The sequence below is a fragment of the Phascolarctos cinereus genome, unplaced genomic scaffold (genome assembly GCF_003287225.1).
Source record: "Phascolarctos cinereus isolate Bilbo 61053 unplaced genomic scaffold, phaCin_HiC Scaffold_2;HRSCAF=192, whole genome shotgun sequence".
Classification (NCBI taxonomy): Eukaryota; Metazoa; Chordata; class Mammalia; order Diprotodontia; family Phascolarctidae; genus Phascolarctos; species Phascolarctos cinereus.
The window spans coordinates 16,397,241-16,469,329 of NW_027555625.1; positions in this window are offsets into that span (position 1 = coordinate 16,397,241).

Consider the following 72,089-nt stretch of genomic DNA (forward strand, 5'->3'; position numbering starts at 1 on the left):
CCTTCATGGAGTTTGGAGGTTAAAAGTATGTAATTCTTGCCAACACAGATAATGTAATGGAGAATATTCCACGCTATATGCATTAGAGTAGAAGAAAAAAAGTGGATCATGGAATCATAGGCTTTTATCCAACTCCCTTATTTTATAGATGAGAAAACCAAATTCCAAAGAAGTTAAGTGATATTCTAGAGTCCTACTGAAAGAGGTTGTATGTGAACCCAACTCATCTGACTCCAAAACCACTTTTGTTTCTACCACAATATACTGAAGAAGGTCATAAGAGGGTAAAATTATTATGGAACCTCTTTGTCACCCTCCAGATGACTACTGACTTGGAAGAAACAGAATAAAATGGACATTAGGAATTTGAGGGACAGTTGCCTGAATTTTTAAGAATCCCTGGACAGATCCTGTTCTCAAAGGCATCATTTATTACTTTAAAACACTGAACATAAACCTTGAGCCCCAAAGTTATTGTCTAGGAGGGGGTCCATCCTGCTTGTTAAGTTTTTGGAAAAATTTGAAAGTCCTATGTATCCTAATAATGTCACTACTCTATTAATTCATTATCTATATAATCTTCTGAAGCATTTCTTCCATTATCTGGTGTGTGGAAGGACATGTGTTAAATTTAACTTCGGGCCTAGAAATCCAAGTTCTTATGTAAAAAGATGAAGCCCAACCTTGAAGGCTGTCTCAAATGAGTTTTTCTTTGACTCATTTTCCCTCTACCCCATGTGCCTTCTGGGAAATTTCAGCATGTATCTAATTTCTAGGTCTCCCTAGATGTGGTTAAATGGATCCCCAGATCCTGAAAAAGCATTCAAGGTAACAACTTCACATATCAATCATAGGATTTTTTTTTTTTATTCAGGAAATCCTATCACCACCCAAAATATAGAAAACACATGAAGGAATCACAATAGTAGTGTATAAACAAGCAATACAAATCTTCCTCTCCAGTGAGCTCCACCTCCACCATTCTCATAGAGGACTTATGTCCTCTATCTTTTTTTTTTTGGCAACTGGGGTTAAGTGACTTGCCCAGGGTCACACAGCTAGTAAGTGTCAAGTGCTTGGTCTGAGGCTGGATTTGAACTCAGGTCTTCCTGACTTCAGGGCTGGTGTACTATCCACTGCACCACCTAGCTGCCCCGATTTCCTCTATCTTTATAGCACCACCTTGTGCTCTGGAATCAACTTAGAAGGGAAACAGATTTATGGTTGAGAACAATCCATCCCACTGACCTACCAGTCAATCCTATTTTTACCTCCAAACACTTGTGGTACTCGATTATGGTCTGTAATATTACTGTAGAGAGAAGTACCTTTGGAGGGCTAGTTACATGACTTCCTGATCATTCGTGGAATGCTTCTTTCAACATCAGGAAACACACACATGTAACTAGTGGTGCTACCACAAGGTACTTTGACTCACTCTAGAAGGAACATCTGATATTGACAGAAAAGTACCCTTTTTGCCCCCAGAAGTGTGTCATGCAAATAATTTATGGGTAGAGTGAAGGGCTAAGACCAGCTGATTTGTTTCACCATAGCGTGGCTTAGGTACCATTGCTTCTTTTCCAACTTTAAGGGTAACACATAAATCTCTTGTCTCTTCAAGAAGCAGGCAGTACTCTGGAAATGCTTTTATCTCTTCATAAGTTGAATGCCCAAACTTTCTAAATTGTTGTTGACAGAGAAACAACCTAAACTGACTTTACCTAGGAACTCCTTCCTGTTTCCTAACCAGAAGAATATATGCCAAGGTCCCACCTCCCAAGAGACCTTAATTCCTCTACTTGGAAGAATAGTTTTCAGAAGCTCTCACAAAGTGTCCATACACCCTCTTCCACAGCTGTCATTCCTCAGATAAAGGACTATGGCAGTTGGATAGTATATGCAAATAAACACAAGTTGTTACCTTTGGTAAGTCACTCCATAACTTGGTAAGTCACCCCATGCCTCAGTTTCCTCATCTGTAATATAAAGAGTTGATGTCAATTATTTCTGTGGTCCTTTTATCCTTTCAAATGTTGACACTATAACTCTGTGGTCTCTCATATATGTAATACACTAATTACTCACTAACTTCAATTTGAGTAAACTACAGCTTCCTTCAAACACAGCTGAGGTATCAATTCCATAAAAAAAAAAAAACATTCTTTATTCCCCCAGCTATTAGCACTGTCTTCCTCTTAAATTACTTGGTGTTTGCTTATTTGCATATTTTCTTTCACATTAGATTGTAAGTTCCTTGAAGACATTGACTTCTTTTGCTTCTTTTGGTATCCCAATCACTTACCACAGTGCCTGGCACATAACAAGTGCTTAATAAATATTGAATTGGATTGAATTGAGTACATGAATATGTATATGTACATAATGAATATAATAGTTATATGCATATTTATAGTTCTATACCTGTTGGGTATTGACTTGAATTCATATAGTATCTAGTTCCTTGCAATTATATTTTACTTAAGGACAAGGCCTATATTAACCTTGTATTTGTATTCTCAGTGCCCTGGGCATAAAATTTGCTAAACAAATGCTTGTTTAAAGAAATGTTGAATTGGGTTTAGAGTCTTTTGTATTATATCTGCAGAATCTTAAGGTATTACATTCTTACTAGCTCTTGTGACTTAGACTCCACTAGTGTATGTCACTCTGATATCAATATCTAACCCTCTAGTCCAAAGAAACAAAATGTCATTGCCAAATATTCCCTTCTTTTTTTTTTTAGGCAGTTGGGGTTAAGTGACTTGCCCAGGGTCACACAGCTAGTATGTGTCAAGAGTTCGGTCTGAGGCCATATTTGAACTCAGGTCCTCCTCACTTCAGGGCCGTTGCTCTGTTCACTTCACCACCTAGATGCCCCCCAAATATCCCCTTCTTGATCAAGCTATTCCCTTCCTCATCCCCACAATTTTGATTTCCTATTTCACCACCCCAGAGTTGGAAGTGACTTTGGAGACCATATAATCAACCTAACAATCCTTTGGCCATACCCAGCATACACATGAAGAATTCCAGCAATAGAAAACCTGCTCTTGTCTAAAGTAACCTATGCCTCTTTTCAGTAGGAGTAATAATTTAGACATTATTCATAAATAAATCTTGTAATAGGGTAGTTGACAATTCTTCTCCCCTCCCCATTCCATTGATTATACTTACATCCTCTAGTCTAGGGCCAGGCAGAATATAACCACTCATCAGCACGACAGCCATTCAAATACTTGGGGACAAGTATTCTGTTTCTTATAAATCTTCCATTCTTCAGAGTAAAAAAAAATCCCTAATTTATTCAATTGTTCCTTGTTGCCATGGTCAGTAACTGTCCTGGTTATTTTTTTCTCTAGACATGCTCTAAATAGTCAGAAGCTTTACTAAAATGTTTCTTTGTAGCCCAGCTGTAGCCTGGACTATTGCACCAGGGGTCTTTCCAGGTTCCCATTGATGAAGCCCAAATCATTGCTAACCTCTTTGAGATAAAAAAAAAAAACCACTTACACACTAAATAAGTTTGGCATATTTCCCTTCTGATTGCGTGACTGCAATCCATTCAACTCTACTAATTATTAAATTTCTATAGAAAATAAGACAGTCCACCAGCCATTAGGATGTAAAGTCAAAAATGAAATTAATTCTTCCCCCAAGAAGTTCACGTTTGACTGGAAGATATGGAATTTATTCAGATAATTAAAGATAAGGTAGCTTTGAGAAAGAGGATGTCTTAATAAATGGGAAAATCATGAAGATGTGACATAAGAACTAATCTTGGGAGGAAGACCAATATACCAACAGGGAGAAGCAAAAGGAAAGTGTGACCAAGAAATTAGACATACACAAGAGCAAGATATGGCATATCAAGTTCAAGAGTTCATGAGTAGCTGCCTTGGCTGGAAAAATGAATATGTGGATGGTCTTAATAGGAAATAAAGCTGTAGATATGGTGGTATATGCTTGCAGTCCTGGTTACCAAGGTGGCTGAGGTTGGCAGGTGTCTTCAGCTCTTAAGTTCTGAACTGCAATAGTCTATATTGGTTAAGATATCTACTTTAAGTTCATCATTAATACAGTGAGCCTTGAGGAGTGGATGGGGGTGGGAGACATCAGGTTGCCCGAATGAGAAGGAGGAAAGTCAAACTTTTGTGCTGATCAGTGGAGAATGAAGCTCACGAGTAGTCCCTATATTTTTAGTCTGTGGAAGATAGGAAGACCCACTCTTAAAAAATAATAATAATACTCACAATTTAAGTGGGAACTAAATTTTGTGAGGCACAAAAGGCTAGTCAAAGTCTGTGTCGGATTTTATACACTGCATCAATGGAGCTGTCCAAGGAGAAGATATTAGAGTAATTGAGATTCACACATCAGGTAGGGAGTTTATTAGATGACCTCTGAGGTCCCTTCTAACTCAGTTTCCACAACTCAGGAGGTAGAGAATAGAACATAGAAATAAAATCTAAGAGTAATGTTTAATGAAACTAAGCTGTGGAATAAGCTTAAATTTCAGTACTTCCTTAAAAATATGTTGACAGGTTTTAGTCCCATGCATTCATCCAGGTACTTGTCAAACACCCCGAGAGCACATCTATCATGATCAGATCACCAAGACCTTGAGGTGCAATTAAACCTATGGCTATGACATTATTTTATACAAGTGAGGGAAATCAAAGTATGACTTTATACATGGAAATACACAAGTGAAGATGTGCTCTATCTTTATTGAGGATAAGTTAAAAGAAAATGGTATTTAAACATAGTCATATATGAAAAAGGAATAATTTAATTGTACCTAATATTAATTATTGTACTTTGTATGCTCAGCATACATTATAGTCTCCAGATTAAAATACTAATTAATAATAATAATAATACCTAGCATTTACATAGCACTTTAAGGTTCTCAAAGTAGTTTACACATATCTCATTTGATACTCAATAAATAAACTTAATAAAATATATGTTGATTGCCCTATTTATATAAAAATTAATATCTGTCCCTCTCAGTAGAGACATAAGACATAATTAGAAAGAGTCTATAGGGGTGTAGTGAAAAGGGCATTGGGTTCTGAATTGAAACATTTAGTATAAATCTCTGCTATGCTACCTACAATTCAAACTATGTGACATTGGGTGTCATTTCCTCCTCTGGAACTCAGTTTCCTCACCTGCAAATTGATAGAAAGAGGGTAAAACTAATTGAACTCTGAGTTCTTTTCTAGCTATGACACTATAATTATATGAGTTTTACAAAAAAAATGCTTATTGAGGTAGATTGTTAAAAGGCATTAGAGGCAGAACTAAAGTCTCCTTTGCCTTATGAATTTATAAGAATAACAGAATCACAATTAGGAAAGGCTTCACTAGCCATATAAACCAGCACATACCTATAAGGAATCCTCCCTCTACCATACCTTAGAAATGTTCCTGCAGTCTCTGCTGGAAGCACTCCTGTTAAGAGAAATCAATCACCTCCTAAAGCAATCGATTCTGCATTTGGATGGCTTTATTAAGAAGTGGTGTTGCTCTTCTTCTAGTTTATGTTGGTGTGATCGTTGTTCCTGCTGTTGTTCTTATTTTTGCCTTGACATCAATCTAAATATGACTGTTGACAATGTCCACCCATTACTCCTGTCTCTTCTTCCCCCATCCCCAGCAACCAGAACAAGTCTGATCCTCTGATCCATCTTGTAAGGGAAAGTTTTTCAAATACTTGAGTACACCATCATGAAGCACCCTTGACTCCAGTCTTCTCTTTTTTGGGTAAACATCCCAGGTTCTTCCTCCAGTCTTCTGGTATAGATTCAAGGCCTTTCAAAAGCCTGGTAGTCCTTTCCAGTTTAACAACACCCTTCTTAAAATGAAATATTCTAGATATGTTCCAACCAAGACAGAACACTGAAAGATGAGCATCTCCCTACTCCTGGAAGAAATGTCACTGTTAAAAAAATCATGTAAGAAAATTTAATGATTTTTTTTTACATTTGTCATCCTCCAAATGTAGGAGGTAGCTTCTTGGGGAAATGAGTTATTAAAATTACTTTGGGTCGCCAACATCTAGGACAGTCCCTTCAGTCAGTCATCAAACCTTTAAGAGCTTATTATATTTCAGTCATTGTGCTAAAGTCTAGACATCAGAGAAAGGCAAAAACAGTCCCCGACCTCAAGGAACTCAAATTTTAATTTGATATGCAAGCGTGAAAATAAACATGTACATGCAAAATACGTAAGGAGACCATAGAAGATTATCTTAGATTTAAAAAAAAAAAACTTTAGCCAGGAGAATTGGAAATGCTTCCTGTGGGTGAGATTTGAGCTGAGATTTGAAGAAGATAGAGGAAATGGAATCAGAGGTGATGTGGGAGAAAATTCAAGACTGAGAGACAGCCAGTGCAGAGGCAGTGGAAGCTGGAGTGTTCTGTCTGCAGAATGAGTACCGTGATAGGTAGTAAACATACATAAATGTTTATTGGGTTTGATCAGATATACTAAAAAGAGCAGAAAGAAAGACACATCCAAACTTCAAAATGCTGATTGTATATGTGACTATTGTCATTTCCACATATGCAGTTTTTCATTTATCTTTGTCAGCATTCCTGCTTACACACAGGACAGCAGATAACAGGCAATTCTCCTAAGCTTTCACTGTATAGTCTTTTGATTCAGTGCATTACTCATTTCCTCCAAAATCCACCCCTCTTCATTGGAGTCTGCCAGCTACTTTCCAGTGTGACTCTGATACCTATAGAAGGGATCTTCTCCTCTGGGATGTTCTGACCAACTCATCTCTTGCTTTCCTTAGCTGACAGGGAGCTTGCCAGCACACTGTTTTTCTCTGTTACCCTCCTGAGCTCTGTCCAGGTGCTAAACACAAGAGCCTGTGAATAAATGATAAGGCAAACAAAGTTTTAGCTGTGAGCAGACTGTGTTACATTTGCATAGCTGTAATGTTGGATTCATTATTCATGAGCATATGCTATAATGTCCCTCCCCTTCCAGCAAGGCCCCCACTGCATCTTGGAGAGAATTCGCCTTCCAGTGAAGTGATGGAGAGTCTGTCTGTCTGTCTGTCTGTCTCTCTCTCTCTCTCTCTTCCCCTTCCATCCCTTCCACCTATTCTTCATTCTCCTTCCTCTCTCCTCCACAAAGCCATAACATTTACAACATACCATAAAAATAAGACCCACAATTTTTAGACTGAAAGATCTAAGCATATGGGTCAAAGAAAATTAGTAGTAAAGAGCAACTCATTTAGAATTCTAGTTCAGGGGCCCACTCTACTGTGCACCTGCTGCTCTGCCTGGTTTCAACTCAATAGAACAAAATGTCCCTCCCAGGTTAAATTTATCACCTCTAATCTCATTACCATTCTGCTAATTCAAGCCTTGACTTTCACCACTTCCATAAGTCTCCTCTCCCTTCTAATTGGAGGCCTCGAGAGTGCAGTACCAAAACCCTCCTATTGCCTACATTTTATATAGCACAGAAACTGGTCTTTTTGGTCACTTCCATTCTTTTCCCATCCCACTTGTTTTTTTTTTGGTTTGTTTGTTTGTTTGTTTGTTTGTTTTTTCCTTGAGGACTAGGGTAACTGCTTTTCTAGGGTTTGAAGGTTAGGAAAATGCTTAACAGAACACCTTGGGTGGGTCCTTTGCCTGTGTCAGCTATTATCAAGAACGATTCTCCAGATGGAAGCTACTTTCTTCCTTGGCATTAAATGGGCTTTGTCCTTTTCCACTGGTGCCTCAAAGATTGTCCAAGGATTTCCCTAATAAAGTCAGGCATTCCTTGTCCTGCCCTAGGTTAATGCACACTCAGTGTGATCCCTGAAAAATTAGTAAATATGGTATTTTATGTTGTATCTTGATTTCTTCTTGTTGCTCAGTTCTTTCAGTCATGTCCAACTCTTTGTGTACCCTTTTGGGCTTTTTCTTGTCAAAGATACTGGAGTGGCTTGCCATTTCCTTCTCAAGTTCATTTTACAAATGAGGAAACTGAGGCAGACAGGTTAAGTGACTTGCCTAGGGGCACACAGCTAGGCTAGTAAGTATCTGAGGAAAGATTTGAACTCACAAAGATGGGTCTTCCTGACTGCAGGCTTGACATTCTATTCACTCTGCCACCTAGCTGCTCAAGTAGTCTATAACATACAGGTATTTCACTTCCCTAAGTTTGAGACTTGGCTTTTATAATTCTCTCTTTTTGCTAAAGGAGCTAACTTTCCCTTTCATGGTATGTGTGCATTTGTCCAGTTATTATGTAAATGGCTTTCATTTTAAGATGAGACAACACCCAAACAATGCCTGAGAAAAATCATTTTTAGAGGCACTAAAAGACATTCTCAGTACCTGCAGTTTAAAAAGCCAACAAGGAACGTTTTTCAGTGAAACTCAGTAACAGTTGATAAATGTCGCGTAATAAAGAGTTCATTTTCTTCTCACTGGATGGAACTAAAGCCTATGGTACTTCTTTTTGACTATCTCCTCTCTTAATAAGGAAGACATTTGTGATTAAGCGTTTTCCTTCTTCAATGCATTCCTACTCATACTTGGTGTTATATGCCTAATACAGTTATCCCTTCCACATCTTGACTTTCTCCATCATGGTTTCAATACATCACAGGTCAACATAATAAATTAAATGGAAATTTGGGGGGAGTTTTGTGGAAGTCTAAGATGGCATGCAAAGGCCAACAGACAACACAGACAAAAGTTAGAAACTCAGAAACGTATAACATATATGTGTAGTATTATATAATATCAATTCAAATTTTACAGTACGGTACTATAAATACCCCATAAAAGAAAAAGAAAAAGTTCAGACTTTATCTCTGGTATGAATTGAGGGCCAAAAAATTTATGCAGATTTTTCAGGTCACAGGGACATCATGCCCTTAACCCCTGCAATGTGGAAGGGATAACTGTATTTTACCACTGCTGCAAAATGAAGGTTCATATCACTATTCAAAGTGAGACCAGTAATATCCAAGAAATCACTTTTGAAGAAGCTTGAGTCTGTCTTAGTGAGAGAATGAAAGTCTTGTGGAACTTGGTAGGGTAAGGTCTAGCCCTTCCATGTTTTCCCAGTGAAATTTTGTCAAGTTCATCTACCAACCTGTTCCATCTATGGAAAAAAGTGAGAGTTGAGGTTATATAGGGAAGAGTGAAGCTAGATGGAGCTCATGAGAATCTGAAAGTTCATCTATTTCTTTGTCACAGAATCTATCCACCATCTCTTCAAAGTGGGATTCCTCGAATCCAATACTTGGAAGTGTGGCATCACTGACTTTGCCCAAAGGACTGTGAGAACTCATTATGTGGTGATTAAAAGAGAGTTGGGCTGCTGAAAAATATGCTCAGATGGAACAGAGGCTTTGTGGAGTAGACTTTGAGAAGATCCAGTTGTCTTTGCTACTTTTAAAACATGAATGAATTCCTTTTGTATTTGCTGGCATTCTGTTAAAACACAATTTTAATGTTAGACTGTTCAGATTAAGGATTGACAAAAGTACATATGATGTAAAGGTATGGATGGGATGAATCAATAAATCATCCTAAGAGAGCAAAGAAAATCAAGTAAAAGATTTGTGCAATTTGTTTGCTAGTTTTAATGCAAGGTTTGTATTTGACCAGATACAATGAATCTTACAGCATTAAAACACGTTATGTGAATTTAATTCTGCATATATTCTGTGTATCATAATGAGCCAAAACATTCAAAATTGTCTCTTTTATATTTGTTGCAACCAAGAAAGTAAGGACAATGGAGCACTAAAAGAAATTCAGAAGAGCACAGTGAGAAAAAAATAGGAAAAGGACAATCAACTTACAAGATGAAAAGAATCAAAATGGATTTGTGGAAATGAAAAAACTACAGGAAGGAGGGAGTGGAGAATTGGCTACCGGTGGCAAAAGATTAGGGAATTTTTTTCTATTTTTTTTTCTGTTGGACAAGTAGTGTGGATTGGGACCCCAAGGGCAATCAGTGTAAACTTTAAAAGAAATTCAGTGCCACTAATATATAAATAGACCATTTTAGCTCTTTTTTCTAGCTATCCAATCACCAACCAATGCATTTAAAATGGTAAACTGGTTGGTGCCACTTCATGCATTATGGAGTATGGCATACAACGGTTTCATGCCTCCACTACATCTAAAAGGTCATCCATCTGCTGACTCTGAGACATCTGCTACACTGACAACCACAGCAGAACAGAGGAGCTAGCAAGTCAGTCAAGTATCCTGTCTTTCAGGGTCAATCATCAGCTGTAATAGGGGAAAAGTTAAACTAAAAGTTAAAATCTAGAAGCAGATTTCATGGTTAGGTGAAAAGTTAAGTCAAAGTTAATTGTATAGAGAAAAAAATGAAATCAAATGAAGAAGAACAGAAAAGGAATATCTATCCTTGGTGATATTTAATATTTACATATTGGTGATATTTACATATTTAATAAGTAGGGAAGCTGGCTTTCCCCTTCCCCCCACTCTGCAATAACACAGATTCTTTCTTGTTAAATTATTTGTGTATGTTATAGGAATTTGATTCATATTCTACTTTTCATCTCAACTTAAAATCTGGTAGAATAGGTAGAGATTTACTTTAAATGTAGTAAATGTATTTGAATAGAGTTGGGGCCTACCTGGCCCCCAATTCTCCTACTAGTTTTGAGGTTTTATGTTGTAGCTTTCTTATTAAAGTCAACTTTTTTCTGGCTTGTCTGTTCCTTTTAGAAATGGAAATTCACTGCCTCTGAGAGATAGAAACAGGAAGAATGCTAAAGTATGGAGAAGCCTATGATCCTTAAAAAAAAATATTAGTGGTTGGGCTTCAGTAAAAGGTCTACTATCTCAACAGGGATTCATTCCTTTCTGTTAGCTTGGTCCTCTCCAGGCCAACCTCTTTTTAAAATGTAAATGGCCCCCACGAGGACTGAAGTCCTAACACCTAATTACTTTAGCTGGAGGGGATTGCTGAAAAGAGGCAAAGAGTCAGGAATGATAAACTAGGAAAACAAAAAAGACAAACAGCCAATTTCCCAGTATCCCTGGATGCCTCTCCTTATTCTGGGAATTAGGTTAGTTTATTTATCAGTAAAATTTGGATACGCATACCCATCTCAAAGAACTGTTATAAGACTTGCTTTTTTAAACTGTAAAAATACTGAATACTCAACTGGTTTCATAATTTTCAAATAGTAAAGGGATCTCTTATATAATGTAGTCCTATATCAGCATTTTACAGAGGGGGAAATAGTGACCAAAGAGCTTAAGTGATTCACATAAGGCTACAAAGGTAATAAATAGCATGGGTTGAACCCAAATCCTTTGTTCCAGAGAAAACCATTTACCACTTACTCAACTATGGCTACCACCTGGCTAGGTGGTGGTGCTGCTGCTGCTGCTGCTATTACTAAAGTTGGGATTGTGACTGGAGTGAAATTTCTGAGCACAGTATTGTCATCTGAAGTATGAATGTTAAAGCGTGATTTTATCACATTGGACATCCAAACAAGAAGCTGTCATACACAGTAATAGCATGGAGAGTTGATTCAATCAAAGAAATATTTATTAGGCACTGTTACAAAAACCCCAGACTCAATTCAGAATTCAGCCCAAGACTGGGCTAGGTGAATTCCTGGAACAAGAGTTAGCTGGGTAATAATGTGGAGTGAGAGAAGAGATACCATTATTGCCAGTTCTCTCGAGAATTGGGTGTGCTCCCTCACTGGAATCACACATCTATACAGGAGCAGAGCAAGTGGTTATATAGGAATCCTTGGCTTTAACCCCCAACTTGTCCCAATATCCCTGCATGTCCCATTTAACATCTGTGTTTGCCGTGCAATATCTATTGTTTCTATAGAGCTGTGAAAAAAAATCTCCCCCTCATCTTGTTTACATATTTCTGTAAACCAGTAAACCAATAAGTCAATAAACCAATCTCCCCCTATCCTGTTTTCTTGTCAATTCTATGGGAATTAAACATTTCTCACAGGCACCCATTATGTGAAACTTGTGCTAAGCACTGTGGACACAAAGACAAAACAGAAATGTTCCCTGCCTTCAAGAAATTTATATTCTATTGAGTGAGGGTGATATGCACACAAATACATAAATGCAAAATATATAGGAAAGAAGGTGGGTTTTTTCATTTTTTTTTTATTTCATGGGGTGAAAAGTGATAACACTCAAGGAATTCAATGAGGAAATACTAAAGAATATTACATGATAATTTTGCTAGAAGGGAGTGAGGGAATTGTATGAAGCATAGGAGAGAGGAGACAGGTTCATTCTAGCCAGTGAAAGGTGTGGGAGGTGAGAGAGGGGAATATCCTGTGTGGAAAGCAGCAAGGAGGCCAGGTAGGGTGGAATGTTGGGTATGCAGGAGTGTGATATGAAATGATTCTGGAAAAATGGGTCAGGTTTTGTATCATGCAGAACTTGGCATTTTGTCTTAGAGGGAACAGCGACACACAGATAGTTTGTTTGACCAGGGTAGTGACATAGTTAGGGCAGCTCGAATGAAGACTCATCTTCCTGAGTTCAAATCAAGCCTCAGACACTTACAAGCTGTGTGATCCTAGGCAAGCTATTTAACCCTGTTTTCCTCAGTTTCTTCATCTGTAAAATGAGCTGGAGAAATGGAAAATCAGTATCTTTGTGAAGGAAACCACAAATGAGGTTTAGACATGACTGAAAATGACGAAAAAGACATGGCTAACTTTGTGCTTGAGGAATATCCCTTTGTCAGTTGTGTGAATATCAGTAAGACAAGGGAGAGGTTGGAGGCAGGGAGGCCAATTAGGAGGGCATTCAGGTAGCCTAGGAGATCCCTGAGACTAAATGGCTGCATTGATAATGTTGCCTCTGACTCCTATTCTCCATATGTGATACTGCACTATGCTGAATTGCCCCATCCAGTGTTTGAGGCCATTGACTCCAGCATTTGAGGGAATGCTGTCTCTGCCCAAAGGGAAAATTCCTGAGCCAGAAAGTTATAGAAAAGGGACATGATATATAAAGAGGTAACCAGAATAACTAATGCATCTGGTTAGTTTGTAGATTACAAAGTCATTTTCTCATAAAGAATGTGCAAGGAAGGGATTTTCTTTCTAAACAAGATCTCTGATGTCATTTAATAAAGGTCGGAAACTCCCTTACTAATAAGAAAGGCAACTGCTTTGAAAATCATTTTATTAGAGAGTATATTTCATATGTATCACATCTATTTGGGGGGAAATGAGGTTCAGGGAAGTTGTGATCTCTCCACAGTCAGTAAATTAGTTGTTGTGAAAATGGTGATGCATTTCAGGTCTGGAGACCTGGGTGCAGACAGCACTTCCTATTTGTTGGACCTTGGATAAGTCTCTTTTTTCTATTTTCATCACTTTCTTCATTTGTCACAACAACTCTGAGCCTTTGTTTTTCTCATCTGTAAAGTGGGTAGCCATAATACTTACATACTTTATTCACTGACTTGTCCTGATAGAACAATCCATAAATTCAAAAGTACCAGAAAACTTCTGAGGCCCCACTGTATCATGTCACTTTCTGATCCCACAGGTTCTTTTTTGCATTTTAAACAAAACAGCATGTGATACAGTTGAAAAGTAAAATGTTTGGATTTAAAGCATTGCATAGTGATAAGATTTGTTTTAAGAGTCAAAGGATCTGAGTTCAAATATCAATTTTGCCACTTAACCTTGTGTAACCTTTGGCAATTCACTTCTCTCTGTGCCTCAACTTTCTCTCTTGTAAAATTGGAGGACATCATACTAGATGACATCTAATGTATAATTTAGCTCTAATTCTGTCATGTATACTGTGTTGCCTTTAGCAAGTTAAAGCCTCTCTCTCTGGTTCTCAGTTCCCTCCTCTGAAATATGAATAGATTCTTCTAGATGACCTCTAAGGTCCCTTCTGGACATAAGGCTGTCATCCTACTTCATGGGATATTGTGAGAAAATGTTTTTGCATGACTTTGAATGACTACAGAAATTAATATTAATTATTACTCTTGTGTCCCTCATCGTATCTTACATTGTTCACAAATGAGAAGTTTTTAATCTCTATTAGAGCCACAGTTATCATTAATGTTACCTCTACTCCCAAGAATTTCCCTTCCCCCACTTATTTCCAAATGATTAATTAATAATATAGGTTAATATTATTATTATTATTATTATTATTATTATTAATTCTATTGTTCTTTCTCTAAAGACAAAGGAAGGTGTAAGAGGGCTTGGGGGTCAGGAACGGCATATATTACAACTGAAATTGAAAATAAAACCCGAAAGAGCTACATAAGCCTGGTAGGAGAAAATCAAACATATGGGCAGCAAAGGACAAATTAAAAAAAAAAAAAAAAGATCCACAGTACAGAGAAGGAATGGAACAGCCAGTTTGGACCCTTGAGTCACTTGTTCCAAGAGTTTATGTCTGTTTCTCTGTCCACCTCTCTCCTGGGGAAATTAACTTCCACTTGAATGAGTTTGAGAGTAGGAAAATGAAAAGAAGTTTCAGAGTGTTAAGTCCCATTTTATTATTAATTAGGCCTTCCCTGGCTCAGGGGATGCCATGTGCCTCTGCCAGCAATCTGAAATGAACATATTTCTTAACTGTGGTGTCCTAAGCCACTGGACACAGTTGGGCCAAATTGTCAACAAAATCATTCTTCTCTCTACTTGGCTAAAAAAGAAAAAAAGGGTTAGGACATTAGATATATCCAAAACATGACCCTCACTTATTCCAGATATCCTGTAACAATGCTTATCATACCCTAAAGTCATATAATGTAGCAGCTACCCCAGGGCTTATTGTGAGATAATTTCTAAAGTGATTATAAATGTGTGTGTGTGTGTGTGTGTGTCTATCTATCTATCTATCTATCTATCTATCTATCTATCTATCTATCTATCTATCTAAACAGCTTGTGATCTCTGAGAGCTTTTGTTCTGCTACAGGAATCCACCCTAAACACAAAGAAATAAATGCGAAGTATCTACAAAGCAACTTCCAAAATTAGGGAGAATTTGAACACCTGAGGACATCAGAGAACTCCTGCATGAAGTAATGCTTGAGCTAGGTTTGGAAGGAAGTTGAGGCTTCACACAAAGTCTTGACATTTTATCCCAAGGGATCCCTATAACAACCAATTTGACAAAAGTAACCAAGGTGGAATTATCCATTTTGGAGACAAAAATTCACCAAGTTAGGGTACTTGACCATGGCCACCTAGCTAGCTATGGAGATAAAGTCAAAGATGATTTTGAGATAAATAAGTCTATGTGATCAAAATTGAAGCTTAGAATCCCAATTTATATTCCATATCCCATATAGTCCAGAGAAGTAGTGTCTGTATATGGATTACAAAACTCCTCAGTGTGGCTAGAAACAGAAAAAAAAATAATTGGAAACATTTAATAAAATAAAAATATAATAAAACATTGAAAATGTTAATTTGTGGATTTCTAAGTCAATATGTACCCAGGACAGTTTCTATTTTAGTTGGACACCACTGGTGTAGAGGGAAGTTAATCTGCATTGGGCACCTAACATTTCAATAATTCAATTCTTTTGAACAACTGGAGGGAAAGAACTATTTCATTTTTGTGTGTATGCTTGTATTTCCAAGTAACAAGCATTTGATAAGGGTGTATGGTGTGCCAGGTACTGTGCTGAGAGTTGGGGAGATAAAGGGGAAAAAAAGCTTCTATCCTCAGGTAGATCATATTCTAATTATCAAGGTTTCTAGCCATCTTCCTTTTCCTATCAAAGCTGTGTTAAAAATGCTTCAATCCAATTTCTTATCTTCCAAGGGTTAAACCAGCTCCTGCCATCATTGTTTACCAGTCATATTTGCACAGCAGACCCTTGCTGTACAAACAGTACCAATGTCAACTCCAGCTCAGTGCCCATCAGCATTATTGTGGAATTCTAATTCATTAAGTTCAATTTGCTGAGGTCTTCCAGTGGAGGAGTTAAAGTATGTGTACCCTGTTTCTCCCAGGAAAATAATGAGTGTATTCAAGCTCACTGGAAGCCCGGCCCACAGTCAACACTGGCAGAAGACATATGATTGACTTGGGTCACATCTGTAGGAGATCCCTTCACATTCTCCTGGGCTGGCAAAGTTACCAACAGATTATGTCTACCCATACATGGTTCCCAGTAAGTTATTCACTGCTTAGAATTCTCTGTGGGACAAGTGAATATTACATTCTGCCCTTGCAGAAGGTGCCAGCAGATTAGGGGAAAACTTGCCCAACATTTGCTACTCAGGGCTGCCAAGGTAGAAAGCTAAACAAGGACTTTGGTTGCCAGTTTTTTTTTTCTTTCAATACTACACTTCCCTTGACAATTAAAAAAAAAAAAGCTCTTTATGGCACGAAGAACGAGATTCTTTTCAGCAGCAAAAGCCCACCTTGCACACTGCTCTTAGCAGCGGGAAAGAGGGGTCATTCACATATCTATTCAGCATTAATGAAGTATGGCAGGCAATACAGGTATGCACCTGGAGAACTACTTTGGCTTGGAGGTGCTAGGGAAAGGATAGAGGAACTCAATTGTTCTCCATATAGGGAAGTGTCTTGGTGGTGATAATAATAAAAAAGAAAGCCTTTCTTAGGTTTATGCAGGAATGCCTGCTTATTCCTACAACCAATTGAATGGGGTAATTTTTCTCTAGTCATATAGAACCAAATCAAAGAATAATGGGTTCTTAGAGGTGAAAGTGACCTCAGACTTCATCTAGCCCTACCACACATAAATTAACAGAAATGTCTCCTGTTGTGGATTGGGCTTTGAGGAGAAGTTAGAAAGACCACAGTTTGAACCCCATCTCAAACATTTACTTGCCTGCACAAATCATTTAAACTCCATGCCTCAGTTTCCTCATAAGTAAATGCAGGGGTCAGACTCACTGGTCTCTAAGGTCCCTCTTCAGCTTCAAATCTATGACCCTATGAGGCCTGGGAAACATTCATCCAGACTTCACTTTAAAACATTTGGGAGGGGCAGGAGCAGGGAACCAAGAAGCTACCTTCACAGCATGGTCATAGCTTATTCAATGCATTAGGGTTCCAATTTTCCCACATCTTCTCCAACAATTATCACTTTCCTCTTCTGTCATATTAGACAATCTGATAGGCATGAGGTGGTATCTCAGAGTTGTTTTAATTTGCATTTCTCTAATCAATAGTGATTTAGAGCATTTTTGTATGACTATAGATAGCTGTCATTTCTTCATCTGACAACTGTGTGCTCCTATGCTATGATAATTTATCAATTGAGGAATGACTTGTATTATAAAGTTAATTCAGGTCTCTATATATTTGAAAAATGAGGCCTTAATAAGAAACACTTGCTGTAAAAATTGCTTCTCATCTTTCTGTTTTCCTTCTAATTTATCCATTTTTAATTTCATAATGTTCTCTAACTCTTCTTTGATCATGAATTCTTCCCTTCTCCATAGATCTGACAGGTAAATGATTCCTTGCCCTCCTAATTTGCTTATGGTATCAACCTTTAGGTCTAAATCATGTACCCATTTTGACCTTATCTTGATGTGTGGTGGAAGATGGTGGTCTATACCTAGTTTCTGCCATGTTACATTCCAGTTTTCCCAGCAGTTTATATCACTGAGTGAGTCCTTTCCCCAGAAGCTGGAGTCTTTGGATTTATCAAAGAGTCCATTACTATAGTCATTTACTACTGTGTCTTGTGTAGCTAATCTATTCCATTGATCCACTACTTCATTTCTTAGCCAGCACCAAATAGTTCCTATGATTGCCACTTTATAATACAGTTTAAGATTTCATATGGCTAGGCCATCTTTATTTGCATTTTTTTCATTAATTCCTTTGATATTCTTGACCTTTTGTCCTCCAGATGAATTTTGTTATTATTTTTTCTAGCTCTATAAAATTTTTTGGTAGTTTGATTGGTATGGCACTGAATAAGTAAATTAATTTAGGTAGAATTGTCATTTTATTATATTGGCTTCAGCCTACCCATGAGCAATTGATATTTTTTTCCAGTTGTTTAGATCTGATTTTATTTGTGTGAAAAGTGTTTTGTAATTGTGTTCATATATTTTTTGGTTTTGTCTTGGCAGATAGACTCCGAAATATATTATACTGCCTACAATTCTCTATCTCTTGCTGTTGGCCTTGTTAATCATATAAAGAAATACCAATGATTTCTGTGAGTTTATTTTTTACCCTACAACTTTGCTAAAATTGTTAATTATTTTAAGCAGTATTTTTTTTAGTTTATTCTCTAGAATTCTCTAAGTATACCAGCATGCCATCTGCAAAGTGAAAGTTTTGCTTCCTCATTGCCTATTCTAATTCCTTCCATTTCTTTTTCTATTCTTATTACTAAAGCTAACATTTCTAGCACAAAATTGAATAATCTTGGTGATAATGGACATCCTTGCTTCACCTCTGAGTTTATTGGGAAGACTTCTAGCTTATCACCATTACAGATAGCACTTGCTTATGATTTTAGATAGATACCCCTTATCATTTAGAGGAAATCTCCATTTATTTTCACACTCTCTAACATTTTCGATAGGAATGGGTACTGCATTTTGTCAAAAGCTTTTTTTGCATCCATTGAGAGAATCATATGATTTGTTGGTTTTGTTATTGACATGGTTACATGTGCTAATAGTTTTCCTAACATTGAACCAGCCCTGCATTCTTAATATAAATCCTGTGTTAGCATAGGGTGTTATCCAGGTGATGAATTGCTGTAATCACTTTGCTATCAATTAATTTAAATTTTTTCATCAATATTCATTAGGGAAATTGGTCTACAATCTTCTTTTTCTAATTTGGCTCTTCCTGTTTTAGGTATCAGTGCTGTTTCTGTGTCATAAATGGAATTTGGTAGGACTCCTTCATCTCTTTATGCAAATAGTTTATATGGCATTGGAATTGTTCTTCAAAAGTTTGGTAGGATTCACTTGTAAATGCATCTGGCCCTGCAGATTTTTTTTTCCTTAAGGAGTTGCTTGGTGGCTTATTCAATTTCTTTTTCTAAAAAGGGGTTATTTAAGTATTTTATTTTCTCTTCTGTTAATCTGATCAATTTGTATTTTTGTAAATATTCATCCATTTCACTTAGATTGTCATATTTTTTGGCATACAGCTGGGGTGCTGAATTTACCCTTTTCATTTTTAATACTGGTAATAGGCTTTCTTTTGTTTAAATCAAATTGACTAAAGGCTTATCTATTTTACTGGGATTTTTTTAAATAAAATCAGCTCTTAGATTTATTTCTTAGTACAATCATTTTCTTACTTTTAATTTTATTAATCTCTCCTTTGATTTTTAGAATTTCTAATTTGATATTTAATTGGAGATGTTCAATTTGTTCTTTTTTCTAGCTTTTTAAACTGCACACCCAATTCAGCTATCTGTTCTTTCTCTATTTTATTGGTGTAAGCATTTACAGACATAAAATTTCCCCTAAGTACTGCTTTGGCTGCACCTCATAAATTTTGGTATATTGTCTCATAATTGTTCTTCTCTTTGATGTAATTATTGATTATTTCTATGATTTGTGTTTTGACTAACTCATTATTTAGGATTAGATTATTTAGTTTCCAATAAATTTTTGTCTATCTTTACATGGTTCTTTTTTACATGTAATTTTCATTGCATCATTATCTGGAAAGGATGAATTTAATGTTTCTGTCTTTTTGCATTGGATTATGAGGTTTTTATTCCCTAGAACATGGTCAATTTCTCTGTATGTGGCATGTAATATGGCAAAAGGTATATCACTTTCTATCCCCATTCAATTTTTTTTCCAGAGGTCTATCATACCTAATTTTTCTAGTAGTCTATTCACCTCCTAAACTTCTTTCTTATTTATTTTGTGGTTAGATTTATCTAGTTCTGAGAGGGGGAAGTTGAGGTCCCTCACTAGTATATTTTTGCTGTCCATTTCTTCTTATAACTCACTTAACTTCTCCCCTAAGATGCTATACCATTTGGTGAATATATGCTTAGTATTGAAATTATTTCATTGTTTACAGTACCTTTTAATAAGATGTAGTTTCCTTCCTTCTCTCTTTTAATTAGATCTATTTTTGCTTTTGCTTTGTCTGAGATCAGGATTGCTACACTGGCTTTTTTTTTTACTTCAGCTGCAGCATAATATATTCTTCTTCAGACTTTTACTTTTACTTCTGTGTGTCTCTCTGATTCAAATATGTTTCTTTTAAAGAAGATATTGTAGGATTCTGGTTTTTAATCCACTCTGCTATCTGCTTCTGTTTTATGTGAGGGTTCATCTCATTCACAACCACAGTTTTTATAACTGTGTATTTCCCTCCAACCTATTTTCCCCATATGTGCTTTTTTCTCCCTCCTTTTACCTTGTTCCTCCTCAACAGTGTTTTGCTTCTGACAACCACCTTCCTCAATCTGCCCTCCTTTCTATCAGCCCCACCACTTTCTCTTCCCCTTCCCCATGCTACCTTCCTATAAGGCAAAGTAGGTTTCTTTACCCAACTGAGTGTGTATATTATTCCCTGTTTGAGCCAAATCTAATGACGGTAAGGTTCAAACAATGATCACCCCTTCCCTCCTTTCTGTCTCCTGTAATAAGTCTTTCGTGCCTCTTCAAGTGACATAATTTATCCCATTCTGTTTCCACCTTTCTTCTTCTTCCAGTACAATGCCTCTTTTACCCCTTAATCTTTTCTTTTTTATCGTCATATCAAAATCAACTTACATCCACATCCTTTGTCTAAGTATATACCTTCTAACTGCCCTAATAGAGATACTGTTCTTAAAAATTACAAGGATGGGGAGGGGGGAAGGATGGAACCAAGATACAGGAATGAAAGCAGTGACTTGCTTGAGCTCTCCCTTAAGCCCCTCCAAATACCTATAAAAAGTGGCTCTAAACAAATTCTAAAGCAGCAGAACCCACAAAATGAGTGAAACATATTTCCAGCCCAAGATATCCTGGATAGTTGATCATAAAGGTATATCACGCCAAGCAGGGAGAGCAGTGAAGTTTGGCATGGGCACACAGACCTCAGGGAACCTGGAGCAGGCTTCAGAGGACAGAATCATAAGCAGCTGCGGCAGTTTCCAGACTTCTCAATCCATGAATACCAAAGACAACTTAGAAGGTCAGTGGGAAAAGTCTGTTTTTGTGGTAGTGATAGAGAAGCCTGGTGGTTTCAGCTCCAGGCCCGGAGTTCAGCCCCAGGGCAGCAGCTGCCTCCTGAGCTTCAGGCCCACAGACTGAAGGGGAATCGAGTGGCTGATCGGAGGGGGATTGCAGGGATCTATCTGCTGGTGCAGGACACTTGCTTTGCCCATGCTTGGATCTGGGTCACAGTTCTGGGTGACAGTCCTGGGGTGAGGAGGAGCGTTGGCATGATGGAGCTTGTAGTGGCTGTGGAGAGAGAATCCTCCTCACAGTTCCAAGGTGGAAAAGAGTGCTTGTGGGGACTCATAAACCACAGCACAGGCCAGGAAAGGAGTAAAGACCTCACCCTTGATCATAACATCTTGGAAGAACTGAAAATTTACAGGTCACTACAAGTATCTCTGAAAACAGCTATACAAACCCCTGAAGCTTGGGACAGCACATTCTCCACACTGGAAACAGAACTCTACCTTACCAAAGAGTTTATAACTCAAGTAATTGGCTGGGATCATGAGCAAGTAGAGGAAAAAGAGTCAGACTATATTATCTTACTTTGGTGACAAAGAAGATCAAAATACACAACCAGAAGAAGACAGTGAAGCCAAAGCTCCTACATCCAAAGCCTCCAAGAAAAATATGAATTGGTATCAGGCCATGGAAGAGCTCAAAAAGCATTTTGAGAAGTAAGTAAGAGAAGTAGAGGAAAATGGAGAGTGATGCTAAAGGAGACCCAAAACGTACTGAAGAAAATAATACCTTAAAAAATAGCCTAACCCAAATGGCAAAAGAGGTCCAAAAAGAAGAATGCCCTAAAAAGCAAAACTGGCCAAATGGAAAAGGAAGTCCAAAAGCTTACTGAAGAAAATACTTCCTTAAAAATTAGAATGGAGCAACTGGAAGGTAGAGACAACTTGAGATATCAAGGCACTGTAACACTAATCCAAAAGAATGAAAAAAAAAAGAAAATGTGAAATATCTCATTGGAAAAACTGGAAAATAGATCCAGGAGAGAGAACTTAAAAATTATTGGATTGCGTGAAAGCCATGATCAAAAAAACAGCCTAGACATTATCTTTCAAGAAATCATCAGTGAAAACTGCCCTGATATTTTAGAACCAGAGAGCAAAATAGAAATTGAAAGAATACACCTATCTCCTCCTGAAAGAGATCCCCAAAGGAAAAATCCCAGAATATTGTAGCCAAATTCCAGAATTCCCAGGTCAAGGAGAAAATATTGCAGGCAGTCAGAAAGAAACAATTCAAGTATTGTAGAAACACAATCAGGATAAAACAAGACTTAGCAGATTCTACATTAAGGGACCAGGGGGCGTGGAGTATGATATTCCAGAGGGCAAAGGAGATAGGACTACAACCAAGAATCACCTACCCAGCAAAATTGAGTATAATCCTTCAGGGTAAAGAAATAGTCATTCAATAAAATAGAGGACTTTCAAGCATTCCTGAGGAAAAGACCAGAGTTGAATATAAAATATGACTTTCAAATACAAGACTCAAGTGAAACATGGAAGAGGTAAACAATAAAGAGAAATCATAAGAGACTTATTAAGGTTGAACTGTTTACATTCCTGCAGGGAAAGATGGTATTTGTAACTCATGAGACCTTTGTTAGTATTAGGGTAGTGGGAGGGAAAAAATTATAAGTATGTATAGGTAGATAGATAGATAGAGGGCACAGGGTGAGTTGAAGATGAAGGGGTGATATCTGGAAAATAAAATTAAGGGGTGAGAGAGGATTACACTGGGAGAAGGAAAAAAGGAGAAGTAGAATGGGGTAAATTATCTCACATGAAACAGATAAGAAAAGGCTTTTACAGTGGAGGGGAAATGGAGGAAGGTGAGTGTGGATGAGTGAATCTTATTCTCACAGGATTTGGCTCAAGGAGGGAATAACATACACAATGAGGTATGGAAGTCTATCTTACCCTACAAGAAAATAAGGGGGAAAGAGGACAAGAGAGCAGGGGGTTGATAGAGGGGAGGTCAGTTTGGGGGAGGAGATAATCAAAAGCAAACATTTCTGAGGAGGTACAGGGTCAAAAGAGAGAATAGAATAAATAAGGGGTAGGATAGGATGAAGGGGAATATACTTAGTCTTTCACAACACGACTACTATGGAAGTGTTTTGCATGACTATGCATTTACAACCTGTATCGTGATACTTGCCTTTTCAATGAGGGTGAGTGGGGAGGAAGGAAGGGAGAAAATTTGTAAACCAGAGTTTTAAAAACACATGTTAAAAATAAAAAAAAATAAATGAATTAAATTAAAATTAAAAAAATTACAAGTATCGTCTTCCCATATAGGGACATAAAAAGTTCACTTAACCTTGTTGGCTATCAAGGTTGATTATTTTTTTTCTTTCTTTACTGTTACCTTTTTATGATTCTCTTGATTTTTTATTTTTTGAAGAGCAAATTTTCTATTCAGCTCTGATCTTTTCATCAGGAAAGTTTGAAAGCTCCCATTTCATTGAATGTCCATCTTTTCACCTGAAAGATTATACTTAGTTGTGTTGGGTACTTGATTCTTGGTTGTAATTCAAGCTCCTTTGCCTCCCAGAATATCGTATTTCAAGCCCTCTAATCCTTTAATGTAGAAACTGCTAAGTCCTGTGTAATCCTGGCCATGGTTTCTTGATATTAGAATTGTTTCTTTCTGACTTCTTGCAGATTTTTCTCCTTTATCTGAGAGTTCTGGAATTTGACTACGGTATTCCTTGGAGTTTTCATTTTAGGATCTTTTTCAGGAGATGCTCAGTGGATTCTTTCTATTATTATTTTATCCTCTGGTTCTAGGATATCAGAATAGTTTTACTTGATAATTTCCTGAAAGATGCTGTCCAGGCTCTTTTATTGATCATGGCTTTCAGGTAGTCCAAAAATTCTTGTTATCTTTCCTGGATCTATTTTCAGGTCAGTTATTTTTCCAATGAGGAATTTTACATTTTCTTCTCTTTTTTTTCATTCTTTTTTATTCATGCACTAATCCTTGATGTCTCTTAGAGTTATTAACTTCCACTTGCCAAATTCTAATTTTTAAGAAATTATTTTCTTCAATTAGTTTTTGTACTTCTTTTTCCATTTGGCCAATTCTGTTTTTAAAGGACCTTTGTTCTTTGGTGTATTTTTTTTCCCATTTAGCCAGTTTTATTTTTTTAGGATTTGTTTTCTTCAGTCAATTTTTATGCTTCCTTAACTAAGCTGCTAACTCTTTTTTTTTTCATAATTCTCTTTTCCCCAATTTTTCTTCTACTTCTCTTACGTGATTTTTAAATTTTTTTTGAGCTCTTCCAAGAGGAATTTTTGGGCCTGAGAACAATTCCTATTCCCCTTTGAGGCATTTTGACATTGTTGTCCTCTTCTGAGTTTGTGTTTTGATCTTTCCTGTCACCATATTAGTTTTCTATTTTTCTAGTTTTTTTTTTGTTATTGTTGTTTCTACTTTTTTTTTTAAAGTTGAGCTCTGCTCGTGGAGTTTAGGGGGCACTGTGTCAAGCTTTGGACCTGCGGGGCCAGGGGTCTGGTCACTGGCTTTTTGTTCTGGGGTCTTTGGGGCTGGCAGCTTGCACACTGACCCAGGGTGGTCCAATCTCATCATACTTGTTGTGCCTTAGGCTCCAGGGCTGGCAGTTTACCTGCTGCTCTTGAGCTAGAGGCCTCCGAGTTGGCCTGCTAAGCTAGGACAACAGGAGAACTCAGGCAACTTCCTGGCTTCTCCCTATCATTTTTGCTCCTTCACTTTATATTTGAAGAAAATAAAGTCTCTGGAGATTGAGTGACTTATGGGCACAGGTTCTAATTCAGTGCTGCCATTATTTTGCTGTTGTTGGTGTTTTCTTTTTTTCTTTGTTGCTGTTGTTGTTTTGGCAGTTAGGTGATTCAGTGGATAGAGTGCTAGGCCTGGAGTCAGAAAGATTCATCTTCCTGACCTCAGACACTTACTAGGGCAAGTCACTGTATCCTGTTTGCCTCAGTTTGCCACTATGTAAAATGAGCTAGAGAAGGAAACTACTCCAGTATTTTTGCCAAGAAAACTCAAAAAGAGGCCAAAGAGTCAGACATGTCTGAAAACAACAAAACAAAACAAAACTGAAGTTCAATGATCTTAAGAGATTTGCTGAAGTTCACACAGGTGGTAAGTGGAAGAGTCAGAATTTGAATCCAGGTTCACTGACTCTACTGGCCTGATGTCGTACAAATGGTAACAATAGCTAGCATCCATATGGTACTTCAGTGTTTGCAAAGCACTTTAGATAGTCACTGGGAGGATCTATCTGCAAGTCTTCTAGTGGAAAAGCACACATTCTTTCCATACCATGTCATGAGTCTTCACTTTTGTTTCTAGTTCTGCCCTCTGGGGCCAAGCAGAGAAGTCAAATCTCTTTTCCATGTCACAGCTCTTCATATACCAAAAAGTAGCCACCATGTTTCCCTCTCATGTTTCCCCTGTTTCCTTAAATATTCACAGTTCTCTGAACTGACAATAACATTGGGAATTCATTCATATAGTGCCCTAAAGTTTGCAGAACGCTTTGCCCACATCCTTTCATCTGAACTTCGTGACAGTCTTGTGAAGTAAATACTACAGTTTTCATCACTCTCATTTTGCAGATGAAGGAATGAAAGCCCAGAGAGGTTATATGATTTACCCATAGTCACACAGTTCAAGTTTTTGTGGCAGGAGTCAAGCTCATGTCTTGAAGTTGAAAAGAAGCAAACACAGGTTTACTGTTGGAGAAAAGGGAGTTATAGACAAGCCTAACAATGAGAGATGTCTGGAAGTGCAATGGTATCCTGTAAGAGTTGAAGGGTTCCCCGACCCTGGACTTCTTCAAATGGAGTCTGGAGGATCACATGTCAGGTACACTCTAGTGGTACTGAATGGGTTGGTCTAGGCAGGTAGGTGGCACAGTGGATGGTACAGTGGGCCTACAGTTAGAAACCCTTGAGTTCAAATGTGGTTTCACACTTACTAGCTGTGTGACCCTGGGCAAGTCACCTAACCTCAATTTCCTGACTCTGAAACAGGGCAATAATAGTACCTAGTTCACAGGTTTGTTGCAAGGATCAAATAAGGTATTGTAAAATACTTAGCACAGTGGCTGGCACATAGTAGGTGCTTCATAATGTATCCTTCCCCCTCCTTTGCCTACTGAAGATCCTTCCACATCTCAAGTTCTAATTCATTTATTCTATGTTTAAGTCATCCTCACTCCAAATCTAGAATTTGAGTCATGAGATTACATGGCCTCTCACCCAGTTCTCATAGAGAGTGGTCTGTAGGTCATTCATTCATATAGGGCCAAGAGAGTAACCCTCATTTCTATCCTAGGTAGCACCCAGTGTCCCCTAGCCTGCAAAGATCTGTTTAGGTACATGTGCAGCAGTAGGGAAAAGTTAACAAATACATATGCACTGACCTGAAGGACGTTTTCCTCTGGTGATCATATAGTGACCTTCTTCTGCATTAGATTACATCAACAACCATCTGGGAGTTCCTCATACGAGAAATTCCTCCTGTGAATCTCATCACCACATCACCCAAGCTTATTAGAATAGTCACAAAGAGTTGCCTGAGACAGAAAAGTATAGTATGGCTTGTTCTTAATAATATAATTAATGAGTAGAAATATTGCTTTAAGCTACTCCTGGATCCCTGTCAGAGGCTAATAACAGAATCTGATAGCCAAGTAATCTCTTTGGATGACAATCCCTTTGGGTAGGACTTTAAGGCTGAGCCTGGGCATCTCCCTTATGTTGTCCTAATGCCAAGAGAAGGGATATGTCTCAGTCTTATGAAACTGTCATAGAAATACATTTTGATCCCTGTTCTATCTCCAATTTGGTTTCCTTAGTCGTAACAACAGGTCATATTGAGTAGACATTACACTGGTGCTGTTCTACAAAAAGAACTTGAAGAGACAAAGACTCCAAAATGTGTTAGCTTTTGGACATTGACAATGTCACTTGATCTCTCTGAGGCTCAGTTTCCTTTTCTGGGAAAAAGGAATAGCAGTGCTCTTTTCTGCAAACTCATATGGTCTTTGTGAGAAAAAAAAAGCACTTTTTTTGTTTTGTTTTTAACCTTAAAGTACAATCAAAACAAATTACTAGGCATCTCTATGCCTCAGTTTCCTCCTTTTAAAAATAAACAAGTATTGATTAAGAGCAGCTATATGATACAGTGGATAGAGCACTAACTAGGCTTGGAGTCAGGAAGACCTGAGTTCAAATCCAGCCTCAGATATTTACTAGCTATGTAACCCTGGGCAAGACACTTAACTCTTTTTGCTTCATTTTCCTTATCTGTGAAATGAACTGGAAAAAGAAATGGCAAACAACTCTAGTGTCTTTGCCGACAAAACCCCAAAAGGAGTCAAAAAGGGGACATGACAGAAATGACTGAACAACAATATTGATTGATTTTAGGGAAATGGTCTTTATTTTTTTTTCCTGAAATTATTTCCTGAAATTTTTTTTAATCTTGACAGACCCCAGGTAAAGAATCCCTACTGTATAGTCTCATGTAAAAAAAAAATAGCATTACTTCCTAGAGAAATTCAGTTTTAAGTGAGCATCTCCCTCTGTCAAATGCTGCCTGCCATAGTGTTCCGCAGGCTGCTGCTATCACTCCCTAGAGATCGATCCTTCTGCTTCACAGCCTGGTTTTGTGCTTCCGTGTGTCCTTAAACTATTTAGTGTTTGCTCCCCATGATGTATGTGAGAAATACTAAAAGAAAATTTACCACAACCAGAAATGGCCTCCTATCTGCCCTGCCAAGCTCATTCACTTAGCCTTAGAGCTTTGTCCAGAGTATTTAATTCGGATTTTCCCTGGGCACTCAGGGGCTCTTGGAAAAGAACTATAAAGGCCAGCTTCTGGACCCACACTTCTGTTCTGAACAACCAGATTTCCAATACCTAAAATCAACTCTATTGCGAGCTCTTTAGACCAATGGAACAATGATTTCTACACAGAGAACCATTTCAACCGTGTAAATGTAGATGGCAGGAATCTCACTCCCTGATAAGATACCCCTGTTTTTTCTCCTTTGCAAAGTAGCTCATTCTCTTTTTGAGCGTTTTTGTTTTTAATTATACCCATATCTTAGCTGCAGCCCCCGCTGACCAAACCAAGGATCCTCTCCAGTCTTACGGATTTCAAGTGCCATCTAGTGGTGAGTCTCGAGAAAGACAAATACAGTACATTCCCACTTGGCAAGTCAGGAGGGGAGAGCATCTGTTTTTCACCTGATTAAGTCTTCTGGCTAGCTGAGAATGACATCTGTCCCAGATGTTAGGGAAATAAAATACACCTGGAAAATGACGTTTAGGGAAGTTTGTGTCATATTCTTCTAATTCAGAATGGGATTCAATATGTGTATGACCTAGGAGGGATCAAACCATTTAATCTCCCTGGGTCTCAGTTTCCTCATCTATAAAATTTAATAGGTTAGGCTAAATGGCTTCCGAGGTCCCTAGTGGTGATATATCTATAATCCTTGAATCTCATGAAAGGACTACTATTTAAGTCACTGACCCAGAACCCACACTGATGTAGCCCTCGTCAGCTCACACCTGGACTTTCCAATAGCCTGTTTCCTGATTGTTCTCCCTGCCTCAATTCTCTCTCTACTCCAGTCCATCTGCCACTCAGCTGCCTAAGTGATCTTCTAACATGAACTGTTGCTCTCCTGCTAAGTTACTTCAGATGGCCCCTCATTACCTTCAGAATCAAATGTAATACTCTCTATTTGGATTTTAAAACCCTTCACAACCTGGACCTTTCATATTCCATGCCTCCTCCTCAATTAATCTGCAAACTAGTGATGCTGGCCTCCTTGATTTTCTTCTCACATTTCTTCCCTCTCTGGACTGTACGTCTTGGTATTGGCCGTCCTTCCTGCCTCCCTCACTCACCTCTGCCTCCTGGCTTCCTTGGTTGCCTTAAGGACTTAGCTTTAATCACACTTTCTCCAAGAATTATTTTCTGTTCCCCCTGCTGCCGCTACCTTCTGTCTGAGATTACTCTCCACTGACACTGTGTACAAAGTGCCTTGTGTGCACTTAGCTGTTCATATGTTGTGTATTCTTCTTGTAATTTCCATAAGGGTGAAAACTGGTTTTGCCTTTCTTTGTGTCTCTAGTGGTTAGCACAGTGCTTCACACTTATCAAGCACTTAAAAAGTCTGGTGAAGTATGAGAGAAAAGATTATTTCTCTCATATATTAATAATCAATTAGTGAATTGAGACCATGATTTTTTCAGAAGCCTGCAGCTTGTTCATTCTTTGAAGGCCATTGTTGATGGATAAGACAACCCAAATCCCCAGGGTACATGCCTCTATGTGCATATACATATACATATATACACACATACATATGTGTGTATGTGTGTATCAGAACCACTGGACCAATTCACAGCTCAAGCAAGAGTATATCAATAACTATTTTCCAGCTGCTTTTACAACATTTGTCATTTTCCTTTTGTATCATCGTAGGAGGAACCTCAGAGTTGCTTTAACTTGAATTTCTCTAATTATCAGTGATTTGGAGCACTTTTTTTTTTTTACTATGGCTATTAATAGCTTAGATACCTTCCTTTTCAAACTGCCTGCTCATATCCTTGGACAATTTATCAATTAGGAATGATTCTTATTCTTAAAAATTCAAATCATTTTCTTATAAATCTTGTAAATGATTCTTTTATGAAAAGAAAAAAAAACTTGCTGCAAAGATTTTTTTTCCAGTTAACTGCTTCCTTTCTAATTATAGTCACTTTAGATTTGATTGTGCAAGCGTTTGTGGATGTTAGAGGTAACTCCTATAGTTGGCTCTCATGAGAAGGTGGTCTGCAACTGTTTTCCAATTATCTGAGTAGCTGGTCATCGATCCCTTGTGGCCCCAATCCCCATTTGGAGACTTCTGCTCTATAGGCAGCATAGAATGGTAAAAGGAGGACTGGCTGCAGAATCAGAGGATCAGGTCTGCATCCTACCTCTGACATTTAATTATGTGCCCTTAGGCAAGTCACTTAAGTTCTCCAGGTATTAATTTCTTCATCTGAGAACAGAAGGAGGTTGGGCTAGACTACCCCCTCAGCTCTTTCAAGCTCTGATTCTCTAATCCCCTGCTCCATTTGGTCAGAGGCAGGGCTGGATCCCTAGTCTTCCTCGCATTTAACCTGACTCTTCATTCACTATACACAGTACCTCTCAAAAGGAATGAGGGTTGAGCCTGTGATTTCATTGGTTTAAGAACTTCGGAGTAAGAAATTTTGCTATACCAAAACAGGGTGGCAACTTTTTCTGCAAGTTCTAGTCCTAGAGAGCAGCCCAGAGCACAGAGGTTAAAGGGCTCACCCAGAGTCACAGAGGGAAGACCCAGGAAGGCTGCACCTTCCTGGTTTGGAGGCTAGCTCTCTAGTAGCTACAGTACACTATCTTTCTGATCCTCCCTTAATATGATAGTTATTTTTATGTATTTCATATTACTTGTTTCCTCATTAGATTCTTGCCTTCCTAAAGACAGGAATATGTCTCATATTAGTTGGATATTACCATGAATTACTAGCAGTACTTATATACACTAGAGTCTGAAAAAAATGTCATTTGCATTGAAGATGGAAATGAATTGACCATGTCTTTTGTATCAATTATTTTCTCACTATCTTTTTTTTTCTCTCTCCTTAAAAGTGGAGTACAGTAGAAAAAGAAAAAGAAAATTCTCTGTGAGTGAGCTTTCCAGTTGTTTGGATCTGAGATAGGAAAGAGTTAGCTGTCTACTGAGACAGGCAGAAATTAAGCAGCTTGCCTGCAGACTAATCACCAGGCCATGACAAGATTAGAATTTAGGTTTCAGGTCTTCTAGTCTGATGCATTCTCCTTAAGAATACTGGAGCTTTGGGAAGGAGTTATAGCAGAAAGCCATTTATAAAAGTAAACTCAAGCTACTCAGGGGAAACAAGTCTAAATGACACTGAAACCCATAGATTTTCAAACAGATGTCCTTTGTGCAACAAGACTGTAGCAGTCCCTGGGGGGTTTCACTGAGACAGCTGGGGCTGTAACCACCTTGCATGTCAATTCTCCGTGGCTTATCCTAAATAGGATTCTTTCTATCATAGGAAGGAAGAGAAAAGTAAGATGAATATATGACATCACAACCCTCACACAATATAGAATAGTAGATTAAGAATTAGGAAGGAATTCAAAACCATCCACTCTTACCCTTTCATTTTACAAAAAAAGGAAAGTGAGGCTTGGGAGATTAAGTAATAATAATAATAATAATAATGACAACTAATATCTTGTCTACCATGTTCCAGGCACTGTGCTAAATCCTTTTAAAATACCATCTCATTAGATCCTCACAACAATCCTGTGAGGTAGATACTATTATTATCCCCATTTAATTGTTGAGGAAAATGAGACAGACAGGTTAAATGACTTACCCAGGATTATAGAACTAGTAAATGTCTGAGGCTAGAATTGATCTCAAGTATTCCTGACTCAATCCACTGTACCACCAGCTAAGGTCATGCAGGGAATGAACATTAATGGAAGGATTTAAACATAGATCCTCTGACTCCAGAGCCTGTACTAATCCCACTGGATATGCAGCCATGATTCCACTGGTCCATGAATCAGGAATTTTTGACTAACAGGTCAAATGGTTCTATTGAGTCCATCCACCCAGTTGTCACTGGGGAAGTGATGTGGCACAGTGGGCAGAATGTCAGCCCTGGATTCAAGAAGACTCATTTTCCTGAGTTCAAATCCAGCCTCAGGCACTTACTAGCAGTGTGACTCTGCGAAAGTCACTTCATCCTGTTGGCCTCAGTTTCCTCATCTGTAAAATGAGTTGTAGAAGGAAATGGAAAACCATTCCAGTATCTTTGCCAAGAAAACCCCAAATGGGGTCAGGAAGAGTCAGACACAACTGAACAACAACAATCCTCATTTTACAGTTGAGGAAACTGAGGCAAACAGAAGTTAAGTGACTTACTCAGGGTCAGGGTCAAAGAGCTAGTAAATCTCTGAGACTGAAATTGAACACAGGGCCTCTCTTCTCCAGGCTCAGCACTCCGTCCCTCGCACCATCTACCTGCCTTATACATGTTTGTTGTCTTTAGAATGCTTCATGAACATATGTTCATTCTGAGTTTTAACTCATGCTCAGTTGAGATGTGTGTCAAGGGCTTGATAAACTTTAAAAAAACGACATAAATGTCAACAATGACTACTCCACAAATTCATTTAAGTCAGCTGGAAAACAAAAAGAGAAGAGGCTGTTTAGCATCATGTAGTGAAAGCCATGACCTGATTCCTTGCAGCGCTCACTTCTCAGCTGTTTGCTATGCTTTTGTTCAGGCTGCTGTGGTCCAGAATCCAGACACCATAGCCCAGGCTGCTAAGCTCTTTTTTCCCCAGCCTTGATGCCTGCCTGATCCTTGATTTTATGAGTTTTCAGAAGCTAAATTCTGGGAAAATAATGCTACCTAACTGCAATACTGGGAATGAACTCATTTTGCCAAAAACTACTTTTGCAAAGTGGACTAAATGTATGAGTTCGTAATAAGAGAGAAAAGATCTTTCCTCCTCTCCCCCCACTTCCCCATGTACGAATTAAAAGGGCAATATTTACTTGTTATGAGATACATACATTGTTAGACTTATTAGTGCTAAATATCATTTTCTTTAGGTCATTAACTTAGAAATTTCCTGAAGAATGTCAATAATCTGCTTAGCTTCCTGAGAGACTTTGCAACTAAATTAGTTATTTAACTTCCTTTGACTTGGGTATTTACAATCTTGGAGCTTAACATCTCAGAAAATTGATGAACCTGGGTTAAGGGCATGACCACGGTGGATTAGCTTCTCTGTTAGATAGCAGCTAGACTGTAGGTAATTCACTTCACTGCTCTGTGTGTGCCCCCTGCTCGGAATGCCCTCTCTCTTCACCCTTGCCTTAGGAAAGCCTGAGCTTCCTACGAAGCATAGTTCAGAATCAAGGCCCTACCAGAGACCTTTCCAGATCCCAAATTATTAACATTCTCATTCTCTTGAAATTACTTCGTGTTAGTTTGCATATATTTTATTTTGACTTGTCTAAAAGGAAGGAACGTGGTGCCATGGAGTTAATGTTTGATTTGAAGCCACAGAACGTGAGTTTGGCCACACTATTCGTATACAAGTCATTTTAATTCTCTAGGCCTCAACTTCCTCATCTGTAGAATGGATGGACTGCATAAAGAAGCTGTAAGGGCCCATCTATGACTAGATTCATTTCAGAAAACTATGTAATCCCAGGCAGCAGAGATGTTTTCTTTTTTTCCTGTGTGTAACAGGGGTCTAATAAAAGTTGGTTAGATTGAATTGAATTGGATCATTTAACAAACGGCTGACCCCTTCCCTTTGTGTTGCCTCCCCCATTAGAGAAGAGATTATCATATATTTCTAGGTATATCCACAGCACTTAGTACAGTACTTTGTACATAGGAAACACTTAATAAATGCTGCATATATTCATTCATTCATCCCACAGTGGGAGTACTTTTTTTTTTTTAACCACAGGCAAGATGGCACATTCAGTGGAAATGTGTATGGAACTTGTAGTCAGTCACAGGAACTGAATTTGAAAGGGTTCCACTGTTTATTGCTTGTGCGGCCTTGGGCACAATGAACCTCTTTCTATTTCAGCACCTCATTTGTAAAATAAGGGGGGAAGGGCTAGAAGACCTCAAAGGTCCCATGCAGCTCTAAAACCATGACATGATGGACATGATGAATTTATAACCTGCCCTCCTCCCTCTGCTTCTCATTGTTCTGTGAAACAATACTACCCACAGTATTCCACCATCATTCTTCATAAGGTTGGACAAATGAGTTTATATACTAAGTCACAATTGCCCTCACCTGCCAAGCCACAACTGTGTGAAATCTTTCTTTATTAAAGGCTATTGAATTGTCTGAACAAGAAGACTTCCACTGAGGTACAAGAAGTTGATGGGATACTGTGGAAGGGATCCTTTATCAATTATACATTGGACTATATGTCCTCAGAGGTCCCTGTCAGTTCTGAGATTCTAAGATTTTAGCAATAACTTCGATATTATTTCTTTTGATTTACAGTGAATTAGAATTCTATATCATGAGGGTCTTTACCTATGCCCTTGGCCTTTCTCGTGGATGCAGAATGTCATCCCTGCTCTGGAAAGCTCAGAATTAGGTCACCCATCATGTGGATGGTTGAGATGAGAGGAGTTTTAGGAGAGAGCTTTTAATTGAGTAAAAACTTCCTTATAGATAACTGTATTTGAAGGTTGCACTGTGAAAGGATGTTTAACAACAAGCATTTATTGAGCACCTGCTATGGGCTAGGCAATGTACTAGGAGCTAACAATTTCTACTCACAATGAGTTCACATTCTAATCAGGAAGGAAACATGTGTGTGTGTATGTGTGTGTGTGTGTGTGTGTGTGTGTGTGTGTGTGACATTTCATCAAATATACATAAGAACTAGTTGTAATATTTACATATTACGTATATATTATTATATATTATAATTATACATTTTCTATATATTGCCAATAATGCAATGTATATTTGGCTATATGTAGCAGCTCAATATCTATATATACATAGATATGCACACAGATATGCATATGTATGTGTATGCATACATGTGTGTTAAATACAAGACAGTTTGGTTTGATTGTGGAAAGAAGATGATCCCCAAACTGCTTCTTTAAGGACAAAAGGGCCTCTCTAAAGCTGAGGAAAGGAGAATGTTCCAATATGGTAGAAGGCCTGTGCAAAGACTCAGAGAGAGGAAATCAGATGTTTTGAATAAAGAACTATTTGGCTGAGTCACACAGTCTGGATACAGGAGTAATATTCAGTGATACCAGAAAGATTGATTGAGGGCAGGCTGCATTGAGCTCTAAAAACTAAACAGGTATTTTTCTTTGATCCCGGAAAGAAAAGGAAATCAGTGGTATTGGTTGAGTAAGAGACTCACATGGTTATATGTGTGATTAAGGAAATTTACTTATTAGTACTATGTAGAATAGACTGGAGTAGTAATAAATGTGCGTTGCAGGTCAATTTGGGGATTTTTGAAATCATACAGTCAAGAGGTGATGATACCCTTAACGAATGTGGCAGTTGTGAGGCACCAGATGCTAGAGATACATGGTTAGGACTGGCAAGGTTTGGGAACAGCCTGAATATGTGGAATGAAGGTGAGGGAGGACTACAGGATAATGCTGATATTATAAAGCTTGGAGGTTGGAAGAAAAATACAGTATTATCTAAAACTTTGCTAAACGGTCCTTCTTCCCCAGTGCCTGTGAGGCTCTTTTCTCCCACTTCTCCCTCTTGGAATTCTTGCACCTTTCAGGACTCAGCTTAAGCATCACTTTTGTAATTCCCACTCCCCCAACAAGTTATGTTGTATTCACTTTGTATCTTTGCAGATATTTGGGATCCACTTATATGTACAATATTGTTTCACTCCAGTAGAGTCTAAGCTCTTGAGGACTGGAAATATTTGACTCTTGCCTTTGTAGTCTCAGTATCTAGCATTGTACCTGGTACCTAGTAGGTGTTTAAAAATTACTTTTTTCAGTGATTGATGACACCTGTTTTCTAATTCTCCTTCATTTGTTAATATTCTATATAATTTCCCAAATTATTTTGCATTTGGGTTCATTTTTGTGTGTGTCTGTGCACATGTCTTTTTCTGCAAATAAACTATAACCCTCCTGTGGGGAGCAACGATTTGGTTTTTCTCCATGTATCCCCAATGCCCAAGACATTGTTTACATGTAGAAGGCATTCAAAGCAGCTGACACACAATGCTTAATAAGTGTTTGCTGACTGAATGAATGAATTGAAAAGGTCTGGGTTACTTCTAAAAGTGAAAGCACTACTTTTATTTTGAGAATATAAATAAAAATAACTTGTTCAGAAGGCAGACTAAAGTGATGAGTTGAGGAGAGGAAAAGTATGTGATCTGAAGAAAAATATCTACAAAGAGGGATCTCTGGGACCTATTTGTGGAAAACATTGATCTGAAGCTTTTTCCATTACTGAACTCAACCTTTTATTATGAGTATGTGTTCTAAGGAATAGAGACTTTCCCACGTTGATCTTCCTACCAAATGAAAACAATACCCCAATAATATTTGGGCAGAGAAAGTTTCTGATTAAATGGAATGCCCAGCCAATTCCCAGATGGAAGCAAATACTCAAACACCCCTTGACTTACAAGATTAATATAATTCTTCCAGGCACTTTCTTGGAATGTTTGCAGAAACTGCCTCCTTCAATTATTGCCTGTGTAAGTTTGGATGATGCAAATGTGTGTGTTTATGTTTTTCAAGATATAAACTTCTGGATGTAGGAGTAAAAATGATAGTTTCCAAGATGTAGAATAGAGCCCTTAGTTTAGTATGGAGGGGAGCTGGGGTTTACTGAAAAAGCACTGTCCCAGGAGTAAGGAGAACTGGGCTCTGTTCTCAGATCTGCATTTGTACAATACTTTAAGATTCGCAATGTGCTTTATAATGCTGTGTCATTTAATCCTTACGACAACCCTGGGAAATTGAAGCTACTATTATTTCTATTTTAAAGATAAGGAAGCTAAGGCAGAAAGAGGTCAAGAGGACTTAGCCAGGATCACATAAATGACAAATGTCAGAGGCAGGATTTCAACTCAGGTCTTAAGTCCTGGTTCACCAGTCTGTCCATTATACCATCTAGCTGCCATCACATAGGAATGGAAACTTGGGGTGCTTACTTTCCTTCTCTGGGCTTCAATTCTTCTATAAAATAAGGGATTGACATTCTAGTTAGCTCTTGAAGTCAGAATCAGGAAGACATGAGTTCAAATCCAGTCTCCAATCATTACTAACTGTGTGAATCTGGACAAAAAACTTAATCTCTGTCAGCCTCAGTGTCATCATCTATCAAATGAGTATAATAAAAACACCTGTCTTTCAGGATTATTTTGAGCAATTACAAACCTTCAGCTGTTATATTAATATCTCTCATAAATGTGACAATCAGAGCTGACATAATTCCTTTAAGGTTTGCCAAACATCTTACATATATCATCTCATTTGACCTCACAACTTGTGAGTTCAATGCTACAAGTGTTATCTCCATTTAACACATGAGGAAACTGAGGACCAGAAATATTTAATGATAAAGCACATAGGACCTTAGGACAGAATGGTAAGGTGTGGGGACTCTCCATCTTATCAGCAGGATTACAGTTGGTCATTCCATGCCTTTCAAATGGTTGGACCAGCCATGTTTGTTTCCCAGTTAGGGTAAGTCATGGAAGGATTCCACCCAACACAATTTGGAAGGGGACATCAGGCTCGAAGATCTAGGTGGAATAGGGAATCTGAGCCTCCTTCAGTAATGATAAGAAGGGGAGTCATTGTCCAACCAAGAAAAAAAAGTAGAGAGGGTACAATCAGGGACATCAGGAAGTGAGAGCTTCCAGTGGCATGAGCTCTGTCAGATAGGCTCTGGGAGGCCTGGGTCATGAAGAGGGCAAAAAAGGAGTCCTCTAATGTCAGGCAGCCCAACTGTCCTACAGCCTGGATGAACAGTAGTGTCCTCAGTCAAGATGAAAGTAGGAACCCATTTGATGGCTCCGATGAGTTATACTTTAGAAATTCACAGCCAGAAACCAAAGGGCAAACCATGCTTGTTGTTCATGGCTCACTATTTAAGCTTTACATTTTGGGAAAGGCTGAGGGAGAGAGACAAAAATGAAAGATTGTGTGTGAGTGTGTATGTGTGTGTGTGTGTGTCTGTCTGTCTGTGTGTGTGTGTGTGTCTGTGTGTGTCTGTGTGTGTGTCTCTGTGTGTGTGTGTGTATACAAACAGAGATTGGAAGAGGCTCCAGTGCCAAAGAACCACATTTTAGAGGCTTTATGAAGACACTTATATTTTGCCTCCAAAGAGAAACAAAAGACAGAAGCCTCATTCGTTTTAACCAGTTGGTCTTTTTGAGGAGAGAAAATCATGTCCCTACCAATTATTTTAATATCATACAAAACATGTATTGAAATCTGGAAGGGAACTCAGTGGTTGAGTCATTTTATAAATGAGGAAATTGAGGCCCAGAAGGATAAAGTACTTATTCAAGTCTGCACATCTAAAACATAACATATCAAGGATTGCAACTCAGGGCTTCTGAGGCCAGATTCTCTGTTCATGCTATTGTGTTCCTAAGGACTGTTTCAAAGTAGCATTTAGCAATATGTAAGGCAAGCATTTCACTTCATTCCCATTTGGGAATGGGGCATAGAACTCAAAAGACTACATTCAGCAGTGTCAGACAAGAAGTCACAAAGACCTGCCCCTGACATCTGCTAATTCATTTCATCTAGGCCAGTCACTTCAAGCCTCAGTTTTCTCATCAGTAAAATGGGGTTAGCAATTAGTTAATCAGCAGGCATTCATTAAACACTTACTATATGTTAGGAAATATGTTAAGCTTTGAGGATAGAAAGACAAAACAGTCTCAGACTCTGACCTCAAAGTATTTATGTCCTAATGTGGGAAACAAAATCAGAATTAAAAAAAAAGTACACACACACACACACACACACATATGTCTGTATGTATATATGTGTGTATATATATAGATAAGCATGTATGATTGTATGTATGCATATATGTATTTCATATATATATATATATATATATATATATATATATATATATATATATATATATATGATATGTATGAATATGTGCATGATACATTCAAATTAGCACAGAGTAACTTTGGTAAGAAGGACACCAGTAGCAAAAGTTTCCTGAAGAATGTAGGATTTAAGCTGATCTGAAAAAAAAAAAAGAGATTCCCAGAGGCAGATATGAGAAGAGAATGCAGCCTAGGCATAGAAGAACATCCGTTGCAAAGGCGTGGAGATGGGAGTATCATGACCTTAGAGGGTTACCGTGAGGCTCAAATGAGGTGAAAAAGAATCCAAATATATTGAAAATTCTGAGGTGCTAATATCCTCTAATATTATAATTGTTATTTTTATTATTACTTTCGCATCTTCATGTAATTTTTTTTCTATCTTTTGGACTGGACCTGTGACACATTATCCATGTATGTAGAGCGCAAGAAGTTTTTATCCTAAAGCAGAGCTGTATCTGTTCTCGGACTTGCCCAGAGTCAGGCTACAGTGCACATGTGTCAGAGGAAGGATTAGAATTCAGGTCTGACAGAGAGCAACTTTCTTGGCCCAAAATCATACTGCCTCAGATGTTCTATTCTCATCAAGTGGGATAATACATGCAAATTGCTTTGCAAACCTTGAAGCTCTACCTAATTGTTACTAATCAATCAGTTGGTCAATAAATATTTACGAAGTGCTTACTATGTACCAGGAACTGTGCTAAAATCTGGTGATACTAAGAAAGGCAAAAGCCAGCTCTTGCTCTCAAGCAGCTAACAGTTTAATGAGGGAGATGGCATTTAAACATGTGAAAAAACAGGCTATAGACAAGACAAATTAGAAAGATTCAACAAAGACAGAGGGCAAGAATTAAGGGAAGTCAGGAAAGCCTTCATATAGAAGGTGGGATTTTACCAGGGATATGAAGGAAGCGAGGAGGTGGTGACACGAAGGGAGAGCATTCTAGGCATGAGTGAGAGCCTGCAAAAATTCCTGAACTTGAGAGGTTGAAGGTCTTGTACTTAAATCAGCCAAGTGGTCAGTGTCGCTAGATCCAAGGGTATGTGGGTGAGTGTAAGGTATAAGAAGACTAGAAACGTAGGAGGAGCAAGTCATAAAGGGCTTTGAATGATAAAGAGGATTTGTATTTGGTCCGAGAGGTGACAGGGAGCCAGAGGAGTTAATTGAGTCAAAAGACAACACGTTCAGTTCCTTGCTGCAGGAAGATCAGACAGCCAAGTGGAGGACAGACTGGATCAATGAGGGTCCACCACCACCACTAGCTAGGCCAACCACCTTAATATTACAGCTGAGACAGTGAAATCACAAAAAGGCTAATTGCAGGCTTAAGCTCCTATGCTACAGGAGGCCAGATTTGAATATAAATTATCTGATTCCAAATACTATGGCTTCTCTATTTCTTTTCATTCTCACCTTATAATCTCTGTGAAAGTAGCATTTAGCAATGCATAAGGCTGGCATTCCATTCCCATTTAAGTTTTATATGTATATATGCATATATATATATATATAATATATTTAAGTTTTATATTTATATATTCATATACACACCCACATACACATATATACACATACACTATATATAATGTGTGTATACATGCATATACATATACGTATATGCACATGCATACATACATGTACAGAATAGTATTACTAGTACTCTAGTACAAAAGTTAAAAAATCCCACCGGAGAAATTACTCAATCGTTTCCTTTTTAAAATTTTCTTCTAAAATTAATTTATCAATTAGTGGAACAAATAGCATCTGAAAACCAGCCAGGGCACAGTGTGGGTATGATAGTGGCAATCCAGATAGAAAGAGCTAACAAGTATATCAGAACTCTTTCTTAGGAAGGAATAAGTGTTTAGCATGTGATTCTCATACAAAGTGTCAGCGTACAAATAGAATATCTTCTGTGGAGAACTGGACAGATTGAGCATGCTGATTATAGTATATGCTAGAATGTCTGGGGTAAAGACATTCACACTGATACATTATTGGTGGAGCTGCAACATTGATTGACCCCTCAGGAAATCACCTTGGTATTAGGTATAAAAATTTATTAAACTGTTCCTGCCTTTTAATCTCACTACTTCGTATATGACTCTAGGATGTCAGAGATAGAAAGCTGCCATATATATTAACACATTTATAGCATCTAGTTTTTGATAAGTAAAACTTGCAAAGTGAATGCCCATTGATTTAAGAGTAGCTGATCAAATTATTCTACAATTGTATCAAGGAATTGTGAGAAATGATGATGGAAACATTGAAAGAAATGTCTAAATACAGGAGCTGATGGCATATATGTGTTAATATGATGTGATATCATATAATATAGTATAGTACAATATGATGTAATACAATGTAATGTAACATAACAAAAACAACACTAAAATGCGTCATAATTTGGATTAATTGTAATTATTGTTCTTCCTCCTAGGTGACAAACAGTGGAATACATCTGCCAAAGGCTAGCCCAGAAGGATGTAGCATTCTTTAGCACGGGTGGAGGCAGGGGCAAAGGAGAGCAAATTTTATATTATTACACACCTACTATATTCCAAGCACTCTGCAAAGCCCTGCAGGTAAAGAAAGGCAAAAGATGGTTCCTGTCTTCAAGGAGTTTACAATCTAAAGGAGGAGACAACATCTAAGCAAACAGACAAAGCAAGCTAGACACAAGATAAATTGGAGCTAATTAACAGAGACAAGGCCCTGGCATTAAGAGGGATTGGGGAAGGCTTCCAGTAAAGATGGGGTTTTAGTTGGGACTTGAAGGAAGTCAGGGCGGTCAGTAGTTGGAATGGAAGAAGGAGAACATTCCAGTCACGAACTGTCAAAGAAAACTCCCTGAGCCAAGAGATGGACTGTCTCATATATGGAGCAGCCAGGAGGCCAATTTCACCGGATCAAAGAATTGTCAGAGAGGAAGGTGTAAGAAGACTGGAAAAGTAGGAGGGGGCCAGGTTATGAAGGGCTTTGAATGTCAAACAGAGGATCTTGCATTTGCTCCTGGAGGCAGCAGGTAACCATTAGAATTTATTGGGCAGGGGGCATTACACGATTGGACCTGCACTTTAGGAAAATTACTGTGGTCACTAAATGGAGGATGGATCAGAGAGGGGAGAGACTTGTGGCAAGCCAATCCACCAGCAGGCTATTGCAGTAATCCAAGCAGGAAGTTATAAGGGCCTAGATTAGAGAGGTGGCCATGTCAGAGGGGCCTAAAAAGTGTGAAGGAGAGAAATTACAATGGTGAAATCAACAGGCCTTAACAACAGATTGGATATGAGGGGTAAGAGGTAGTGAGGTATGCAAAATGACTTCTAGGTTGGGAGCACGAAGCACTTGAAGGATGATGGTGGCCTTTACACTAATGGGGAAGGCAGGAGGGAGGGAGGGAGGGTTTGAGGAAAAGGATAAAGAGTTCTGTTTTGAAGATATTGAGTTTACGATGTCTATTGGGCATCCAATTTGAGATATCTAAAAGGAAATTGGAGATGCATAGTAGGTGATCATCAGAGACATTTGGGCAGAATAAGTAGATTTGAGAATCTTCAGCATAGAAATAGTAATTAAATCCATGGGAGCTGATGACATCACCAAGTGAAGTACAGTTATCCCTTCCACATCGCAGGGGTTAGTGGAGCAGCTCCCTGAGATCTAGAATGTTTTGGCCTTCCCTTTATATCAGAGAAGAAGTTTGATTTTTTTTTTCTTTCTCATTTATGAAGTGTTTACAATGCCTTATTCTAAAATTTGGGTTAAGTTTTTGGTCATAGGCACTGTGTCATCTGATGGTCAAAACTCCCCAACTTTTAATTTCTTATTTAATTTAATTTCTTATTCCGACTCACAATATATCAAAACCATGATGTGGAAAGTTATGTGAAAAGGATAATTGTATCAAGGGAGAAGAGAAGAGGACCCAGGACAGAACCCTAAGGGCCACCTATGGTTATAATTGTATCTATCCCAATCATGGGCAAATGTAAACCTCCTCAGGAATATAACTATAAAAGAAAGAGTTGTAGAGTGAGAAGGTACCTGATTCATTCCTACCTCTTTGACCTTGGACAAGTTACAGCCTCTCTGGGCCTCATCTGTCAAATTACTAGATGGCTTCTGAGCTCACTTTCATCTTATGGCTTTTTCCCTCGTGTCTCCAGTGACTATTTCACTCTAAGTCCAATAAATGCTTGGTAAATGAAAGAATGAATGAATGAATGAATGAAGCAGTTCAAAATAATGAAAATTCTGATTTTCTTTTCCATATTTAAATAGCAATGAATATAAAACAACTTCCAGGAGACTCAGGGTTACAAAGAGTCTGCTATCATTTTGCATAAGTACAGTGGTCATTTATTATTTAACTAGAACATAAGGAAAGTCCCAAATTAAAATAATGTTTCAGGGTTTTTTTAATGTTATCACATGACTCTCCTTTGCTCTCTCATTTGACCCAGCTCTAGACATATTGTAATCCCTATTTGACTAGCCTACTATTTTATAAATTGAGCCTAAATATCCCATCGTTACAAATTCCTGTATCTCTTACGTCACAGAGACTGATCATTGATGAATTAATTCATTTGGTCTGCTGTCATTTGACAATTGTAGCCCTGTCCATATTTCATTGTATTGTAACTTTAATTGATGGTCACTTAAACTCATCATAACTCTACTGGGTTTTAGAGTTGGAGAAATTAGGAAGATGAATGTGAAGAGTTGATCCCATCTCTAAGGCATGTAATGGTAGCTTCATTGCCTCAGAGTGAATAGAGTTCTGTGACACTCACACCAAGTGTCACCCAGGGTGTGGAAGGAGGTGAAGGATGCTGCTTTTGGAGCAGGAAGGATAAAGAGGCTGATAGAAATGGTTGCAGGACTTAACTGTGGAGTCAGCTGCCCTTTCATCCTCAGCAACTAGTTTTGTCAGGTCTGATTTACTGACTGAAGACAAGCATCTCTAAGAAAAATCTGCCTAGGAGGAAGAGAGAGGAAGCCATCATTCTATTACCACTATAGGACTTTTAGAAATGGAAAATGCCACTCTAAGGCAAGAGGACAGGAATCTGGGGCTCAGAGACCTGTCAATTCTGACAAGGTCCTGCCAGTGAAGTAAAGGAGCTGGGGTCAAAATAGTGCAGATTTTTCCCAGGAGCCTGTGGGTGAAGATTTATCTTGACAGTCTGAATCACCTACGAGGAGCTCATTAAAGGCCTTGACATTATATCATGACATAGCACAACTCCAGTAAAACTTGGAAACATGGAAGAGGGAAAATAATACAGGTATCTACTCAAACAAGAGAAAATGGTTTGCAATTTCATAGTGTTGTTGTTTTTCTGGTTTGTTTGTCTGACTGGTTGGTTGACTTTGTGCTGTCCCCTGTCTGTATGTATTCAAGTTGCTCTTTAGTCCTACTGGGGTGAGGTGGGGCAGGAATCTTGTATATTAAACTTAGAAAAGTATAGATTACTACTGTGAGACTGAAACAGTGCCCACTGTTTGCTCAATGCTGGAATATGAGTCAGGAAACTTTTATTGGAATTGGGCCTCTCATCTTTGGGTGACCTTTCAGGTCCCTTCCAGCTCTAAATCAATGTTGGCTATGTGACCACAGAACACCCTTCACTTCTCTGACCCTTTGTTTACTTAGGTGTAAAATGGAGGAAAAAACAGGACCTGTAGTACCCACTTCTGTGGTAGGAGCTGCTGGGCTATTTTGGTGAAGATGGTGAGTGGGCTATGGGGGGGGGCATTTGGTGGTAAAGGACGGATTGGGCCACCACTTTCTAGCAGGAAAACCAGGATCCTGCTGCATCTTAGTTCAGATGTTAACTAATTGTAAATCTAGGAATCCATTACTTAAACTCCTTTAACCTCAATGTCTTCATCTCCAAAGTGGGAAATATACTAATATCAACTATACTTATTTTACAAGGTTGCTATGATAATCAAATGAGATAATGATATAAATAAATTTGGAGAAAAATGGGGGCTGGGACTAAATGATATGTGTATTGGTAAGTGTGAAAGCTCTATCGGTGCACATAAGCCTTCCCTCTACAATTCCTAGGCCTAGAGAGGTACCTGTGACATAGAAAGTTATAGTGATTTTGCAGGGTCAGAAGCTTCAACTGAACTAGTATTTCCTGACTCAAAGGCTAGTCCACTTACTGTATTCTTTGCAGAATTCCAAGGCCTATATGAATGTTAGTTATTATTACATGATAGCTAACTCAAAGTATTGGAAAAAAGATATGTTGTATTCATTTCTGAGTGTCCCATTTTAAGAAGGACATTGAGAGAGCATTCAGAATCACAAAATCACAGAATCAAAAGTCAAGAAAAACCTCATTGGATATCTAGTCCAATCCATACATATGTGAAGGGAATGGCCAGTACTATGCACCTGACAGTTGAGCCTCTGCCCTCTACTGGAAGACATTTAAGGAGTGGAAATGTACCACCTTTGGGACAGTAGATCCCACCTCTAACAGCATCCATTGTCTCTCCGTTTTTCCTGACATCAAGCCCTAATTTGCTTGTTTTATAATTTCCCCATATCATTCCTACTTCTGTTCTTTGGGATCAAATGGAACAAGAATAATCCCCCCTCTACAGACCCATCTTCCAAGTAGTGGGAGATAGCTATCATGAATGCCCTGGGCCTTCCTTTCTACGGTCTACATGTCTCCACCATCTCCTCGGCTTGGTTTTGACTCCATGAACATCATACTCATGACCCTATAATGGGTACTATCTGATAGCCCTCACTCTTTTTTCAGTTTCTTCTTGTGTGGTATCTTCCCCATTAGATTGCAAACCTCTTGTGAGCAGGGAATGTCTTTCTTTTTCTTTTCAGTATTTCCAGTGCTTAGCACAATGACTGACACTAAGTATGCATTTAATAAATATTTATGGACTATTGACTTGACGCGTTAAAAATCCTCAATTCTAGATAATTGACTCAAGGTTCTTCACCATCTTGGTTTTCTTCTTTTTGACACTCTTGAGTTCTGAATGTTCTTCTTAAATAGTGTTACCCACGACTGAATACAACATGGCAGAAGTGATCTAAAGCAAAGTGCAGAGGGTCTACTAATTATGCTCCTAAAAGCTATGACTTCAATTCAATATAGTCATATTAGAATCTATTTAATAAGTGCAAACTCCATGAGGCCAGGGAGTTTCCTCATTTCAGTACCTCTGGGTGTATGGGGTGTTCAGGGAAGGTTAGCATCTCTGCCAAACCCTTATCAGGGCTGTTCATCCACTTTGGGCATCTACCTGGCCCCCAACTATCACTTGTGGCTCTCAGAAACTGTAATATATGTAACATTCACACTCCAGTAAACCATCTTGGAAGATGGCTAAACCAGGTTGAGGGTAACCATTGGGTCTCAAACCCATTGGTGGGTTGGGGGGGAATGTCTTTCCAAGCATATGAAAATTTCCCCTGGTGGAATGGGCAGATTAGAATGATTTGTCCCAATGGCCATGACACTGGCTGTAACAAGTGCTGTGGAGCCCTTAAAGCTCAGTAAGACATAGAAGAAGAAAAGGTCATCCGAAGCATCACCTTGGCCATTACCAATCATCTTGATTTTTTTATCTTGCAATTGGACTTTGATGACTCTGAAAGAGAGAATGATGCTGATAACTTTGTGCAACTCTGCCTCACTTATATGCAACCCTGTGATTTTCATTGGTCCTCTTCAAGAACAAAGGATGAACAACATCTATAGTACCTAGAACATTTCTGATATGCTGGAAATCCTAAATGCATGCTTGTTGACTGACTGATTAATTTATTGGCTTTGGAGGATTAACTTTGCAACTCACCATAATTATGCTAATATACTAGTATGCTAATACAGCCCAGAAGGGGACAACCAGAATAGAAAGGGTCTTGCATTCAATTCTGATGTGAAGGGACAAAGGAAACTACAGGGGAGTCTTCAGGGATTTGAGGAAAAGCTGTTATGTGAAGAAGGGATTAGGTTTATTCTGCTTGGACCCAGAAGGCAGAACCAGAAGCAATAGGTAGAAAGCACAGAGGCAAATCTAGTTTTTATTCTTTCTTCTCCCCACCCTGGGGTGTGGGGGAAGGCAGGGGTGGGATGCAAGTAAAGAACCAAAAGCCAACAGTTAGAGCTAGATAAAAGAAGAACAAACTGCCTAAAGAGGGAGTCCTTCCTAAATGTATTTAAGCAGATGCTGAATGGGTTCTTTCTCAATATGACGGAGGAAATGTCTCCTCTCTGAGTTCTGTGGTAGCTAACTGTTGCCTAATATATATATTACCAAATGTACAAATTATACAGGAAAAATCTCAGTTGAATTATTATGCTCAAGCATAGGTTCAGGCCTCAGAGAAAACCTGAACAATCATGAGGATTCTGACAGGGTTTCTTAAAGGCAAAATGATGTCAGAGTGACACAGAGATAATTCATTTACATCTTGCAAGGGTATACATATCTCTTAGGCCATAAAAATTAAACAGAAAGTCGATACATAATCCTATATTGTCTTCAATGTCACAAAAGTTGAACAAACTTAAACAGCTATAATCTTCTAAGGAAACAAACTTCATCTAATAAATTCTAGAGGTAAACTAAATCAAGTTATAGATTAAACTACATGTAGAGGATTTGGGGCAACTCGGTGGCACAGTGAATAGAGTGCTGGGTCTGGAGTCAGGAAGACTCATCTTTCTGAGTTCAGATCCAGCTTCAGGCACTTACTAGCTAGGTCACCCTGGGCAACCCACTTAACCATGTTTGCCTCAGTTTCCTCATCTGTCAAATGAGCTGGAGAAGTAAATGGAAAACTATTCCAGTATCTTCTCCAAGAAAACCCCAAATGGGGTCACAAAAATGAACAATAAAAGAATTCACAAATATTCTGATCAAGGAGGAGGATTTATGTGTGGCCAAGACATCAGGGACAGTTAGATTCTTCATCTGGTTTCTCACCTAAGGAATGCTTGAGGTTCTTAAGAAAATGTTTACATCCCATGGGACGGCTTCTGCTCAGGTAAGGTTAACTCTAACCAAAATTTGCAGGGAAAAAAATGACCAAATAATGAAAAGAAATTTTTAAAAAATCCTCTAACCTCAGATATTGGTTGGACAAGGTGATCACTGTGGACCTTACGAATTCTGAGATTCTGTTACTCTGCATAAACAATGACAATGCTTTTACATATTAATTACTACATAATAAAGATGTAAAAATACTAAAGTAGATTCTCAAGTAGATGAGTTTGTAATATTTGGGGAGGAGTATGGCAAGAGGGAGACCTTGGAGAAAGATGTCCTAAATATAATATCCTTGATTCAGACCCCAAGAATGGACCTGCACTCAGTTTCTATCTAGACTATCCTCCATCTTTTAAGTGACACCAGGTAGTTTCCTTAAATACAGGAAAATGATGTGGCCTAGTTTCTTTCGTTTATTTGTTTTTTGTTTTGTTTTGTTTTCTGTTCCCATTGAAAGTCTTTCAGAATCTGGTTCCTTTATCTCTTCCCTTCATTCTTCAATGGTACTTCCTTCCATGCCCTCTACCATACAGGAACACAGGCCTTCTTGCTGGTCTCCTATCTCTTCGACTTTGTTCTGTCTGCCCATCAAATCCAGGCTCAAATGAAATAACATTTGGAAGGTAATTATGGTAATGCCTGTCATAGAGGAGGTAGTAAACCAATGCATGCTCCCTTCCCTTATCTCCCCCACCCCCTTTCCCTTGTCTCTCATTTCTAGAATGTTCTACCTCCTAACCTCACTGGCTTCCTTCCAGACTCAGCTCCAACCTCACCTACTGCAGGATCCTTTTCCCTGGCCCTTCCACTGCTGGTACTTTCCTCCTGACATTGCCTTTCATTGATCCAATTTATTTATAGTATAGCCATAGTTATTTACCTGTTGTTACCTTCCTTAGAGGTGGAGCTCCCAGAAGATAGAAACCATGTTTTTGCTTTTTTTTTTTTGGTAGACTCAACTTTTTGAAAATTACTGGGTCCTTAATAAACGATGGCTTCTGTAATAAAAGTGAGGGTTTATATTTTCATTTAATGATGCCATAATATTCCATACTGATGGAATTATGGAAGCTAAGTGGCCTTGAGATTCGAGTACTGGGCCTGCAGTCAGGAATACCTGAATTCAAATCTGGCCTCATATACTTACTAGCTTTGGGACCCTGGGCAAATGACAACCTTTGTCTAGGTCAGGTTTTCCACTTGTAAAATGGAGATACTAATAGCACGTATTTTCCTGCTATCCCTTTTAAATATATAAAATTCACGTAAATTTCTTTTTCCCTTCTTTTCTTCTCTCCTCGCCACCATGTATATATGTATGAATGTATATATGTATACATATGTGTGTATGTATATATGTAAAATGATTCTATACACATTTCTATTTATCATTTCTTTCTCTAGATGCAGATATAATGTTTCTTCATACGTCCTTTGTAATTAATTTGGGTATTTATACTAGTTAAAATGACTTATGAGCTCAAAGTCATTCTTAAAACAATATTGCTGTTACTGTATACAATTCTCTTGGCTTTGCTCATTTCACTCTTCATTATTTCATGCAAGTCTTTCTATGTTTTTCTAAGATCATTGAACTCATCATTTTCTTATAGCATAGTAGTATTCTATCATAGTCATATACCACAACTTGTTCAGCCATTCCTCAATTGATAGGCGTCTCTGCCATTTCTCTTTGACCCACAAAGAGAGCTGCTATAAACATTTTAGAACATCTCGGTTCTTTTCCTTTATCCCAAATCATCTTTGGAAATAGACCTACCAGTGATATTGCTGATTTTATTCCCACTTCGACAGCAACTTTGTCCTAAATTAAGTTAAATATCTTAAACATCTACTTAGCCCTTTACCCATTGAACATTGTATAAGACTAAGAATAATACATACAGAGTTGTTGTTGTTGTTGGAGTGGATGGAAGGAGAGAAGAAAGGAAGGAGAAAGGAAGGAAGGAAGAGAGGGAAGGAGGAAAGAAGGAATGAAGGAAAGAAAAAAGGAGGGAGAGAAGAAGGAAGGAAGGGAGGGAAGGAAGGAATAAAGGGAGGGAGGGAGAGAGGAAGGGAGGGAGAAAGGAAGGGAGGAAGAGAGGGAAGGAGGAAAGAAGGAATGAAGGAAGGAAAAAGGGAGGAAGGGAGGGAGAAAGAAAAGGAGGGAGGGAGAAAGGAAAAGAGGGAGGGAGAAAGAAAAAAAGGAAGGGAGAGAGGGAGGAAGGAAGGAAAGGAAGGAAGAAGGGAAAGGAAGGAAGAAGGAAAGGAAGGAAGGAAAAGGAAAAGGAACGGAAGGAAATCTTTACATTATATAAGCTGTGGCAAGTAAGACATATTCCCAGAACAATTTATACTGTAATATCAATATTATAAAGATGAATACTTCTGAAAGACTTGCTACTTCACATTGAAAGAACACTGCCTCAGTATTCAGAGTACCTGCATTCAAAACATCTTTCACTTAAGACCTATGTAAAGTTGAGAAGCTCACTTAAGCTGTCTTCTCAGTTTCCTCTTCTCTAAAGTGAAAGGTTGGAGTAGCTGGTTTCCGAAGTCCATTCTGCCTGTAGATTTTTGATGCTATAAATATCCCTCTCTGTTAGGGGAATGTTCTATCTGTTTTATTGAATGAGGTTCAGCTAGCCCAACACCCCAGCATCACCTTGGTAGAAGACCTTTCAAATGGCTTGTTGAGGAGAGGCAACTCCTCAGATCCCTTCCTACAGAAGTCTTCATAGCAGATGTTGAAGAATGTCGATGTATGTTTTAAGAATTTTACAGTATTGCCAAAAGTATGACCTAAGAATTAAAAGCTGATTGGAAATTGACTGAATGAAATAGATCACGTTAATGAGTCTTTATACTACCTAGAGTGGATGGTCCAAATACCTCACAGTATGTGATATAGAAATCTTCCTGATGTCCCAAGGGGCAATGAAGGAACATCTGGAGACAAATGTCTTCTACTTCAACCTTCCTCTGGGTACTACCTTCTCCATCGTTCAAATAAAATTATAAGCTGCTTTGTTATAAGGTCTATACTAAGGTCTACCACTGTTTTGTTTTGTTTTCTTTCATCTTTTTCCAAAATTGGATTTCCCAAGATGGTGATTCTACTTTCCAAATGCCTGAATCCTGGTTTCTTTGTGCTGGATGGATTTTATTCTCTTTTTTGCCTTGTTTTAGCTTGAGTTCAGAAAGACTATTGTGACTTGTTTTCATCACTTCATATTAACTCACTTATGTAAATTTTCAGCCTCCTGGTCTAGCTCCTATAAAATATCTTGTGCCTAATTAGTCCCAGACATTTCAATAGCAGCTGATGGTCTGGTACAGACTAATTACAGTTGTTAATGCAAGATAATAACATGGCAGTAATCAAAAGATGAAATTTCTTTCCAGACAGTAGGATTCACTATAGCCTTGCCTATACATCAGAGAAAAGCTTGCTTTCATCACTCATCTCTGAGACAAAATTGACATGAGAGAAAAGTCACATTTCAGAATGTCGCTGGTGTTTCTTTGCCCAGCTGGCTCTGAGGCTTTTCAGCTTGCAAGTCTTGTCTGCTTTGAAAGATTTTCTATCAAAGTCTTGGCTTTGTCCCCAGCTTAGGTAACAAATGCTGTTTTAGTTGTTAATTTCCTTGGTCCAAGTCTATACAGAAAACTTTGACATACACATACAGTATTTCCTGTCAGTTACTTCCAGATTCCTAGAGGAATCTGTGGTTCATATTGAAAAGACTTAGTTATTTCAGTGGGATGTTGCCTCAAAATAAGTCAGCAACATAATATAACAGAGAAAATTATGTTGTATAGCCCACTGGGAAGAGGGATCTTAGCAGCATAGATTTAGAGCCTGAAGGGTCTAGAGAATTCTTCTGGTCCAATCCCTTCATTTAATATATGAGGAAATTGGACTCCTAATAGCAGAATTGACTTACCTGAATTCATAGAGGTAAGTGTGTAAGTAACCCAGCTGCGATAGGAGTCTAAGTCTGTGACTCAAAACTTTTCCTACGTCACCCCCTCCCAAGGAGGCTCTAATCCTGCTTTCTTCTGCCCTGGTCAGATCACATCTGGGGTCTTTCCATTGTGGATGTTCCATTTTAGGAAGGAGAATCAGCATACATAGTCAGACAAAGGTAGCTATGCAAGATAGAGGACTTGAAATGATTTCATATGTGGATTGGTTAAAAGAAGTTGAAATATTTACCCAGGAGAACAGAAGACTAGGGTCAAGGCATGATCACTGGCTTCAAAGGCATGACAATTTTTATATGAAAAAGAAATTAAACTTAACCAACCAATCAATTGACAAGAAATGTTTAAGCACTTCTTATGTGGCAGCCATTTGTACTGCCAGAAATCAGAATGAAGACAAAGAAGTGACCATTACCTGAGAATCCCACAGAGTCCCAGTATTCAGAGAGACTTCCCAGGCATGAGAGCTTGCCCTGGAATGGAATCTATGGCTTGAGGAGATGGTGAATTCACCATCCTTGGGATGGTGCTTTGTTTGTTTTATGTCACCCCCTTTCAAGATGAGACATGGTATGGCCTTGAAGTGGGGCACTGGCATGGCACAAGTTAAAGCTTCTAAGATGGGAGAGAATAGTGACCACAGCTGGATGTTCTTCACATTTAAAGTTGTCAGAGACATCAGTTTGGTTCTGCAGAGCTAGAATTAGCTGGCAGATATATGAGAGGGTCATGGTGAGGCTAAGCTAAGGGACCAGTGGCAAAAGACAGCTGGGATCAGGAGTCAGTCTCCATAGCAGGCTCAAGTTGAGTCTGAGGAATGAGTTAAAAGATATGGTCTAAAAACTGAATGAAGGGTTTGTGCCTTGTACTGTCTGGATTTTCTCACATAAATATATCTCCCTGACACATAAATAAGTAATTCTTTTTATACTCTAATCCTTTTCGCATGCTCTGTGATCCAGCCATACTGACTTACTTACTGTTTCTCACACACAACACACCATTTTCCATGTCTTTAACTTTGCCCTGGCTATCCCCCATGCCTGGAATGTTCTTCCAGCTCATCTCCACTCCTTACAATCTTTGGCTTTCTTCAATACTCAGCTCAAAGGCTACCTCCTACAGCAGGCCCTGCCCAGTCCCCTCTCAGGTTATCTCCTATCTCTTCTGTACATATCTGATATGTACCTCAATCAGTCAATCCTATTTATCAACCTTATTTATCAATTTCCCTACATGAAATTACCTATTTATTTTCATAGAAAATGTAAGAGCAAGAGGGCAAGGATTGTCATTCTATCCCCAGTGCTTATGGGGCAACTAGGTGGCAATATGGATAGAGTGCCAGGCCTCGAGTCAGAAACACAGACTCAGACATTTATTAGCTGGGCAAGTCACTTAACACTACTTGCCTCAGTTTCTACATCTGTAAAATGAGCTGGAAATGGAATGGAAAATGGAAATGAAAAGAAATTTTGAAGCTCTCCAGTATCTTTGCCAAGAAAACCCCAAATGGGGTCATAAAGAGTTAGGCACAACTGGGGCAGCTAGGTAGCACAATGGATAAAGCACCGGCCCTGGATTCAGGAGGACCTGAGTTCAAATCAAGCCTCAGACACATAACACTTACTAGCTGTGTGACCCTGGGCAAGTCACTTAACCTTATTGCCTAGCCAAAACAACATACCCAGTGCTTAATATTAACATACACGCTAGGTTCATTACCTAATGCCTATCCCAACTAGCATGTGGAATTTTCATGTGGAAACTGATTATTTCTTTCCTAACATTCTATGGCTAATCTTAAGGATTGCTGTGGTTTCCAATACATTTGTGCACGAACTCATCCAATGTTTTCCCCATCATCAATCATCCAGTTGGATTATTTTAGCCTCAAAAAAGGTATTTCCTGAGAAGGGACAGCAGAAATAGTTATTAAAATGATGCTTCCCAATCTGGTGGCACTCTACCCCTGCATATGTAAGGTCCTTGGGGAGAGTAGATGTGAACTTAAAGTACAGTGATAATGAGACACATAGAGAAAGCATCTAGGGGCTCCTGTACCCAGAAGACATTTCTTCCCTTCATTGATTCCTCAACCAATGACCCTAAGGTATAGCTTTCTAGAGCCCATTGTCAGCATTTCTCTCCATCACAAGGGGTGACATTATCTATCCCTATTTCCATCCTCAAGGGGCTGTTGTTCAATCTGTCTGCAAGTGCTTCCTTTTCAAGCAGGCACAAGTCCAGGGGACACTAGTAGTGGCTCAGGTTATAATGGGATCTCTACTGCCCTGCCAGTCTTCTCAGTAGCCTGAGCACTCCCTTTTGAAAATGCTAATTCACTCATGGTCATGACAATAATGATGAGATTTCATAACGATAACAACAAGAATTTAAAGAGGCACATGTGCTTCTGGACAAGTAGAAAAAAAGGAGACAAATACCCTTCCCCCCACATCACATCAAGTCTGCTTCACTTAGGGCAAAAGAGAAAAGAAGCAAAGAGTTGAGAAGTTTACAGGACACTCCTTTTTCTATGCAATGTAAGTTATGCCGATCACTCTGACTTTTACATGCACACTAAGGGCTGGCTCAGGAAATCATGAGTCCTTCATCCTTCTGTTTTGTTAGTTAACCAGAAGACTATCACCACACATGACTAGCCCCTCAGGCACCCAAGCTGTCCTTGCCTGGACTAGAACCAGACAGGAAATATCTTCCTATGTTCTGCATTCAGGGAGGATAAATACGAGCATGCACTTAAAATCTGGTTCTTATTGACTAGTCCCCACATTAAACTAGACCATCACCTGGAACGTAGTAATCACTTATAAGTGCCTTTTCATTGATTGATTACTGACTATATAATGCTGTACCACAGGGTGTGCTGGTAAATGTTTAACAGCCAACTCAACACAAGGGGGAACATGACACACTTTAAGATTTAATCTGCAATATTAAAATTTCTCTATCATGTTCATAAATCTAGACAGTTCACAAAATCAAGCTCTGATTTGTAGCATTTGCCTGTTTTGAAGGTGCAAATACTCAGACTGAAAATACAGCAATCAGCTGTTTGGAGTGGTATGAGCTGACTCCACCACAGCCCTGGACATCCCACTCCCCCCATCCTCTTACCAATTTTGTTTCCTTTGAATAAGACATTTCAAGGGGCATATTGAAGTGTTGAGGCTCCTCTCAGCAAAGTCCTAAGAATAAGTGTTAGTTCAAATTAGTACCTTTGTGTTAGCATCTCTGGTTGGCTTTCCACGTTATGCATATTTTGTGCACTTTTGTATTGGCAGCTAAGACACTTGGCTTTATTACAAGGGTCTCTCTTGGAACTGTCTCAAGGAGCTTGTAGATTTGTTCAACATAAAGAGGGAAGGACAAATCCATTCAATCCTCTCTGCTTTCCATCTAGTTCAACAAACATTCATTAATCACCTACAATTTACAAGAACCTACTATTTGCAAAAAACACATCGCATGCTAGGAATGCAAAGACAAAACCAAAGACAGTGCCCACTTTCAAAAGCTGACATTCTATTGGAGAGATATAGCATGTATGAAGTTAAAAGTAGGTGAAATTTAATATTAGGAAGGAAAACCTGTTAATAAGCAAGGGATCAGGGAAAGCTTCCTGTAAGACATGGGGCCTGAGCAGAACCTCGATGGAAGATAAGGATTCTAAGAAGCTAAGGTATGGATAGAGGGAAATGGAAAGAGAATACACATTTATATAAAGCCTACTATGTGCCAGGCACTGTGTTAAGCACTTTACAAATATTTTCTCATTTTATGCATTCCAGCCATGTGGACGGCCTGAATAAAGGTGCTCAGAGGTGGAATGTTAGCTTGGATTTCAGGTACGATGGATGTCCTCTCCCTCTTAGTCATCTCCCTTTGCTACCAAGTCTGACTTTGTCCTTGCTTTCCATCACTGAGCAAAATAATTACATCGGTTCTGCTTTCTGCTCACCTGCTTCTCTGTCTCAGATTTGGCATCTCTATTTCAACATAATTGCTGCCTGGAGATTTCAATTAGCTTTTAATTGAATTTAGTTCATTAATATAACCCCAAGACAATAAAACATATGTCATTTGATTGCCCCCAAAATTCAAGCATGCATTGCATTCACTTTAGATCAATATATATTTTGCCTAATGAGACATTTGTCACCCTGATAGAAAGAGATCACAGATGATCCTGGGTTTTTTTGTTTGTTTCTTTCAGAGCTCAGAGCAAGAATGTCTTGAAGCAAGTTTTGGGGGAAAATAAAACCAGACACTCCTGACCCCTTTGTTTCTCTTTTAATTGGTTTCTCTCTAAATAAATTTATGCATCAGGAGCCTCCAATAGTAAAGATATTAAGTTGCATGGCTCATACTTACCTTTCAGACAAAACATGAAACTATACATTGGGCTTTTATTTATAACATCATCAATTTATAGGGGAAATTGTAGCATACAATAATAGAAACATGGTTTTAAAGTTGGACAAGACTCTTCAGGCCATCATATACAACCCTTTCATTATATAGATGAAAACACTGCAGCTAAGACACTAAGTGACTTACCTATCTATAGGTACAGGGCTAATAAGTTTAAGAGGTGGGATTTGAACCCATGTATTTCTGACTCTAAGTCCAGAGGTCTTAGAGACCTTAGTTTAGTCCAAAGGTGGGGAATCTATGGCCTCAAGGCCATATGTGGCCTTTTAGGTCCTTGGGTACAGCCTTTTGACTAGTCCAAGTTTCACAGAACAAATCCTTTCATTAAGTGGATTTCTTCTGTGAAGTTTGGCTTCAGTTCCCCACCCTTGGTTTAGTCTAAACCACTACGTTTGTCATTTTAACTGAGGAATAAATAGGCCCAGGAAGGAAGAAAGGAAATAAGTATTTGTGTATCATCTATTCCATGCCATACATTGTACTAAGTACTTCACCCATACTGTCTCACTGAATCCTCAAAATTCTGGAGATAAGCATGCTGTTATCTTGATTTTAGAGTTGAGGGAACTGAGGCACATAGAGGTTTAAGGGACTACATCCAAGTTCACATAGCTGGGTGGAATCTGAGGTGGAATTTGAACTCAGGTCTTCTGGACTCTAGGCCCAGTGCTGGATCCATTGTGATGCTGAGTTACTTCATACAGATGATATTTAAGCCCATAGGAGCTTACATGGTCAACAGGAGAAATAGCACATGGGAAGAAGAAAAGAAAGATAGAGCCTTGTGGGAAACCCATGATCAGCACAAACGACCTGAAAGAAGATCCAGCAAAGGAGTCTGGGAAGGAGCAGTCAGGTAAATAAAGGGGAACCAGAAGACAGGGCCCATGGTTCTAAAGATGTATATTTTTAATACTAATATTTAGAAGTGGTCCCACAAAAATCAAGAGAGAAGAAAGGTCAAGGAAATAAGGTGATCAGCAGTGTCAAAGGCCACAGAGAGGTATAGCAAGACTAGCATTAAGAAAAGTCTATTGGATTTGGCAATTAAGAGATGGTTTATAACTTTGAATGGACAACTAGGTGATGCAATGGATAGATATCTGTGCCTGAAGTCAGGAAGACCTGAGTCCAAATCCTACCTCAAATCTTACTAGCTGTGTGATCCTGGGCAAATCGCTTAACCTGTTTGCCTTTGTTTCTCCATATGTTAAATGAGCTAAAGAAAGAAAAGGAAAATCATTCTAGCATCTTGGCCAAGAAAACCCCAAATGGGGTCACAAAGAGTCAGACACAACTGAAATGATTCAATAACAACAACAATTATATCAAGGAGAGGCTAAAGGATTTGTCTCCATGTTAGAGGTGAGACTTCAACCCAGGCCTTCCTAACTTCAATGAGCTGGAGAAGAAAAGGGCAAACCACTCCAGTATCTTTGCTAAGAACACCTCAAATGGGGTCACAAAGAGTTGGACATGACTGAAAGGATTGAACAACAACTAACTTTGAAGAGAGCAACTTCAGTTGAATGAAGAGATCAGAAGCCATACTTTCAAGAAGTAAGAAGAAAGTGAGAGGAAAGGAAATGGAAGCACCCCTTTTAGATATGTATCATGGTTTTGCTCCACAAATGGAGATGTTGCAGGGGGCGTAGGAAATAGAATCTCATCTCTTAAGGGATAGAGGTCCTAGATTCCCTGCTTTACTTAACCAAGTTATCACTTGGGTATCTATTACAGTGGGAAGTAATCTCCAGGACTACGTAGTCCACAATAGTCATCCTTTGAAAACCTCTGCTAAATGAAAATCCACTACCTTCCATTTCACTTTGGATAATGACAAGAACAAAGAAGTTAACTAAGATAGTCAGTCTGTGCTTCATTTGGTTTATTGGGTTTAGTTTGTGGAGTAAGATGTTAGTGCTTGGAATAAACAATGGTAAGGTGCTCCTCAAAGTTAGCTCCAGTGAGTCATCGTAGTTTGAGGGGGCACTGCACTCTCAAGGCTATGCCAGCACAGAGAAGTTCTGCTGGAAGGACTTCAATCATGGACTAGGCCAGAGGGTGAGTCTGTTTTCCAAGGACCAGTCTACCCCATTACAGAAAGCATCAAAAAGAGGAGGGATGTTTGTCCATAGGAACCAAGAAAATAAAGAGAAATGTACAGTGGTCCTAAACAACACATTTCCTCTTCTACAGGGATGGCAGCAGAGTTATGGGAAGCAGACAAGAGATGGTAAGAATCTCTATGAAGTACCTCTGCAGCACAGTGGATTCATTTAGTTTTGGGTATCCTGAACATGAGATTGGTGTCCAATGACCAACACCCAGAGATATTATTAGAGGAATGCAATCATACTGATACTGAGATTCTTTCTATATGATGTTTTCTGTTTAAATGAGCTATTAAAGTTAAAAAATGGAATAGGGATGAAAAAAAGGACATCAACATTTTGGGTATTCTACCAACATAAATCAAATGCCATAATGACAGGAAAAGAATCAAAAAAAAAAAAAACCAAAACCAAAACCAAACAAACAAAAAAACCTAGTTAGCAAACATATACTTCACAAGTAGAGAGTTATAGTCACCAAAGGTTTAGAATATAAACTCATTTTTTTAAAAGCTTATCAAGGAGAAGAGTGGAATATTATGGCCAGTATTACCTCGTAATACAGACAGAACCAGAAGAATGTCAAACTAGCTTTTTAAAAGCAATATGCCACCAGAGATTACACAATAGCAGATCTCAATAGACTTACTTGTTGACTATATGTGTGTATACATACACATGTATATGTATATATGTATGTGTATATGTTATGTACATATGTGTATGTGTGTGCATATGTACGTGTGTATACACACACATATGTTTATATAGTATTTTCTTTCATAAAATAGAGCATGAGTTTAAGGGCTCCTTTCCAATAATGTGTCCCCTACCCATAGATCAACATTATAGAAGATTCCTTGAAAGATATGCTGTCACAAGTAATACTGTATGATGACCCACTGATAATGATTAGGCCTGGCATAAAACAGCAAGATGTATGCTTACCAAAGGTATGCACCACTGTCATGGAGAACATCCAGCTTAAAGTTCAACCTGAATTGGACTTACCTATTTTTCATGAAATCTTTCAAGTAATCTAGTTTGCAGATGACAGAGTGATGCTTACATCAATCCTTGGAATATTTCAGAAATAGATATATAATAATTCAAAAGTTTGATGTAACAATCTAATAGGGGAAAATTAATGAAAAAACTATTGTCTGGATTATAAGGGATAGCTAGATGAAAAACCTATAGATTTTATCTGTATCTCTTCACAATGTGTGTATGAATCTATTTCAAATATTCATTGACAATGGATTAGCTGAGTCTAGAATTAATCAAGAGCAGGAGGGAATTGACTTTTGAGAAATCACAAAATTCCCTTTATGATTCTACAATTCTTCCTGAAATGGTGGCCCATATTTTAATGCCAGTATTTTACCACTGCTGTTATATGGAAACAAGTCAAGGAACAGCAATGTCTCTTAATGATTAAAAATGACTGTGACAGGTTAAAATAGAAAGGTCTATGGCACATGTGACCAAGCAGAAACACATAAAGAAGGGTGAAGAAGAACTGAAGGAAAGGATTATTGGGAAGCAGTGTGGTACATTGGAAAGAACAATGATTCTGCAGGGAGAAAACTTGGATTCAAACTCTACCTCTCAAACTTTCCACTTGTTTAACCTTTAGTGAGTCACTTCATCTCCTCAGGGCTCAATTTCCTCATCTGTATCATGAAGAGGTTAGTCTGATGGCCTCTAAGGTCCCTTTCCATCCCTAAATCCATTAGTCTATGATCTTTTGATCATAGTAAATTAGTAAAAAGAAAAAAAAATTTACTATGTGTTCACTACATATAAAGCGTTTTGCTAAGCACTTTGTTACACAAATAGATAAGATAGCCTTGGCTATCAAAAAGGTCACAGTCGAATGCAGATACCATGTGGCTACAAGTGAGATGGAAAGATATCATGGTGCATAGGGCGCCAATGACTACTTATCATCTCTTTTTCTAATATCCAATCAGCTATACTGGGTGCTAAATAAATGATTGTTTCCTTCCTTCCCTCCCAGTGGGTGATGACTTGGGTCCCTACAATGTCTTTCCTGAGTTATGCTAATAGCTATTAATATAGAATTAAAAAAAATCACTTCGCATATATTATGTCACTTGAGAGTCTCAGCAACCCAGTGAGGGAAGTGCCATTATTATCTCTATATGGATGGGAAAACTGAGGCTGCCATTGGTTAAGTTACTTGATTGGGACCATAAAAAAAATAGGTCTCTGAGACAGGATTTGAACTTGAGTCTTCCTGGCTCTAAGGCCAAAAGTCAAACTTTCTCATGTCCTTATATGGAATATTGATACTACTAACTATCTCCACTTAACCCTAAGGCTCAGCAGTGGGATTGTAGACTGTTTACAAAGTAATAAGAGGAACTGAGAAGCTGGAAAGGGGATATGAGCTAGGTACAAAGCCTTGAAAACTGGTACCTTCAAGCCTAAGGGCTTTTGTAGTCCTATCTATTTCTTTTCTCCCTGATAGCAAAGGATATTTAACTCTTACTCTCACACATTCCTGGGGGTGATTTCCCAGGGATTTGTTCTCAAAAAAGTAAAAATTTTTAAAAGAGCTTTGTAATAGGCTGTTTTAAAACTGAGGATGAGTTAGCAGCGGAGTGCACATGAAGAAGAAACTCTCAAGACAGGGATGCCTAAAACAGGGTTTGTCTTGGATTAAAAGTTACTGCATAGAACACATTTTTCACTAGAGGGAGCTCAGAAACCATTCACTGACAGCCAGTAGAGCTGTGACCAGTTCAGGTACACATTTCATTTTGTAGCAGAGGCAGGGATATCTGTTTATATAAACTGAGATTATTTCAGCCATAGGGAAGCAAAGGGTAGAAAGGCAGACAGATAGATGGATGGACAGAAATAGAGACAGAGAACAAGAGTCAGAGACCAGAAAAGACAGGGAGAGACAAAGACATAGAAAATGAGAGACAAAGAGACAGAGACAGGCAAAGACATTATAGATATAGATATGGATATAGATATAGATATAGATATATAGATATACAAAGATATATATATATATATATATATTATGTATACACACTCATATGTATATACATACATATGTACACACACAGAGAAAGACATATATACAGAAGAAAAGACACAGAGGCAGCTAGAGACACAGAGTCTGGCAGAGACATACAGAAACTGACAAAGAAAGACAGAGATTGAGAGACAGAGATCAGCACATTAGTGACAGAGGGACAGTCAAAGACCAAAACAGAGAGACAGAAGCAGACAGAAACTGAGATAGAAAATGGTCAGAGGTTGGGAAAGACAGGATACAATAAGAATATCATTGACTTTGAGATCAGAAGAACTGAGTCACAATTCTGACATTTCTTACTTGGGGAACTCCAAGGAAATCATAAATTCATAGAGTTGGAGCAGCAAGGAATTCCAGAGCCCATCTAGTCCAATTCATTCCTTTTACAGATTTATAAACTGATATCTAGAGCAGTTAAGTGACTTGCCTAAAGCTATGGAAGCTACTCTGTGCCACATTTTCTTCATCTGTAAAAATGTGTTTAACTAAGTTCAGTCAACTACACAAGTATTTGATCTCCTTCTAAAGCAGGCATTCCTGGCCTCCAGAATCTTAAATTCTGTTTGGTGGGAAACAACACATACACAGATTAATTGATATAAAATATACATAAATAATATACAAAGTAAAGTGGGGAACACACCAAAAATTGGGGATTTCAGAAAAGTTTGCATGTGGTACTCAGTCTGAGGTTTGAAGAAAGGGTGGAGTTTCCAAAAGAGGAATTAAAGAAACAAGGACATTCCAGGCATATGGGAGAACTTAGGCCAAGTTTTGGAGGAAGGAGATAGAATATGTGAAGAAAAACAAATGCCTAGGGTGGGGAAAGGGAGATATTAATAGTACTTGCATTTACCTTCTTCTTAGGATTGTATTAGGTAGAGGGCTTTGTAAACCTTAAGAAGCTACATTAACATGAGCTGCCATGATCAAAAGAAAAATTACATTAAAATCCTTTGAGAAGTATGAAAATTATCTCTATGATAAGTTTCTGTCAGTCTCTCAAAGGCAATAAAAGGAAACTGCTCTTCACTTAGTTAATAATTAATTATCAAGTATTCATTGAAATCTTACTGCACGCTCAGGGCTATTCATCATAGCCCCTCTCCTCAAGGAGCCCAGCATCTATTTATAGAAGCAGTATCATAAAATAGAATGGACAACAAATTTTAACTTAGAAGATGTGAGTTTGAATCTCAGCTCTGATATTTATTATTTATATAACTGTTTTGGATGCTTTAAAAATCTCTTCTATTCTCATTCCTTCCATCTTCTGGAATTTACTAAGCCCTGGACCCCTTGTGATGATACGACGTTCCAGGCCATGTCTTCCAGTACTGATTCTGACATCTCTCATACCTCTTTATCCTCATCTCATTAGTCCATGCAGCAGATAACTAGAATATTCCTTTCCCTATTGGCACATCCTGATTTCCTTTGTACTGTCATCCAATTCTTTTCTTCTCTCTGGAAACATCCATTAGCACCCTCTACATGCTCTAACCAGGAGAAATCATTATCTCATACTGAAGAAATTAAGGCTATGTAACTCAAAGCTTCCTCTTTCCTCCTTTACCTCATTGCATAACTTCTTGGTATCACCCCACCACCTCCATTTCTTCTTTTATTCTAGTCTCTGATGAGGAAGAGGCCCTTCTCCAAACCAAGGCCAACATGTCATGATGAAACCTCAATCCTATTGTATTCTACTTTCTCCACAATTTTTCCCCAATATCATCTCCAATCACTCCTTAATCATCCATTTCCACCAATCTGTTTCCTTCTCTGATACTTAGAAACATATCTCAAATCATATTTCAAAGCTCCTCTCTCGATCCCACCATCTCCAATTTGATCCTACATTCTTTTCCCTTTCTCAGTTGAACTCATTGAAGCCATCTACATTCAACGTCTCCCTTTTATCCTCTCTGTCTCTTGCTAACATCCTGTAACACGGCCTCTGACTTAACTGAACTTGCTCTCTCCAAAGTTGCCAGTGATCTCTTATTAAAGCAGATGCACTGTAGCACTTTCTTATCATTCTTCAGTCTACTTGACTGTGTAGCATTTGGCACTGCTGATCATACTTACCTCTTAAATGCACTTTCATGCCATTGCTCACTCTTGTTCCTCATTCTACCTGTCTGACCACTCCTTCTCAATCTCTTTTCATATCAAATCCACTAGCTGTGCATGTCACATAAAACTTTGTTCTGGGGGCAGCTAGGTTGCGCAGTGGATGGAGCAGCAGCCCTGGATTCAGGAGGACCTGAGTTGAAATCCGGCCTCAGATACATAACACTTACTAGCTGTGTGACCCTGGGCAAGTCATTTAACCCCATTGCCTAGCCCCCCCAAAAAAAAAAACAAAAACAAAAGAATATTTTGTTCTGGATCTTCACTTTTCCTTCTACATACACTCTGAAGCGACTTCATCAATTTCTATGGGTTCATATATTATCTCTGTGCAGATAGCTTGTAGAATTACATATCCAGCATTAGTTTCTCTCCTGAGGTTCAGTCTGGTATTACTGTCTATGAGACATTAACAACTGGATAAACTGAAAACACTTCAAAACACAAAATGTCCCAAAAAGGACTCCATAAGCCTATTCTTTTACTGAATTTCCATATTACTATTGAGGTCACCACCATCCTCCCAATCACGCAGGCTTGAATCTTTGGTGTTATTCTTGACTTCTCATTTTTAGTCATGTCACATATCCAATATGTTGCCAATCTCTGTATTTCTATCTCTGTAACATGTCATATGAACAACCTCTTCTATCCACTCACATAGCCACTCCCTTATAGCCTCTTGCTAGACTATTGAAATGGACAACCAATTGTTCTTCCTGTCTCAGACCTCTTTCTAAACTTCTCTATCTTCTGTACATCCACCATGCTGGTTTTGCTAAATTTCAGGTTTGATCATGTTTTCCCCTGCTCAGTATGTTCCACTGTCTCTCTATTGCCTCTAGGATGATATATAAATTTCCTCAGTTTTACATTTAAATCTTTTCACCTGGCCTCTTCCTACTTTTCCAGTCTTCATACAATCTACACCCCTCCTTGAACTCAGGGATGGAACCATTACTGTCCACACACTCTCCTGTACTATGCCTTAAAACTGAATGAACATTATGTCTGTATCACATTCTTTTTTCTTTCCCACCTCTTGAAATTTCTGATTTCCTTCAAAACAATTCATCTCCCACATTTTATACAAAATATTTTCTGATGCCCTCAGCTGCAAGTTCACTCTCTCCTAGAAATGTCAATTATTAATTTTGCATATATTTTGTATTAGCATATGTTCATAGTGTTTCCTGCACAGCATACAAACTCTTCGAAAGTGGATCTAATTGACTTTTGTCATTGTGTCCCCAGCCCCTAGCAGAGTGTTTGCCTCATAATAGACATTTAATTAGTGTTTGCTCATTACTTGATGGGATACTATGCTTCCCTTGCCCCTGAGTAGATTTCCTGTGATGAATTTTGGACAGACATGGAAAAAAAGTTAAAATGAATAGACAGGCATGGATAGAATTTGATTTGCATTGGTAGAGAGGGAATGTCCAAATCAGTGAAATTACTGATTCATTTGTGTATTTGACCTAAGGTAGCTTTGGCTCTTTAGCTACCATATGACATTAATAACTCACTGAAATCATAGAACACATGGACCCCCAGGTCTTTTTCAGATGGGCTGTTACATAGCCATACTTTCACCATTTGTATTTGTGTATTGATAGTTTTAACTCAAATATATAACTTTACATTTATCCCTTTATTATGTTCTTTTTATTTGTGCTTTTTAAATTTCTCTCTCTCTCTCTCTCTCTCTCTCTCTCTCTCTCTCTCTCTCTTTCTCTCTCTCTCTCTCTCCATATATATATATATATATATATATATATATATATATATATATATATATATATATATATATACATATATATATATATATACATATATACATATGTATATATATACGTATATATACACATATATATGTACATATATATACGTATATATATATACATATATATATGTACATATATATGTATATATATACGTATATATATATATATGTATATATATATACATATATACATATGCATATGTATATATATATACGTATATATATGTATATATGTATATATGTATATATATATATATATATATATATATATATATATATATATATATATATATATATATATATCCTCCCAGTCTTCCACTAGCATGGGGAACATTGGACCTCAGGCCACCACATCCAGGTCCTATCACCATGGTAACTATCTCCCAAGGCCAGCATCCCTCCCTCCTCCTGTCTGAAAAGTGAGAGCAGGATTCTCTGGGAGTTAGATTGCCCCCGTCTCCCAGCACTACATCCATAGCTAAGTGTGTTCCATGCTTCTACTCCTCTATCCCCAACACTCAGACTTCACAGAATTTTCCCAGGTGCAAGAATTCATTTATAACAGGGTTGATAGGGATAATCATGTGTTTAGATCACATCTGGTGACACATATACTATGACTTCTTTTCAAAAGGGAGTAATACCCTCAATTATGCTACATTAAATCTTTGCTATGAGATTGCAAAAAAGATAGTACTGAGGCATCCAACTGCTCCTATATGTCTGCTGTGAGCCCTTTAGGGATGGCAGCCTTGAAGGCTATTTATTTTATATATTCTTAAGGATTAAGCATTTCAACCTGCCATTGTATGAGAAGTGGCATGGTTGATTAAATAGAGAGCCAGCTTGGAGTCAGAAGGATGTCTTTCCCCAATACCTACTAACTGTGTTACCCTGGGCAATTCACTCACTTTCTCAGAACCTTCCTAGGTCTATAAGCTACCAAGGAGTTACCAGTATGTACAAATGGAGGGAATTTCTACACCAAGACTGCGCCACAATGGTGAAATCATAGATCTTGATGTTGCCAAAAGAAAATGATGTTCCAGGTTAGAAAACTGGAAGGAAAATCCTTAACTCCAAAAACTAACTTCTAAGCTCATTTAGCTTTCCCATCACATTCAATATTTCAGCTTAAGAAAATCTCCCAAAAGCCATTCAGTCTGAAATAGCTTAGCAGAGGTGCTGAACTGGACCTGAGCCTCACATTTTTTATTTATTCATTTTCTTGCTGCTGTTAAACTTGGCTGGAATAAAATGCAGCTGATATGGAATTATTATTTTCTAAATCTCAGTAGGCAGCTGAAGCCCTGGAAATGTTTTGATATTTCAGGACTTCCTTAGTTTGAATGGTAATCGGCTCCTCAGCATAAGAAGATGATGGAGTTAAACAGTAGGATAGCTGCCTTGGGGAATTATTTGGCAGCTTAAGACAGCAGAGGAGGCTATATATAGACCCTACTCCAGGATGCGTGACTCATTACTTCTGATTTGTCTCAAAAGCATGGCAATGATTCTCCCATGAGCTAGATACAATCAGTTCAGTTTTAGACCAATGTAGGAGGCATTGGAAGGAGGTGGGGTCAAAGGCTGAAGAGGTCAAACCTGCCAAGCAACAAGATGATATTGTTGGCTGCTGCATGTCATTCGTGGGCCAGCAAAAAGGTAAAGATGGGATAGGGTCAAAGAGACACCAAATGTATTTAACAGCAGAGTGGAATGGCCAGGGATGCAGAGAGATAGGAGAGAGCATCAGACATAGTTCCTCTGTGCATACAAGAGCTAGAGTCAGGGCCTAGATCTGCTATTTATTATCTGAACTTGGTAAGTCTTTTCCCTTCTCTGGACCTCAATATCCTTATCTGTAAAAAAACAGGACATTGAATAATATAATGTTTGAATTTCCTTTCTCTTCTAGTTAAGCACCTTGAAATTAAGGCTTTTTTGTTTGTAAACACAATGCCTAGAACATAACAGACATAGAGATAATAATAATAATCATGCTAGTATTTTAGCACTTTGAGGTTTGAAAAGTGTTATACATATATTAATTCATTTGATTCTCACGAGCTTGGGAACCTGGTGTTATTATTATCCCAATTTTATAGATAAGAAAACTGAGGCACAGAGTGGTTAAATGACTTACGACAGTGACTCACAGACCTTGGGAGTATCTGAGGCTTCATTTAAATTCCAAATTCAAATCCTGCACTCTATCAATTATGCCACCTAACTTCCTAAACATAGGTTTGGTCAATACAACTTCAATTATAATTCTATGAGTTTTATGATCTCATACCTCCCTCATATCTATCTATTGCTATATGTTATTTTTTTTAAATTCTGATAGGTTTTGTTTTGATTCCACCTTCATGTCAATCAATTAACCAACAAGCATTTTCCAAGTGCCTACTATGTGTCAGGTATTGTGCTAAGTATTGGGGACACAAATAAAGGCAAAATCACAATCCTTACTGCCAAGGTGCTCCAATTCTGAGGGAGGCCACATTAAGGAACTAGGTACATCCACTACATGTACATAGTAAAAGGAAGGTTTTTTCAGAGGAAAAGGCATTAGTAGCTAAGGGGACGGAGGAAGGTTCCCATAGAAGGTTAAGTTTAAGTTAAACCATGAAGGAAGCCCAGAATTCCAAGAATCAGAAGGTAAGAGGTGGGGCACATTAGATTTGAGAGATGGCCAATGTGAAGACAAATAGCTCAGAGAAAGAATGGGTAAGGAACAACAAGTAAGGCAATATAGCTACATCCTGGAGTTCATGGAAAAGAATAAAGTGCAATCAATCAAACATTCCATCTGGTCTTACTTTCCCTAACCCCACTTGACTATAAATTGAGGCACCAAAGGGAGCCTGTCTACTTTTGAAAGAATAGTCCTGGAGGAGTCCTAAGATCCTCAAGATTCTAGGAATAAACCTCTAATATTATAGCTCAGTGGTCCCTATCTGGTGTGGCCTCCATGCTAATCAACCAGTTGACACCGATTAGCTTTTTAAAGGAGATATTTACTGATAAAGGATAGCAATAAGAAAGTAACAATAGACACTTCCCCCAAAGGAATGTGGGGGTAATGCACAATATCCTTAAATGCACACTATCCCTAGTCCCTGGAAAGAAGTAGGACAGTGAGGTTCAACTTATCAAAGGTAGTCAGGCGTACATGTCAGGTACTTCAAGACTCGTGGACCTGGGAGTCATTTTCTTCCTTCACCAATTTCCATTAAGTTCATTTTAGAAAGAGCCAACACATAACAATTGACAAGTTATTCCATCGATCAACTGAGCTTAACACTCCTAGGTTATGGTATCACAGCTACAACTGGCTAATCTATTGTGGGGCTGGGCCAAGAAAGTCTCTCTGTGGCTGCTTCTGGCTCTGGTGGTCTCTCCTACCTACTTCAGCTGATGAAATGATTATTCTTGTTTCTTCTAAATCTTTGAAATTTGAAAAGGCATAATAACTTGGTCAATTCCAAGTTAAGCCAAGTCAACCAGCATTTATTAAGCACCCACCTACACAGGCACTGTGCTAACACTGAGGATACAAAGAAAGCTTTTAAAAAGTCCCTGCTCTCAAGGAGCTCAGAATCTGAGTGGGAGAGACCACGCAAATAACTACATAAAAATATATTGTAGACATATTAAAATGAAGATATTTAGAGGAGGAAGTCACTAGTAAAGAGGATGAAGAAGGCTTCCCATAAAAGGTGGGATTTTAGCTGTGACCTGAAGGAAGCCAGGTCCTGAAAATGGTGAGAAGAGAATCCCGAACATGAGTAACAACCAATCTGAATTCATGGAGTCAATATATTACATAGAGAATCTATTTCACAGAAGAGCGAGGAGAACAGTCAGTATCAATGGACTACACAGTATGCATGGGAGAGTAAGGTGCAAGGAAAAATCTTAGATATTCCTTCACTTGAGATCAGGAAAGAAAAAACACATTATAAACTGCATCATTTGGCTTAGACACTTGTGGTAAATGTGGGGAGGGGGTGATGCGAGGACCCAGATGCCCTTCCCTGTACCCCCTCACCCTCACAACATGTCCTCCTGACCTGAAAACCACAAGGACTAAGAGCTTTGAGAAATGGGCAGTGCTTCTATGGCATATCCACAGAGCTCCGCCTCAGTAGCCAATTCAAAAGACATTTTATCACCACATAATATAGACCCTTCAGTTATCAAAGGCAATGAGGTGGTGTAGTGGATAAAACAAAGGGTGTGGAATCAGGAAGACTGGAATTCAAACCCAGTCTCTGATATTTGCTGGCTGTGTGACTGTAGGCAAGTTATTTGAACTCTGTTTGACTCAGTTTCCTTATCTGTAAAATGGGGATAATATACAAGTTCCATTTTCAGACACTATCTACTTACTCAGTTGTTTACTTTCTATAGCTATCTTTCTCTTTTGAAGTTTCCTGATGATAGTACTCAATATAGTATTTGGGTCAATAGGTCTTCATTGTTTATTTAATAATTCATTCATTTATTGGCAGCTTGTTTACAATTTAATAAACATTACAGACATGTTAAAAATCTTTCAATAATATATTGGCTGAGAAAACAGTTATCTTTCACCATTAACTGAAACTACAAACTTGTCCATAGACAAATGATCAACATTCTAACCATTCAATACTGCATAAATGATAGTCAAAATCTCTCCAGAATTCTCTTAAATTATATTACTGAATTTCCAGATTCCTTCTCAGCCCTTAAAACCGGTAGTGAGATTCTAGCTTTCATAAGCATTCAATAGGTGACTGCAGGTTTTTCTGCAAGCAGACACCACAGAGATTGAAGAGTGGATGCTCTGATACTTTCCACAACAAATCTTCTCTGCAGGATAAGAGTTAAATTAAAATCCCTCAAAATGTCTCTCCAAAACTCTTCTACTTGACAGTTACATCACCTATTTCCCAAGGAAAGAATTTCTCCTAGGCATATCTTCTGGGCTCATGCAATCCCTCTTCCACTCATAACAATTAAATTGTCTCACCCAATAGTCTTCTCCCTTTCTTAAAGATAGATTAAGAATACCCAAGGTCTCTATGAGAGAGATTATAGACAGAGAGACAGAGACACGCAGAGAGAGAAAGAGAGATAAAAAGAGAGAGATAAAGAGTTAAGTTGGTAGAAATATAATGATAGATTATGTGTGTGTGTATATATATATATATATATACATATATATGCATGTATAATGACAATGATATCTTGCACTTATATAGGTAGCAGTTTACAGTTTGCAAAGCACTATACATGTTATTTCATATAGTCCTAATAACAATCCTGTAAGGTAGATTCTCTTATTATTTTGTAGATGAGGAAACTGAGGCAAAGAGAAATTAAGTGATTACCCAGAGTCTCACAGCTAGTGTGGTTGATAGGATTTGAACTCAGGTCTTCCTGACTCAAAGTCCAGCACGCTATCTCCTATGATACCTAGCTTCCTTAAGGACTTGCTGGTTGCTCCTAGAAGAATGAAAACTCCTTGAGAACAGGGATTGGTTCATTTTTGTCTTTTTATCGCTAGCAGCTAGAATAGTTGCTGGAACATGGTAAATACTTTGTATATGTCTGATCACTGATTGATTGCTTGATTCATTAGAGAAATAGAAGGTAAAAGGAATGAAGTTTTCCTTAAATTAAAAGGACTTCAATGTGAAAACAAAGAAAGAAAATCATCTAGATCTGGGTCAGGAGGTTGATAGAATTATTTCACACCAAGGGAAATAGAGAAAAAAAGGAACGATAGATACTTGAAGCCAGGTAATTGAAAAAGAATTTGTCTAAATAGGAAACAGTTATGCTTATGGGAGGAAGAAGCAATTGCCTGTTTGTTGGTTGCAGGGATGGTTTGTCCTTTAATGGAATGATGCTGTAGCGATGTAGGTGATTTCAGATGTGAGATGACTGAATGAGGGTAAGAGGAAGAAGGTACCACTCTTGGTTGGCAACTTTACCCAGAAGAATTTTGAGACTGATATTTGTATATCTAATAACAACAAGGAGATGTCTTCTGTCTTTTTAAAGCTTTTGTGCAACTCATGAGAAAGATCTCATAACATTTACCAAATCAGAATACAACTTACCCACTTGTGGTGTTTCATATGGGCACAAATTATGCTATTAGGGAAAAAATGGAAGAAAAAAGCACCACTAAAAATTCTAGATTTCTGCTGGAAAAATGAAGATCTTGTTGCCTCACATGGTGTCCTGAGTATTGCCACTAAGAGATATCAGAAGAGAAACATACATATGGAAAATGAACAATGATCAAGTACATTGTGACTCAAAATGGAATTTTTTTTTATTTCTGGCCCATATCTTAAAACAGGAATAGGGGGCTTTTATGCTGGTCACTCTTTTTAATATTAGTTGAAACTTCATTCATTCCCTTCAACTCATTGGTTACCTCCAGTACTCAGTAATATCTCCTCCTTTGTGGTCCATTACATTCATATCTACCATCCAATCAAAATCCTGGTAGCTATTGTTTGCAGACC